The sequence below is a fragment of the Gossypium raimondii genome, chromosome 13 (assembly GCF_025698545.1).
Source record: "Gossypium raimondii isolate GPD5lz chromosome 13, ASM2569854v1, whole genome shotgun sequence".
In the NCBI taxonomy this organism is placed as follows: domain Eukaryota; kingdom Viridiplantae; phylum Streptophyta; class Magnoliopsida; order Malvales; family Malvaceae; genus Gossypium; species Gossypium raimondii.
The window spans coordinates 15,422,138-15,494,226 of record NC_068577.1 but is presented as its reverse complement, the minus strand read 5'-3'; the positions used below and the strand labels follow the sequence as shown (position 1 = coordinate 15,494,226).

Sequence of the window (72,089 nt, the reverse complement as noted above, 5' to 3'; positions counted from 1 at the left end):
ATAGTGGTTTTGGGACCACAAATCTGAATTAGAAAAATATTTTTATATATTTTTTCTGTGTTTATTATGTGTGAATTTACTAGTGTGAAAATTTCGTGCTTTAATTTCGTCGTTTGAGTGTCTGATTAAATAAAAGGATTAAATCGCGTAAAATAAAAATGTAGTGGTTAAATATGAAAGTGCCTAATTGTTGTTGTCTTTATAATTTAGAGGTTTTATTATGCAATTAGCCCACTATGTAAGTTAGTGGATGGCAAAGGACTAATGTAACCTTATTATATATGTTTTATATATATATATATATTAGTAAAGGTTAATATAGTAAATTAACAATAAGGTTAATATATGTATAATATAAAAAATTAAAATGCCATGTTCTTCATCTTTTGGCCGAATTGGAAAGAAAATAAAAGGGTTTAAAGCTTATTTCATTCGTCACTTTCAAGCTTTGATTAAGGTATGGATTTTGTTCGGTTTTTGATGATTTTTATGTTTTAGAGATCGTTGCTTTCTGTTCTTCAAAACCCATGTTTTAATTTTGTGAATTGTTGATGATTTTGAAATGTGCCATTGATGAATGCTTAGACTTTGTGATAGTTGATGATGAAAAATGAAAGATATGTGATAGATTAATATGTTTTGTATTGGAATTTTTAGTGAAATTGAGTAAATAGGGCTAAATTGTGAAATTAAATTTTTGGGGGACTAAAATGTGAAATAAATGCAATGTGTGGACTTGTATGAGAACCATGAATATTTGGCCCTTGTGTGGTATGGGCAAATTTTGTATAAATTGTGTTTTATGCAATAGGGAGTAAATTGTAAAAAGTGAAAATATTAGGGGCAAAATAGTAATTTGCCAAATTATGTGTTTTTGGATTAAATTGAATGTGTTAATAAATAAATTATCTTATTTTGAATATATTTAGATCGAGAACCAAAGAAATTGGAGCTAGATCGGGGAAAAGCCAAATTAGTCGAATAATCGTCCGACTTCGATTTTCCATCGTCCGAGGTAAGTCTATTAGCTATTTAATTTTTTATTAAATTAGTTTATATGTATGAATATCAAATGTATTTATGTTGAGTTAAAATTTAAAAGTATATAAATCGAATGGAAAGTATGAAAATTATGTATATATATATGTGTGTTAGGTTCGAATGAGTATGAATACACAAATATACATACATCAATGCCCTTGTAAATAATTTAGATATGGAACTATATATATAGGTATGTGATGTATTCAACATAGGTATGTATATATGTGAATAAAGTTTGAATTTAGTTAATGTTGTTTGTTATATATGTTTACATGATGTTGAATAGATATATAAAGATATATATATATGTATGTGTATCAAATATTGGTATAAGTTGGATTGAATAAGCATGTATATATATGAATAAATACTTATATATATTGAGTATAAGTAAGAAATTATATGTATATATATGTGTTAATTTTCTAATATGTATATGTATAAATAAGTATAATCTTTGAGTTTGATTAAGGGTATATATTGTATATACTTTAATAATTTTGAATGAATGTCACTGTGGAATTGAAGAATATACATGTATATTTTCGAATAAGTTCGAACATATTTCAAGGTTTAAATGTTAAGTATATTTATATATATGGAAATATCGAATAGGTAATAATATACATATATAGTTATAAGTGTAAGTATATGAGTTAAAATATAATGTATGAATTGTATATATATATGTATTAGTTAATGTATATTTGAGTTTTATAAGTTAAAATAAATTGCATAGATTCTATTTATATATATATATATATATTTAGCGAATATATATATATGCTGAATTTTATAAGTTGGATGAAATTTAATAGATTACATGTATGTTAGCGAATGTATGTATTGAACTCGATAAGTTGAAATTAATCACATGAATTATATGTATGTAGTTAATGTTTGCTTTGAGTTTTATAAGTTGAAGCTTATAATATAGAAGAAAATATGTATAATATTCGAATGCGGTATTGAGTTCTATGAACCGAATTTAATGATATGAACTATAGAGATGTTATTCAAATGTATGTTTGCTACGAAGATTGGAATAATAATTCGATTCTTGCTGAGATACAATTATTGAAAACATTTATATGAGATATAAAGAATATCTAGATTTTCTTATAAAGAATTTTGTGAAAGACCAATTTCATACCCGTGGTATTCAGGCTCGATGCTTAGCGAATGTAGTGCCAGTGAATTAATTCAGACTTTAAGTCTAGCAGGCTACGTACCGGTGATCTGAATCAGGTTATAAACCTAGCAGGCTACTTGCCGGTGATCTGAATCAGGTTATAAACCTAGCAGGCTACGTGTCGGTGATCTGAATCAGGTTATAAACCTAGCAGGCTACGTGCCGGTGATCTGAATCAGGCTATAAGCCTAGCAGGCTAAGTGCCGGTGAATATGTTAAATTAAGTGATTATATGCATGTGATATATATATATATATATATATATATATATGATTTTGGGTTATATATATAATGAATAAATATATGAATACTTATTTATATGTATTCGATGAGCTTATAAATGTTTGGATCTATGTGTTTAGTGAGTAAGTACATGTATTGGTTGCTATGAAATTGTTGAATATACATGTATGAAATAGGCACATGTGGATTAGAAGTATAAATGTGCATTTGATTCATGTAGTTGATAAGTAAAAATATAAGCTTTTGACATATGTATTTGGAAGATCATAGATATGTATTCATGAAATGAAAATGATAAGTATATTTGGAATTTGTATATGCAATTAATGATTGTGTACGTAACTTGATTATAAGCATATAATGATTTTTCATATGTTCGTTTATATGTATTTTAGATATGCTATAAACTTACTAAGCTATAAAAGCTTACTTTGATTGTTCTTGTTCATTTGTTTTATAGATTTTGGAGACGCGTTACGAGCTCAGGGATCATCAGCATAGTCTGTCACACTATCGACTTCTTTTGGTATTTTGTTAAAAATTTGAACTCGATCTTATGGCATGTATAGGTTTGAGTATATTTTGGTTAGATTTGGATTGTAAAACATATAAATAGTCATGCGAAAATGGTTTAATTTCTATGTTTGTGATCAGTTTGATTATAAAAATGGTTGTGTTTGTTAGGTAATGCTTCGTAACCCTAATTCGGCGACGAATACGGGTTAGGGTGTTACATGTAGAAACCCGTCTAAGGATCATAGTTAATCTTCGGCAGTGGTATAAGAGGGCTAAGTCACTGTTGTCGTTCGAGGTAAACATTTTGGGGTTAAGGATTTGAATAATAGAGATCAACCTTTTCGTTAGTGACTAATGAAAACTTGTATGAATGTTGAAACTGGGTGGACGTGGATCTTGGTGTGTTTTCACAAATAGGTGTGTAATCACACTCTCTCTACTACGAATCTAGAAAAGCCGAAAAGTTGAAAACACAGCAATCGAGGCCACATGAGCGTGCGATCGCTCGTGTAGGAAAATCGAGCCCACGAGACTGGGTGTTGGATTGTAGTGGCCCCCATGTGCGTTTCCATAGGCTTAGGCCGTAATGGGCCTAAAAATACCGAAATACCCTCGATGGGAAAAATTATAGAAATACCCTCAATGAGTAAAATTATTGAATACCCTCGAAGGGTAAATTTACCGAAATACCCTCGATAGGTAAAATTACCAAAATACCCCCGATGGGTAAAATTACCGTAATACCCCTGTTAGGGTAAAATGAATGCTAGGTTTTTATGATAAATATATATATGACTGTTACTGAGTAAGAAATTCTGCATACACGAATTATTTATGACATGACATACTGCATGGGGTTGGGATTTTGTTATAGAGGAAGTACTGTTTCTGGTGGCTCTGCCACAGTTACTGTTACTGGTGGCTTTACCATATATATTGTACTGGTAGCTCTACTGCGTTATTATTACTAGCAGCTATGCTGGAATATTGGTGTGTGGGCTGGGTGGGTCGACTTAGTCCCCACATGGTGTGTTGGGTTGGTACAGGTGGTGTGCTGGCTGGATTTGGGGTGGGTTTGCATACTTGCACCATACTGATACTGTATTGGGCTTAGGCCCACACTGTTTTTATATTGGGCTAAGGCCCACACTGTACTGATACTGAATAGGGTTTGGACCCAAACTGTTACTGCGTGTTAGGGGATTACACACTGAGTTCTCGTAACTCACCCATTTCTTTTGATTGTGTAGGTAATCCCCAAACTTAGATGATTTGAAGCTGCGTGGGACTCGGAGGTGGCGACATTTTCCAATATTTTATTCCGAACCAGTTACTTAAAATTTTACTTTGGGGTGATTTTTATGTAATAAAGCCTCTGGTATTTTAATTTTCTTTTAATTGGGTTATAATTTCTTATTTTGAACTGCTTAACGGATACAAATAAGTTTTCACTACAAAAACAGTTTTTCAAGGCAAACACGTATTTTTCAACCTCAAGATATTTGTATATGGAGTAGCTTTCGCGAATTTTAAACCTGCTATAACAAACCGTTTTACCGTGTGACATTTTTTTAAAACTTACCAAATGGTGCTAAGAATTAAGAAATAATTGGATTTTTGTTGAACAAATTTCCCATCAGACTTTGGTTTCGTAAAACACTTCTATGCGACATGTCAGATTCGACCGTAACGTCTAGGTTGGGTTTGGGGTGTTATAAAGTTCACAATCATATTCAATACCATAACAATATAGATATAAATCATTTCCAAATTGAATTGTTTGAGTCTTCAAATTCTGTTTTGGCCTTTCGGATCATATAGTAACAACCCAAAAGTCGCTACAATATGAAAGCAGTGAAAAATCGAGATTTTAAATAAAGAGAAAAAATGGAAATAAAAGTGATAAAAGGTGGAGAAGTTGTGTTATATCAATTAAAAAAATTCTTGATTAAGAAGTACATTATGATGTATTGATTCAAGTAAGGAATAATTCATAAATGTGAGAAAATTTGTGTGGCCCAAGAATAAATACTCAAAATTTGAAGGGTTAAAGTGAAAATATAAAAAAGTTGAAGGGCCAATAGTGTAAATATTTTAAGGGTGGAAGGATAAAGAAACTAAGGAAAATGGATGAATTAGGACCAAACTGAATAAGTGGAAAAAAGTATGAGGGGTCAAATCACAATTTTACTAAAATAAGTGATGATTCAATGGAGGAATTTTGAAGGATCATAAGGGGCAGAATGGTTATTAGCAAGAAAGATAATTTTGAAGAGTAATGATGATGTTGGTGATATTTTGGTGATGTTTTTAATTACTTAATTAGATAAATGTTATTTAATTAATATTTTAATTATATTTTTAGTGATATTTTATTATTAAATGATTAATATAAAAGGGAGGAAATCGTCCTCTTTCCATGCTTTCAACGTGAGTGGGAAAGGAAGAATAGAGAATTTTTCTTTCATTACAAATTGGTCCTTCCAACCAAAATCCATCAGTTTCACCTAGAAATCAAAATGATTTTCATAGCCACCAAGAGAGAAAAATGATAAAGAGAACATGAGGAGCTAGAAATATCAAGTTAGATTCAAGAAAATAGAAGTTGGAAGAGAGATAAAGTCATGTTAAAGTTTGGTTTCAAGAGAACAATTTATGGATGTTTATGTTGTTTTTAAGTTTAGTAGTAATAGAAAAATATAGAAATGACAGTAAATTCAAGATTTCTTAGGGAAAGTATTATGTTTTTGACATGTTGCTGAAGGAAGAAGTGAGAAAGTGAATTAAATGATAAAGAGAAGAGAATAGCAAGTGATTTTGGATAGAAAAGAAGTTAGTACCCATGGACTTTCTTGATATTTAAGGATTATAATGTGAACTTTGTGTGTTAAAGTTGTGTGACCCAAATCTTTGTTAAAGATAATATAGTGGTAAAGCTATGGATCTGTGTACGAACCATGCAACACAAGTAGAATCCATATAGAACTACACTTTTTCTAATTGACATTGATTAGAATAAGGGTTTTCAACCTTTAAATAAATGTTGTCGAAACTCCTCTTGTATCATTAAGTTTTTAACATTAGTGAATTTCTCCTCCTTTACCCGTGATTTTTTCCTGAAAGGGTTTCCATGTAAAATCTGTGTGGGTTTTTTTTTTCCTTTTTTTTTTGCTTTGCAATCATTCTATAATGTCATTATTGACGTTAGTTTTAACATAGTGAGATATTAGTAAGTTACTGGAACAAGATGTGAAATGATTTAACATAAGAAATAGGAAATTATAATAGAAATATATATAATAGTCATGCTATATAATAGTGAAAAATACACAAAGTATTGAATAAGTGAAACTATGGAAAATATGAGGAAACAAAATTAAATTAAAAGACATAAAAATTATATGTGGTGGAAATAATATAAGTGAAATACATATAAATTGGGTGTGTAAAATAAGATATGGGATTAATCATGTGAATTACATGAAACAAGAAAGAAAATTTATTTACTATGATTAAATAGTGAATAAAGGACTTTTATGTTAAAGGTGACTAAATTGAAAAGTTATAAAATTTACAAGAAAATATTGATAAATAAAGAATATGTTGAAAAATAAAAGGATATATGAATATTTTATTCCAAACTACAATTATTTTCTAAGTTGTGGAAATCGGGGCTATATCGTGAATTTGGGAAAATTTATGTTAGAAATAGTAAAAGTGAAGTGCATAACACTTAATTTGTGAAAATAGATATTGTAATGAATTATGGAAATATTAAATAGTATTGAGATATGCTATATGTGTTATTGAAAGGAAAGATATTGTTACATGAAATGTTGTAATGATGACTAAATTATAAAGTATGTAAAAGTGTTATGTGAAATGTATAATAATAATTATTAGTGAGTTATGAAAGATTATTAAATATGAAGACAAGTTACATGTGTTATTGAAAGTGGAAGACATAATTATACTAAATATTGTTACAATGATTAAATTGTGAAAGCATAAAAGTGATATGAGTGCATTATATAATTTTCCCAAGTAAAGGAGATAAAAACTATTGGGATATAGATGGCATGCCATTAAGGAAATTTCAGTGAGTTTATCGTCTTGCGCTTTAGCGTTTAGTATTTCACACTTCAATACTTATCATTTTGCACTTCAGTGGCTACAATTTTGCACTATGGTGCCTACTGTTCTATTAGTGCATTTTAGTGCACCTCATGTATTAGTTCCGTATATCCTAAGTATTCTATTTAGTCTACTGGGCCTCTGTTAAAAAAAGTAAATAATTTTAATTATAAGAAAAAGTATAATAACTGATTGATGATCAAAATATTGAATCTAAAAAGTGAAAATATAAGTAAATTGAAATGATTCGAGGAATATGAGGATGATAAGGAAGGAACATAAATGTGTAAAGGTATTTTGTAAAAGAAAAGATAAATTTTGTGATGAAATTATGGAAACTTATACCAAATGTTGAAATATGATGCGTGTATTAAAAGAGTAGGAAGTTCTTATGGGTTGAATTGAGGACTTAAGAACTAAATTGTGAAATAAGTAAAAGTGACAAATAAATATGATAATAAGAAATTGAGATGTAGGATATGTAAACAAAGAAATGAAATATTAAGAATTAATGAATTTTATAGATTTTGAATATCATGGGTACTTACTAAGTTTTCACAGACTTAATGCATTTATTTTTAACGCGTAGGTACAGTGGTTTTTGAAGAGTCGTAGTTGAGGTCGTGGACATCTATCTCATCACATCTCCAAGTGCCAAGATAGTATGGTTTATATTTTGGAATAGAATGATATGTACTTAGGAAAATCAAGTGTGTTCTAATAATAGGGGCTAAAATATAAGTTATGAAAACTTTACTTATTTTGCTGTCTAATGAGAAAATTTAGTGATATTTGAATTGAATTATTACAATCTAAATGCATGCATGCATCGATGGTTGAATATTTGTTAAATGAGGTTGATTTAGTACTGTTTTGAATTGGTTTTAAAATTTGAAATGGTTTGAAAATAGTGCAATGAGTTTTGAGCGAGTTTTTCAAGTGTTTTGTCCAAAAATTTACCCAAGGTATTGATACCTGGAGCTTGATTTTGAAAAATTCCAAAACAGAATGTATTTTTGGCATCGATTTTTATGTTGGTATCGATAATGAAGGAAAAGTAGCGATACTTAGACCAAAAGTATCGATACTTTTCCCCTGTTTTGTGCGAAAGTCATATTTTAAACATTTTTGAGCATAGTTGGTTAACTAATAATGTCCCTGAACATCGAGAATGATAACATTGAATTAACTTAATGAAAAGTTTATCATTTAATGTTTAAATTTATTAGTGGTTAGCCAAAATTGTTTTGTCACCAAATGTAATATTCTTATATCGGGTTCCTTGGGTTGAACATGTATAGAGGTGTTACATTTAGTGGTATCAAAGTCTTGGTTTTATGATAATTGGGTAGAGAAAAAGTCTAGAAGTACATGCCATATAGGATATACCGATGTGATGAGATGTGCTATCAATGTTAGAAGTATTGATATGTTTGGAAATCTGAATCATTACTGATAAGGAAATAATTTTGAATTAGTTAGTGATGACACAAGAGGAAAATAGATAAATACTGAAATTTAATAAAAAACTTATATTCTGTCATAGATATTGGAAGAAATGACAATGAATCTAATACCGTTTGATGAGAGAACGACTCCAACACAGAGGGAAAAAAAAGTTGATAGGATGATAAGAGAAGTGCAAGATTATAGAGTGAAACTAGAAGAAGACATCGTTCAACATCTTATTTCTGTAAATCGAAAGATGCGAGAACTGTTATGGAAGGGTCATGAATTGATTAGAAAGAATAATGTGTAATACTTGACCCTTAGAGGGAAATTAGTAGAATAGGAGCATCAAATGATTTTAGACCAACTTTGGAAGACATTGGTAATGCAAACTTATTGGAATATAGTTATAAGCTACGCAAAGTTTATAATCTTTTATGGAGCAAGGAAAATAGTAAGACAAAGTGTAGGTTTATGGAAATTGATTGAGAAGCAAATTGTCTTTGACATGCCATGGATAGATAAATTAGTTGTTAGGAAATTATCAAGAGAGTTTATAATTTCAATACCCGTTATAAAGATAGAAGAGGAAGAAGATCTTGAGGAATTTCTGAATTGGATTGTAGAAGATGAATTTGAAGAGAATTCAGAATTGAATATAGAGAATTTTTCGGAGGAAGATATAGAATCAGAGACAGAAGAAAACATAGAAATGAATTCAGGTGGTTAAAAGTAAAGAAAAAAATAAGTTAGAGACTAAAGAATGTGAAGGAAAATGAGTATATAGAGTTGTACATGTACAAAATGAGAACTTAGAAAGTTTGAGCTTATTAACGAAAAGTTTGGCATATTGTTATAAGGTTGGTCTTTTGGAAACAGAAGAGATGATAGAAATATAAGAATAGAATAGAATAGAATAGAATAGAATAGAATAGAATAGAATAGAATAGAATAATAATATTATTCAATTATGAAGATCGAGAAAATGATTGTTTGTAAAGAAAGAATAGAGAGAAATAAAGACCTTAATTAAGTAAATAATCAATATTAATAAGAGAATAAGAGGAAATAGATGGAAATAATAGAATAAGTCTAAGAGATTGATTATATTTAGTATTACAATTATACTAATGGTGATAAGTTATAGTTAAGAAGTGTAGTGTTTTTGTTAAAAAGAAAAAGAGAAGGTGAAACCTATCAATAGCATATTATTATTAAGGTATAAATCTTAGTGAGAAGATAAATTTGAGATTTTCTTGAAAGAGTTTAAGAATAAATTGTTGGTAAGATATATCTTGAAAAGAAGAAAAGAGAAAAGAATTTAGGTAAAAGAGTGGCAACAAGTCCAATTCTATTACGTTTAACTAAGAAAGGTAGAGAAGCTCAAGAATTTATACCCGTTTACGAACAAGAAGAGCAAGATAAATTAGGATCTCGGGTTATCTCCAATGCAAGTATTGAAGGTTTAAAGAAAATACCTATTCGACCTTATGGTAAATGCGAAAAGTCCCATTAAGGTGAATATTGGATATTTTCTAAAGATTCTTTAAGTATGGCTATAAGAGACATGAAATAAATGATAGTTCATAAATTGTTGAGAAAACCTAGGAATAGTTTGTAAAGAATATTAATAAGAGGATAAATTGATTTTTTTAAAGTAGAGAAGAAAATTTGTTGAACAATTATACTCGAAAAGATGAAGAATGGTGATTAAAAAAATTAGGAAAAGAAGTATAGGTGAATAGTCACAACAAAAAGGTACTATTAGGGAAATAAGAAGAGGAGAAGTGATGTTAATATTTGAGGATAGAAAAAGGTTTATAAAGAAAAGAAATTGTGAAGAGTTGGAAGATCCATGAAAGATATTAAGATCTAATGGTAAATGAGTATAAAGGAAAATAGGTTACAAAGTTGAGAATAGATCAGCATGTATTTGTAATAAAATAATCTAAAGTATAAACTAGGAGTGAAGGTAAATGTTATTTAGTAGTGTATAAAGATTTAATAGACGATTTGTAATCTTTATAGATAAGAATTAGAAGATACATTAAGAATACAATGAGTGTTTTTTAGGAATCTAAAATTATGGAATAATAATAAGATTTATGATACGACGTGAAGAAATTTGTGGGTTACTAACTAGTCTAGTATATAGACTTGAAAGATAATTGATAATCTCAGAATCATGAAAGAAATAAAAGAGGCAAACTTTGGTTGGGACAGTTACCTCGAGTAGATTGTTGGTAGCGGCCGGGCCAATAGATTTCTAAGAGGTTTGGATTTAGAGGATTAAATCTGATCCATAATTGGGATAATCATTGTTTGCCTTGAAAAGAGAAAGAAAAGAAATAAAGTGAAGGAATTTTATGAAAATGAAGATGAGAATTTAAAGCATAAGAAAGTAAAGTCTAAAAAAATGTTAAAATAACGGTGTTGTGATTTATATAAGATAGTTATGATAAGAATAAAAAGAAATGAAAGAATAGAGAATGAATATAAATGATAAGCTATGTGAATATGTGAGAAAGGAATTATAAAATCATAGAGATGATTTCAGAAAACGAAATTAAGAAAGAAGTTCTAGTTAAGTGGAAAGAAAAGAGATAGGAGACTAGTTGAGAAAAAGGAAATATAGGATTATAAGAATAATTTCAAAGATGATTAACTAAAGGTCTTGATTCTTATGGAAAGGAGAACAATTTAAAAGAAGAATATAATTGCACGAGAAGTGAAAAATGATAGGAGCACTAGATATGTTTGTCATTGGAATTAGATAAACTAGGATAAAAGTTAAGGAAAAACACAATAATGAAATATTAATATAAGAGAACGATAAGTGGGATCATGAAGGAAGTTGATTCAGAAGGAAAGTCGAAAATATATAGAAGTAATGAAGTACATGGTCAGAAGAATCAAGGAAATTTCGAGGACGAAACTTATTTTAAGGGGGGAAGAAATGCAACACCCCAAAAGTCGTTATAATATGAAAGCAGTGAAAAATCGAGATTTTGTCCTCGATAAAGTGAAGTAAAGAAAAAAATAAGGAAATAAAAGTGATAAAAGGGGGAGAAGTTTAGTTATATCAATTAATAAAAATTGATTAAGAAGTATATTATGATGTATTGATTCAAGTAAGGAATAAATCATAAATGTGAACAAAATTTTGTGGCCCAAGATTAAATACTCAAAATTTGAGGGGTTAAAGTGTAAATATGGAAAAGTTAAAGGGTCACTATTGTAAATATTTTGAGGGTGGAAGGATCTAGAAACTAAAAAAAAATGTATGAATTAGGACCAAATTGAATAAGTGGAAAAAGTAAGAGAGGCCAGATTATAATTTCACGAAAATAATTGATGATTCAATGGAAGAATTTTGAAAACTCATAAGGGGCAAAATGGTCATTAGAAGAATGATAATTTTGAAAAGTAATAATGATGTTGGTGATATTTTGGTGATATTTTTAATTACTTAATTATATAAATATTACTTATTTAATATTTTATTAAGATTTTAGTAATATTTTATTATTAAATGATTAATATAAAAAGAGAGAAAATCTTTATCTTTCCGTGCTTTCAAAGTGAGTGGGAAAGGAATAAGAGAGATGAAAAATGATAAAACTAACATATTTTAATCCCATTCTTAATGTGTTTTTGGATGATTATTTATGCAAATTGGTGAATTTGATGCTCTTAATCCTTTGAATTCATATTCTTATACTTGGTGAGCATTTGAGAGCAGAAAGAGCTAAAAGCGAGCGAAAATCGGAGGAAAAGAATAGATTTCAGGAGCCACCCCATGTCAATTTCGCACCTTGCTTTTCAAACACGCGGAAAAACACAATTTTAAGGCTTTTTGAGCATTCTAAAGTTTATAAATACCAAGTAGAAGAATAGATATGAAGGCCATAAGAGAAGATCGGAGAAGACACATTGAAAGCCCCGTCACCCTGTACAGCCCCTATGCTCTCCTATTCTCTTTTCCCTTTTCTTCCTTTTTTCCCCTTTCTCTTATCGACCCTCTCCTCCCCTTGTCGAACCGTCCCCTTTCCACCTATAATACCCCTAACCCGTATCTATCGTCGGAATAGGGTTACGAAGCCTTACTGGAGTTTAAGGATCAAATAGACAAAAATTTTAAACATTTCATAACATATTGATATTTATAATAAAACCAATAAAAATCATAAATACTATCCTTTATACGAGCCCTCAAGGCCCTAAATATGCATTAGAAACAAGTCGGGACTAAATTAGAAACTCAGAGAATATTTTGAAAAACATTGAAATTTTCAAAGCTGCAGGGGTCACACGACCAAGAGACACGCCCATGTCTTAGGTCGTCTAGGTATTCAAAATAGGGACACACGACCATGTCCCTGCTAGTGTCTGTGCCCGTGTAACTCACTAACTTGGGCCACACAGCCAAGCCACACGCTCGTGTGCTAGGCCGTGTAACAGCCTAACTTGCAACCCTTTTGAAAGCTACAAGGGGCACACGACCGTGTCACTTGGCCGTGTGTCTCACAGGCTGAGACACACACCTGTGTCTCTGCCTATATGGATGAAAGGAGGCCATTTTACAAGCCATATTTCTCACAAAATTTGACATGTACCTACACCAAAAATTGTGCATATAAGCCAACCATAATAAGTTACAAAAACCATGCATTTTCTAGCCTTATACAAATGGTATAATTACATACAATCAATATTCCCTTAGGCACCTCAAATGACAATTTATAAACATGTCAACCATGTATTCTATAACGCCCCAAAATCTCTTATATATTTTGTCGTATGTTTGTGACACAATTGTATGTCTGCTTCAGTGGTTAACTGTTCTGGGAAGTGTTTGAGAGTTCCTAAGTTCAAGCATTAGCTTGGGAAAATTTTTGTTTTTAAATGAAGAAACCCCAATCTCTAATCAGTAGGCTTATAAACATATGTTGGTAAAATATGTCAGAATGGGCCTGCTGGTCTGGTGGTTAAGTGGAGTGTCAGTGTGTTGGGGGTCTTGAGTTTGAATCCCTGTACGTGCAAGGCGGATGCTTTTTTGTTCTTGTCCCATGATGGAGTTTGAAATGTGGTAAAATACTCAGTGTTTGAGATGTGTTGGAGGTTCTGGACGGTTTGGGGTGTTTGGATTGAGTGGGGAGTCATGTGGAGTGATATTAGGAGTAAAAATAGGAGAAATTAAGGGATTATGATAGGATTAAATTCTTTTGTTTTCAAAATTCAGTTTTTCCTTCCCTAGTTTTACTGAAGCCGAATTTTTTTGTTCATTCTCTCCTGCCAAAAGTTTCATTTAGTTTTTCCCTTTCTATCTTTCTCTTTTATTTTATTATCTATGTTCTGTCGATTCCCTCTTTTCCTGTTTGCTACGGGTTTCTTTCGTTTCATAACCTTCTTCTTGTGGTCACGATTTGCTTCTTCAATATCTTTGAGCAGTGACGGTAAGTTTTGCTATTATAGCTTCTATCCTTTGTTGTTCTTTGTCTAATGGGAGTTCTAGTTTTGGTTAGGAGACCTTTATACGACTGTAGGAATTCTAGACGGTGCCGTTTAATTGCAAATCCACTGTGGTTCGTCGAAGGTAAGGTTATCTATAGTTTCTGGAAATTGTTTGTTTTTAATGCTTCGTTTAAAAGTGACCGATTGAAGGGTTACTTCTGTTTCCTGCTTGGTTGCAGCCGAATTATTGTTCCTTTGGCCTCTGTCTTGGCCTCTTTCAATAGTCGTTTACCTTTTCATGCATTCGGATTCAATCAAAGAGCAGTGAGCTGTTGATTGACCCTTTGGCAGTAGGGAATCACCATTCTGTTTTCGTCTGAGGTCTTGGAGTGCTAATGGTTGAGTTTGCAGCGGAAATAAACCAGGTGTGTAACCGAAACACTGGAGACTGAAATCAGTAAAAAGCCAAAAAATGAGACTGTCGACACCACACGGGCGTGTGGCTGTCCATGTGGTTGGCCGTGTGATCGAACATGGGTGTGTAATCGACGAGGCTGGTCGTGTGCGATACACAGGACAGACCGAATTGGACCGTATGGGCCCCCATTGGTGAACCACATGGATGTTTGAGATTATTGGGCCAAGCCGTGTGATCCACATGGCGAAGGTCATTTTCGGCTGTGTGGGCCACACGGGCGTGTGGGCCTACACAGGCCGACAATATAGGCATGCGGGCCTATTTTTCACTATTTTGATGTTAAGGTTACACGGGTGGCCCGAGACGATTGTGAACCTACTGTTGGGTCGGTAAGCTTACCTAGACCCCTAATTGACTAAATGACTGTTATATCCATGTACGATATATATATTTATGACTGTATATTGAGCATGCTGTGAAAACTGTACTGAATGCATGTATGATACCTTGATTTGACATGACATGATTGTATGATGCATTACATGGGGATGGGTTTATATTGATCGGAGGAAGTGTACTGACAGGCTTCGAGCCTATTGGCAGCTTAGCTGTATATTACTGTATAGTGCCACATTCGGTGCTACTTGAAGTGTAAGGATGGGTGGGTTGATTATATCCCCACATGAAGTGTAGGGTTGGATGAAGATGGAGTGTAGAGGCTGTCTGGGTAGGATTTTGTGATTGTATAACTGATACTGTACTGATTACTGATACTGTAATGGGCCAAGGCCTTAATGCATGACGGCACCTGTATTGAAAATGGCTAAGGCCCTAACTGAAATCGAATCTGATACTGAAAAAGGGCTTAGGCCCAGATTGTGATTGCTTTCTGTCTGCTTGTATATATGAGATTAGACACTGAGTTTTTGTAAACTCACCTTCTGATTTATCTGTACAGGTAATCCCCGGTCATAGGAGGATCGGTGCGGCGAAGGACTCAGCGGTGCCCACACGACCTACTTTATTCCATTTAAGTGCTTAATTATGATTTTGATTTTATGTTGGGGATTTTACTGTATCATGGCCTCTTTGGATTTATATTTTTAATTTGGGATTTTTATTGTTTTGATTTATAACTGCTAGTAGTAGGGATAATCGAGTTTTCAAAAAAAACTAAACGTTTTAACAAAATTCATTCAAATATGCAACTGTTTTAAAAAGCTTCTGCAATAAGTGACATTTTGAAAATTAATAACATTTTGAAAGAGAGAAACTTTATGAATAACGTTTTGAAAATGAACGACATGTCTTGGAATTAACATTAGATACTATCAAGAGGTTATATAGGTAAAAGGTTTTTGACGACAACTCACTTTTTCAAAAAACACTACTATGTGACATCGCCAGATTCAGGCATAACGTTTAGGCCGAGTTTGTAGTGTTACATTTAGTGGTATCAGAGCTAGGTTACAAAACTCAGCTGTGGGTGTAGGTTTTTAAGACGTGATTTCTGAGAACTGATTTCTAAATATTTTTCTTGAAAGTGTGGTACACCGAGTCTCCGGCGCCGATCCAGTAAGTTTTCTAAAACTAAGAATTTTCTAAACTAAAACTGAAACTATTTTTTATAGTGTATCATGAAACTGCTATAGTGAGACTACTATAAATAGACTGTATTGAAAAGCACTTAAAATAGTGTATACTGAGACTGTAGTAAAACTGATAGACATTGAGTGACACTGCGATGTACGAAACAAACATTACACTTCTGATACTGTTTTCATAAAATATTTGTTAATAAAGACTGGAGCTGTAAACTGATGCATAAAACTATTAATACAAAAAAAACGCAATTAGACAATGAGCACCAAAGGTACTCGCAGACGGAGTACAAGAGGCCGTGGTAGAGGTCGTATGGGTGCTCAAGCTGAGTCTTTGTCATCTGGAAATTTGCCTAATTTGGATACTAGTGAGACACTGACTTCACCTGTGGCTGAGGCTGGGTCTCATGATCGTGCAGCTGGGGACGACGCACTATCCCAATCCATGTTAAGGATTCTAGAGAGGGTCGCTGGACCCAATACTGGAGCTAGAGGTCGTAAGTCGGTTACGGAACAACTCCGGTCTAACGGAGTTAAGCTTTTCAGGGGTATTACTGGAGTTGCCCCTAATGTGGCAGAATACTGGATTGAGGCCACAGAGAGGATTATGGATGACCTGGACTGCACCCTTGAGCAGAAGTTGAAGGGTGTTGTATCGTTGCTGCGTGATGAGGCTTACTAGTTGTGGCTCACTGTTAAGGAGGGCACTCAACTCGATCGACTAACCTGGGAGTTCTTTAAGGCTGCTTTCCAAGGGAAGTATGTAGGGGCTAGTTATGTGGATACCTGTAGGAGGGAGTTCTTAAATTTGATTCAGGGAGATAGATCAGTGGCCGAGTATGAGGCTGATTTTTTATGACTGAGCCGCTATATGTGTGGTATGGTGGCGAACTTGTACGAGCGATGTGTTTGTCTTGAGGATAGCCTCAGGGATAATCTGAGGGTTCTGATAGCCCCACAGAGGGAGCGAGATTTTGCTGCACTGGTTGATAAGTCAAAGATCACCGAGAAAGTGAAGCGCACTGAGCGCCAGAACTATGACAGAGAGAGGTAGGAATAAGAGGGATTCGAAGCCCTTGAGTTCTCTTCAGAGGCCTAAAAAAAGGCCAGAGTTGATGGGCCGATCAGAGTTGAGGCTCCCATTGTTGCTACTGGACAGCCGCTGTATATTGACTTTGGTAGACGCCATCAGGATGAGTGTTGAAAAAGAACTAAGGCATATTTGAGGTGCGGTTCACTAGAGCACCGTATTAGAGAGTGTCCACAGAGGTCTGATCAAATGCAAGCTCCGGGCACTGGTATTGCACCACCACCGAGAGAAGTTCAGCAGCCACCGAGAGGCAATGGTCAAGCCAAATGTGGTAGTGGTTTGGGCCGTGTTTAGAGAACACCGGGCAGAGGTGCTGGTCGTACTGAAGCGAAACAGTTGGCTCTGGTTTATGCTGCACGTTGCCGAAAGGATGAAGATACTCCAGACGTTATCACGGGTACATTCTTTATTTATAATGTACCTTATACTGCACTGATAGATAGAGGATCCGCTCACTTTTATATAGCTTGTACCGTATCTAAAAACTTGGGTATACTGTTTGATAGCACTATGAGGGAGGTGACTGCATTGAGTCTGCTGGGACAATCAGTAAAGGTAAATAAGTTGTTTAGAGACATTCCTTTAGAGGTTCAAGGGGCTATTTTTCTAGCTGATCTGATGGAATTGCCTTTTGGAGAGTTTGATTTGATACTGGGGATGGATTGGTTGGTCAAACATCGAGTGAGTTTGGACTGTACCACAAAAGGGTTGTACTGAGAACTGAGGAGGATAGCGAGGTAGTCGTAATTGGGGAGCGTCGGAACTACTTATCGAATGTGATTTCTGCATTGAGGGCGGAAAAATTGGTTCGTAAGGGATGTGAGGCGTATTTGGCCTACATCAGTGTTTCAGATTCTGAGGGTTCTTCGGTTAAGTATATCGGGACGGTTAAGGACTTTCCAGACGTTTTTGCTAAAGAGCTACCTCGGTTACCTCTGAATTGTGAAGTAGAGTTCGGGATTGAGCTCCTTCCTGGTATAGCTCCGGTGTCCATCGCTCCTTATAGAATGGCACCGAAAGAGTTTTTGGAGCTTAAGGCTTAGATTCAAGAGTTATTGGATCGTGGGTTCATCCACCCTAGTATGTCTCCGTGGGGAGCACCAGTTCTGTTCGTGAAAAAGAAGGATGGATCCATGCGTATGTGTTTTGACTATTGACAATTAAACAAGTTGACAATCAAGAATAAGTATCCCTTATCTAGGATAGATGATCTGTTTGATCAGTTCCAAGAGGCTTTGATTTTCTCCACAATTGACCTCCGATCAGGATATCATCAGTTGAGGGTTAAGGAGATTGATTTATACAAGACAACATTTAGGACTCGATACGGAGATTACGAGTTCCTAGTGATGCCATTTAGATTGACGGATGCACCAGTAGTTTTCATGGATCTGATGAACCGAGTGTTCCAGCCCTATCTGGTTACATGAAGTAACGTTTCTGGGACATGTGGTTTCTACTGAGGGGATTAGAGTCGATCCTCGAAAGATTGAGGCTGTTTTAGATTGGAAGCAGCCTAAGACTGTATCTGAGATCTGTAGTTTTCTGTGACTGGCAGGGTATTATCAGCGATTTGTAGAGGGGTTTTCTCTAATTGCCGTACCGTTGACTAAGCTACTACGTAAGGGTGTGCCATTTAACTGGACTGATTCACAATAAGAGAGCTTTGAGAAGCTCAAGACTGTACTGACTGAGGCCCCTGTTCTAATACAACCAAAGTTTGGAAAGGAGTTTATTATTTACAGCGACGCATCACATATCGGTTTAGGATGTGTGTTGATGTAAGAGGGTAAGGTGGTAATGTATGCGTCTCGTCAGCTTAAGACCCATGAGGTGAATTATCCGACGTATGACTTGGAGTTCGCCGTAGTGGTATTCGCATTGAAAATTTGGAGGCATTATTTGTATGGTGAGAAGTGTATCATTTACACTGATCACAAGAGCCTCAAGTACCTCCTCACTTAGAAGGAGCTAAATCTTAGGCAACGTAGGTGGATTGAGCTGCTTAAGGACTTAGACTGTACTATTGAATACCACCCTGGTAAGGCTAATGTGGTGGCCGGCGCACTGAACCGTAGAGCTATGACTTACCTGAGGGCGATGTTTGCTCACCTCAATTTATTCGATGATGGTAGTTTGTTGGCCGAACTTCAAGTTAAATCGACGTGGATAGAGTAGATTAAAGGTAAGCAAATGGGGGATGATTCGTTGGGTCTTCATTTTCAACAGGTTGAGAGTAAGAATACTGAGGATTTTGGACTGAATAATGAAGGGGTGCTCTGTTTCCGTGGGAGAACCTGTGTACCGAAAGATTCTGAATTGAGGCAGTCTATTCTGAGAGTGACGTATAGTAGCCCTTATGCTATACATCCGGGTGGAAATAAGATGTACCATAACCTTTGTGAGTTATACTGGTGGCCAGGTTTTAAACGAGAGGTTACTGAATTCGTGGCTAAGTGTTTGACATGCCAACAAGTTAAGGCTGGACATCAGTTACCTTCAAGAAGTGGGATTATTTTCTAAACCGGAGCCTATTCCAACAGAAGGTGAAGATGCTGAAAGGAGTTCAGATGATGAAGAAAATCCACGTTTCAGAGCATACTCACCTCCAGCCCACATGCATAATGTCGATCTGTCAGCAGATGATGCGTTAGAGTTTCCAGATCTACCACACTGGTTGCGCGATCGTACAAGTTCGGGGGTAGATTACGATGAACTTGAAGTTGGTAATCAGTTTACCAACAAGGATAGTTTTATTGGTGCTTTGAAACAGCATAGCATCAAAAACGGCGTTAATTACCACGTCGTTAAATCAAAATCCGATAAGTTTGAGGAGAAGTGTGCGGTGTAAGACGGCACATGTTCATGGAAAATCGTCGCCTCGTTAAGGAAAAGGACGGGGTTGTGGGAGATAAAAAAGTACAAAGGTCCACATACATGTGCTGCAGGTACATGATTGAGTGTATCTGAATAATAATTTTATTTTGCAATGTTGCATTATCTAATGTACTCCCTCTGTAGGTGTTTCACAAGATCATCCCAAAATGGATTCAGCTATGTTAGCCAGTTTGATAATGCCCACGATAAAAGCAGATCCCAGGACTTCAGTGCCGGTGATAATTGCCAATATCCGTAGCCAAATGGGGTATACGCCCTCTTACCGCAAGGCTTGGATAGCTAAGCAAAAGGCGTTGGAGAAGATGCATAGTGGGTGGGATGCCTCATATAATGAAGTATGGCAGTGGTGTCAGGTGCTAGAGAGATACGTCCCAGGTGCCATCACAGACCTTGAAACGGAACATGCGTACTACAACGGCCGATTGCTATGTGGATGTCAAGTGTTCAAACGCCTATTTTGGACCCTTAAGCAATGCCGAGACGCATTTCCATACTGCAAGTCGTTGGTACAAATTGACGGTACCTTCATGTTCGGTAGGTATACTCATCGGCTATTGGTTACAGTGGCACAGGACGGCGCTGGGAGAATTCTTCCAATTGCATTTGCAATAACACCGAGGGAGTCATCTGATGACTGGGATTTCTTTCTCTCTAGATTAAGGAGGCAGGTCTGCCCCAACTTGATATCTGTGTTATTTCAGATCGGTACACCGGTATACTAGCTGTATTTGATCGAGAGGGAAGCTTGTGGTAGCGCACACACCATAAATATTGCCTAAGACACGTTGCTTCGAACTACTACAGGCAATATCGATCTAAGAGTGAACGGCGACAAGTGATCAACATGGGTATTTAGTTTATAACAGTATTATTTCGTTTGTCAATTTGAATTAGTTTTATTGCTAGAAGTGGTATAAAATATTCGCTATTATCTTCCAATTGGTAGGGTATGAAATAAATAAAGATCGTTTTCAGGAGATGTTGGCAATTTTACGATCCCAAAATGGAGAGGGGGCGGACTACCTTTGTAACATACGTTTCGAACAGTGGACACAAGCATACGATGAAGGCCTGCGATATGACCATATGACGTCGAACCTGGCTGAATGCATAAATTTTGTTCTTAAAGGAACGCGCCATCTACCGATAACATCGGTTGTGCGAGAGACATATTTCCGTTTGGCAGCGCTATTTCCAAAGCGAGCAGCAACTTATGCTGGCCAGATGCAGGGTGGCCATGTATGGTGTAGTTAGGTGGTTCAAGAAATTAACAAGGCGAAGGTGAGGGCAAACATCGTGCACACAGTGTGTCACGATCGAGACAATTTATGGTTTCGCATGATGGAGTTTGACAGACCGCACCAAGGTGTTGTTGGCGGGCGGTATCGTGTACACTTGCGAAACAGGACTTGTGACTGTTGGAAGTTTGATGCACTTCGTTATCCATGTGCTCATGTTATTGCAGCTTGCTAGAAACTTCGTCTGGATCCAATGAGCTATGTGGACGAAGTGTACAAACTAGAAAACATGTACAACATTTGGAGACATGTTTTCCCACCGGTCCCAGATGAACGTAAGTGGCCGCCCGTATCTCTTGCTCCTTTTAAGCTGTTACCGGATAGAGAATTGCGTCGCAAACCAAAGGGTCGACCTTGCTCCACTAGAATACGGAACAATATGGATATCCGAGAAACATCCAGTCAGCAGAAGTTGTGCGGATGGTGTAGGAACCCAGGCCATACAAGTCGATCATACCTTAATCGCAATAGCTGAATGTAATTTTAGAAAAAATATATTTTCTTCAATTATTAATTGATAATTGTATAAATTGTTAGTAAAATTATCAAATTAGTTTAATTTCTTAATTGTTAGTACCAACAAAACATTTTACCGGATCTAACATTATGTAAAATTATGTAAAATTATTAAGCCAAAATTTTTTCTTAATGGTTAGAAAAATTTATCAAATAATCTCAAATTATTAAGTCCAAAAATTGTGTTAATGGTTATTAAAGTGTTCAAAATATGTAAAATTATTAAGCCAAAAAATTTAGCTTAGTTTTGGGTTTTAATTAATTTAGGTTAGGTTTAGGGTTTTAATTTATTTAGGTTAGATTAGGGTTTTAAATTAATTTAGGTTAGATTAGGGTTTTTAATTAATTTAGGTTAGATTAGGGTTTTTAATTAATTTAGGTTAGGGTTAGGGTTTTAAATTAATTTAGGTTAGATTAGGGGTTTTAGTTAATTTAGGTTAGGGTTAGGTTAGGGTTTTTAAGGGGCAATTTACCAGAAAAAGCCCATTTTTTTTCAAAATTTACCGAAATGGGCCGATTTTTTTATTATTTACCGGAATGGTCCATTTTCCTAGAAATCGCCCCACGTCGGTAGCGATGTCGAGGTGCATGAAGGTCGCGTCCGCCACGACATCGCTACCGACGTGGCGCGATTTCTCGGAAAATGGACCATTTCAGTAAATAATAAAAAAATCAGCCCATTTCGATAAATTTTGAAAAAAAATGGCTTTTTCTAGTAAATTGCCCTAACAATAACCATTCATTTTCTATCATCAAACTTCAAAACTCAAGCATGCTCATCAACGGTAAAACCCTAACAGTTTAACAGTTTCAAAAATTAATCCTCGGGCTAGCTAGATTAAGCTACAATGATCCCAAAAACATAAAAATAATTAAAAATGGGACAAAAACACATACCTAATTGAGCTAGAGAAGCTTGGACGAATGAAGCTTCAACAATGGCTTCTTGTTCTTTAACATTCGGTTAAAAAAATGATAATGAAAGATGATGAAAATTTTGTTTTATTTAATTAACCTTTAATTTCTAATTTCTAAAATTAACCTTAATAATTCACCCAAATTTCAATATTGCCAAACCAATATCATCCACTAACATACAAATGGTTTAATTACAATATAAGGACCTCCACTTTAAAGTTCTATAGTTATTTAATACCTTTAGCTATTAGAACTCAACTTTTGTACTTTACGCGATTTAGTCCTTTTTATCCAATTAAACAAATGAACAGTAAAATTTCTTAATGAAATTTTTATACGGTAACACTTTCATGCTGTAGACCATAAAATAATAATAAAATAAATTTTTTGACTTTAGATTTGTGGTCCCAAAACCACTATTCCAATTTTACTGAAAATAAGTTGTCACACCACCGCACCCTCTCCCCGTTGACCCCTTCTTCTTCCCTCACCGATGAGCAAAACCCCCTCGCCCCAATTCCCCCCTTCTTCTTTCTTTTCGCCCTTTCCCTCTATCCCCGGTCAAACGCCCTTCCTTCCCCGCCATGTCTTTCCTGCCCGTAGACCGCTGCGCGAACCTCTAGCCACCGTCCCTCTGTCGGTCCTCTTGTTTACCCTTCCTCATTATTTTATTTTATTTTTATTTATTTATTTTTATTCTTATTTCTATGCTTATTTATTTTTATTGTATTTATCATGCTTTTTTTTTCTTATTATTCTTTCTATTTGTTTTTATTACTATGTTAATACTTTTATTCTTATTATTACTATGTTATTTAGCTATGTAGTTATGTTTTGGTGATTTAAATTAGTATGTTCCTATTAGTTTTGGTTGTTTTATTATTTTCATTTATTATTACTTAGTCTTGTTATTATTATGCATCATTTTGGTATTTACGTAGCTATGTTAGTAGTTGATGACTTATTGTTTTATTATGTGCGGGTTTTATTTTCTTTTATTATTATTATTATTTTATTATTCTTGTTGCTTAGTTATGTGTCGGTTGGATTCAAATAATTTTTTTAGCTGGGTGTCCGATCTTGTGACTATGGATTTTAACGCGATTCGAAGTTTGTTTTATTATTATTTGAACTGCTTCATTGTGTCGATTTGTGCTTTTACATTGAATATTGAAATTGTTTTTTTTTTGGTTATCTTGTCTTGAAGATTCATCATGAAGGACACTAGAGGCAAGTCTAAGGTCGACGTTCCCGCTTCGAAAAAGTGGATGACCCGGGCGCAACCTCTTTTCGGGTGCTTTCGCTGAGGCCTGACATCCATGCCTCTAGTTTTCATAGGGTCCTCAAGAGGGTCTATATCAACATCTTCGACAGAGGTCATTTAGATTAGGCCATTTCATTAATTGGACAGCTTTAGAGTAGGTCCAGCTAGCTGGTCAAGTCCGCGCACTGATTGCCATAGCTCCTTGGGATCGATTTTTCTCTATCGTCAAGTCCACCTACTTGGAGCTTACTTTCGAGTTCTGTTCACCATTCCTATTACAGTAAGTGATGTTGACACATGATGAGCCGAACACTTTTACTTTTAGACTTGGCAACACGATAAGTCATATGAGCGTCCTTAGGACTCTACACTGACAAGTTCATGAGTTCCGAGAGCTTTCTCACTTTATACCAGCACATCCACTACTTGCCTTCTTTATGCTAGGTAGACCCTACTACGAGTACGATGCCTTATGATGCAAGTTAGTCGAAGGTGACTTCCTTACCTCCGAATTTACGTTATATTCATGCCATCTTAGCTTACACTTTGACCGGTCAGAGGGAGAGCACCGGCGTCATTGGTACAACCGATGCTTATTTTTAATGGAGCATGGCTACGGGGAGCACCTTTAATATTTCTTATTTCATCACCCTAGCTGTCCACCATCAGACAAAGCGCCGTAGGAAGGGTCTTATCTATTTAGGCCCTTACGTGACTCACCTCGCACGGTACTTCGGCATCCTCCAATATGAGTCACATGAGGATGGTCAAGCGACTTCGTGGAGTGGATCCTTCTCAATACCAATTATCTCATTTTGACCCTTAGGATGAGCATGTGGACTTCACTAATGATGTCCCCTTCCACCACAAGAATCTACCTCATCCTCTATCTCAGAGTTACCATCCTCCTACTTCTGTTACCACCTTAGCGGACCTCTTCGAGCGGTTCACTCGTTTCGAGCGACAATATTTTGAGTGGTTCAATAGTATTGATGCGACATTGCAGTAGATTTGTCAGCATCCCCACATCTTCTCTTCAACGCTGGTGCCTCACGATCACGATGCCTCCGATGATAAAAACAACTGATTTTATTTTTATTTTTAGCTTTATTTTTTCTATTTTTGCTTATAGTTGTTTTATTTTTATTTTCTTAGACTTATTTCATTTCTTATCTTTTGAACTATATTTTTATTTTTATGGTTTTTTCTAATCGAGTTTTTAACCTCTTAATCTTCTTCATTATTTGTGTTTATTTTCTTATTATTTTGCTCGAAATCATGCATTACATTCAGAATAGCCTACAATTTTGGTTTTCACCATTCTGGTGATTTCATCCATAATTCAAGGCAGTTTCAAATTTCTCCCTCTCTTATGATATTTTGCTTATACGGTGCTTATATCTATTTGTACATTGAAGACAATGTACATATTAAGTGTGGTGAGATTATTCAAATAATTATTAGAAAATCCTAAATTATTTCTTGTGTTTAAGTGAATTTCTCATACTTCCATTAGTATGAAGTTTTGTCGATTTGAGATTTTTGTTGATTTGTTTTGGATTAATTTATAGATATTTGTGTGTTAGTTGATTTAAACTTTAAAACGTGAGAGAATCAAGTATGATAAGTTATTTTCAAAATTAAAATTTTTTGTTTGTTTCCACGAAATGATGTATTATCTTGAAGTTTTAAATTTGCAAGTTTAACATCAAAACCATGATTTTTTTTTGAGATTTTGAGCCTATAGAGAATATATTTTTCATGCTCATCCTATTATTGGTTATGAGTGTGTCAACTTGATTTGTTATTCTAGAACTTGCTTCGATTATTGGAACAATGAAAATGTTCAAGTGTACACAATCACAACAAGTAATAAAGTGACAAGTGAATGTCGAATTATCGTACCCATAGAGACTGTGTAAGACAATTATCTTTGAAATGAAATTCAAACACTTTGGTGATTAAAAATATTTTGATTTTGAGGAAGTGATTAAAAACTGAAATTTAACTAAGTGAAATAAAAAAATAAAAAAAAGTTCCAATGCACGATTTCAAAAGATAATTTTAATCAAGATGACATAATTGTGTTAGATTATTACTAAAAAAATGTTCATGTTGTTACGAATAAATTCACGACAACTTGGTAAGTTGTTAACTATAGCACATACAAACTTAGTAAATTAACTAATCTCTTGAACATATCACTATGCCAATTCAAACAATTAATCAATTTAAATAAGCAAGTAAAAGATTAAGTGAGGTAACAATATATTCCTACATTGAAACAGTTTAATCACAATAATCTTGCAAGTTATGCAAGGCTAATGTACCGTTTAATACCGTCGCTAATTTAACCCTCAGCTGCCTTAGAAGATTAAACATGCACTGATTAAGTATTGTGTCAATTAATTACAATATCAACACGATTAATAAATAATTAATTAGTTACCTTACAATTGTAATGCAAGAATAACTTAATCATGGTTTTACTTAATCAAACAATTTACCAAGACCTATAACAACACAAACATAATTTTAATAACTTAAGTAGATGAAATACAATCAACCTAACACGAATTAAATTTAAGCCATGTTAATTAAATTTATAATAACAACAACAAAAATATTCATAGACATGTTCATAACAAAAACAATAAAATTAAAGGATAGGGAACTAGAATCAAATCTGGTGTTTCTCCGAAGCTTGACTAGTTTGCTCCGCTCCTCCTTCTTTGCTTGTTCTTATTGAACTGAGGCTTCTACAAGAACTTGAATGCTGCTACCCAAGGTGGTTGAAGGCCTATTTTCCAAGAGGGGAAATTGGCAAGGGAAGGGAAGGGAAAAATGGAGAACAAATGAATGTTTTTGAAGAGAGAAAGTGAGAGAGAAGTGTGAAGAATGAAGGTGTAAAAGGTGTGCTTGAAATGAGTAGCCAAGGAGGGTATATATAGGTTGGATAGGCTACAAAAAATAGAAAAAATCTGCAGCCATTAACTCCCCCCATGGCCAGGCACACATGTGGCAAGGTTTAAGCTTTCAAACTTGCTAAATTTAACTAAGGGGAAATCTACAAAAGCTTGAAAAGCGGAGGGGTTTGAATGCAATTTCAAGGAAACTTCAAGGGATATTTTGCAAGCCAAATAATAAGCTAAATAATCTGATTGGGTCAACATTTGGGATGGTTTTGGGCAGCCCATTTGCTCGGTTGGATCAGTCTCTCGATTTAGTACAATTGAGTCTCATTTCATAATTTAATTAATAATTAATATTTAACCAAAAATAAATTGGATTAAAATTAAAATTAATTATTTTATGAATTAATATGCATAATTTGGACCATCTTAGGCTGAAAAATTAATTCGCCTCAATGCTTCAAAAATCGCTTCTCGATTTTGCGCTTCTAGTAGTGTCTGTCGAGCCAATTTTCACCATTTGTTTGAATCTATCGAAAATAAATCAAAATTAATAAAAATTTATTATAAAATTTGTTAAAATTAAATATTTTAATAATTTAAGTACAATTTAATTATTTTATAATTATATTATATTTTTCGACAAGAATTACACCGAAACTGCATGAATTTTGGTTAAAAAGGGCATGAAAAAGTATATATATATTTTTGTGTTTCCACACCCCAAACTTAATTCATTTCTCTTTCCGACCAATGTACAAATTGAAAATAATTTCTTGGAAACACCTTTGAAAAATTCCTTCGGAAAACATTCTTCCAAAAATTACGAATTTTGTATATTTATGCTCAAGAATAAAAATTTTGAGATTTATGCTACTTAAGTATGCATATCGTTCAAATTAATCTCAATTATCATTATGATAGTAAAAGTAAACTAAATGCTTTCTCACTAAAAAACATGTTAAATCCCTACCAATTTGATATTATTCCCTTATTTAAGATGAAGCTGCAATCATTTAGTTTAATTTATGCCTTCATATGTTGAACATAGCAATTTCTCTCCACTAATGTAGGTAGCATAGAAACTTGAATCAATAGTTCTTTTAAATAGGTTGTAACGTGGCTAGGCTAGGGGTAGGTAAAAGATAGATAAATTTAGGCTAAAAACCCTAGAATCAGCTTGAATCAGACCTTCGAAATAATTACCTTCAATACACCAACTCATTTTGCTTTCACATGCTCTTTTTTACATCTATTTCTTTTGAGTACATATTCTCTCTTTTTCTTTTCTTTCTTTCTCTTTTTTTCTCATGAGCATTTTGTTGTATGTACTACAATTTTTTTGAGCATTTGATACTTCTTTTCAACCACTCCAAACTTATTTTCAAAGAATATTCTAAATAGTACTGAGTCTAGTGTTTCAGACAATTTAAAGATAATTAAGAGAAAATTGATAGCTAAATTTTGTAGAGGTTCAAATAAAATTAGGCCATATAGTCTCAAAGTTGGGTTTCAAAAGATAAAAAATTATTAAGGTTGGCTTGAAAGACTCAAATGGTCCAAACAAAGGTTTGCCTAAATCATTTTCAACATTCCATGCTTTCTAGGATTTCGCCTCAAGAAATTACTAAGTCAATTCTAGGGACTTAAACTTTCATGCATGCCTAGTTTTCCTAAGGAACTAAAAGTTTTATGGTATGATTTACGCACTTTATTAAGAGTACATTTGTGTCATAATTTAGCTAACATAACAATTATTGAAATAATAGAACTTTATTCAAACTAAATTTTAGCATATTTAACAAAATTTCAAAGTTTTGAACAAAATATAACCTAACCATAATTAAAAGAAAATTTTATTCTGAAAGGAAATAATTTTAATTTTTCGGTCCCCCTACTTAAGATGAACAATGTCCTCATTGTTATGAGTGAATAGGTACTATACACTAGGTAGGATTCTAGAAAAGAGGAGGTGAGTCAATTTAACTGCTTAAGTACCAAGCTCTTTCAAGATCCAATCCTAGACATGTATATATCTATTGTGACACTTTGTACTTTGTAACTTGTTAATTTTTATTTATGATTTCCATCTCTTGTTTTATTAAGTAAGAAATAAAAATCCTAATAGAACCTAATCCTAAAATAACCTTGGAAAGAAAACAATATAAGGTAAAGATCCCCCTTTTTATTTATTTGCAGATCCCTCAAAATCTGACTCATTTTTTGCTCCATCATCTTTGTTTTTGCATGAATCACTTTATTCCCTCTTCAATAGTGGACTCCATGGTTCAAATATAAAATTTGGAAAACTCAGGCACAAAAATAAACGGGTCATTAAATATTTTCGTAAGAGCGCTTCTCATTGAGTCATCCCGTATTTTTGAATATCTCCAGTAAGCTTATTGTTGCCACTGCATATGTTGCATTATGTCCATCAATTTTGATAGCTCATCTCGAAGATCTGGGCTGGGCGATTGAGTTCTAAACATTGACGTTGCCATGTTAGGTTCGGTTACTAGTTCCATTAGTTCTGCCTAATCAGGTATTTCAGCTGACTGCATTGGTTCGATCTTTGTAGGATCTTCTTATTCTTCTTTGGGATCCTCGCTCTCTTCAACTCGTTGCTGCAAAACAGAATCTCTAGCTATTCGGTAGATGTCCCAATCTGTGATTGTGCCCTACTATAACCTGTCTTTTTTACGTTTGCAAGAATTTTAGCTTTCAAGCACAAAATTGTAATCGTAAAGGGAAAGTAAACTGGGCCAGAACGTCTAGCGGCACAATTTCTCATTTCTCTTAGAATGATTTTTCCCACATTAATGGTCTTTGCAGTTAAAGTCAAGTATAATAAGACCATTTGCTTTAATGAAATTGTAGTCCCATGTGAAATAGGCCTAAGGCTGAATCGAATGAAATAAAACCATACCTTCGCTATTGGTGTCAAATATTCTCTACGGCAAGTATGAGTTCCATTCTTTGACATAGTCCACTTAGAACCCGGAACTGTAAGCTCCTTGAGAATTTCTTGCAGATTTTCAGCCTCAATATTTCTTATTAAGGAAGAATATTCGTTGTCTTCAAAATCAAGTAATTCAAAGAATTCATTAATAGCTTTTGAGCTTATTTGTACCTTGATGCCTTGGACAAAAATTTCTGTTAATTCGTTTGAGGTCAAATTTGCATAAAATTCACGAACTAATTCCTTATCTGCACTAGGTATTTTCTCACAAAACAACTCCCAATTGAGAGCTTCAGCATTTTTTCGAATGCGTGCCATGAAATTGATATAGTTGCTTTCTTTCAGTGTAAAGCCTTTTTCTGTGATTCGTCAATTTGGGTAGAGGCACGAGTTCTATTGCGAGCCATGATTAACCTGAACATAAGATGGAAATAAATATTTTCTCAAAAATTTAATTAGTACAAAGTATTAATAAATCAATAAATTGAAAAATTAAATAATTAAATAAAATTGAGATTTAGAAGAAAAAATTATCTTACCACCTTTGTATCAAAATTAAGAACTCAATAAATAAAATTAGAAGCAAAAGATTTTAATTGAGAGTTGGTTGGAAGGGTGATCGGTTGGTGATGAAATAAGATGGAATTATGGTGCACAAGTGACAGGGGTGTGCGGCTAGCAAAGGTGTGCACGGGCTAGGAGCAAAGAACTGCAGTAGTAGGTTGATGCTTGAGAGCGAAAAAGCAAAAGCAGAGCAACAGTTTGGTCGCGACAACTTTGAAGCTGGACGTACGAGCAGGTCCGGCGATAGGGAGCAACTATTGGACTGTTGGGGCATACGAGCTAGAGCTGGTAGCAATAATTGGTGCGAGTTGGGGCTGCTGGTGTACCGATGGTGGGTTTTGGTGTGGTTTGGTTAAGGTGATGTGAAAAAGTGGAGAAGGTGGGTGGAATTTATAGTGAAGAGGGTAGAAGTTCAATTAGAATTCTCAGAACAAATTAATAATTAAAATATTTTAAATCCTAATTCCACACAAAGTTAATAACAATTAATAATTAATATGATGCATATTAAAATATTATTTGCTATTAATTTATTGAAATAAAACTATTAATTAAAAGATGATCAAAATTAAACTAATCCTAATTCTATATAAAGTTGATAACAATTAATATATATTATAATAAATATAATTATATACTAGTTATTATCATCTTAAAAATTAAATTAAAACAATTATTCTAGTTGTATTTAAAATATTTACAAAAGAGACAACTAATTTTAATATTTACAAAAGAACAACAAAATTTTACAAATAATTCAATTAAGTACCTAAACTTAAGAAAATTTGAAAATTAAGCTGCAATTAAAACTTGGATAAAAATTGACCCTTTTATTTGAAAAACTAAAAATTTATTTTGCCATTTAGGGGATAATTTCTTGAAAGATTACATTAAAATTAATTCTCCGGAAAGATTGGAAGGGTCACAAGCGGTCCCACTTAAGTTCCAATATCCTAGACAGAATTTAGTTAAACATACTAATCCTGGAAATAAACCCTAAATCATTTATTTAATAAGAAAGTGAGAAAAATTAAATGTCTGATAAAATGAACGAGATTTTATCCCGCTCAATTTTATCCCCCAGTAAATTTTTAAGTGCTGAGCATTGACTTGAAAATTACCTCCCTTACCTTGAAGTTCGACAACTCCATATGGAAAAACTTGGTGAATCGTAAATGGATCGGACCAACGTGATTTTAACTTACATGGAAAGAACCTTAATTTGGAATTGAATAACACGACTTGCTGACTTGCTTCAAATTCTCGAACTCGTATGTGCTTGTCATGCCATCTTTTAAGTCTTTCCTTGAATAGTTTAGCATTCTCGTATGAGAACATTCAGAACTCTTCTAACTCGCTGAGTTGAAGCATCCGTTTCTCTTTAGCAAGCTTAAGATCCAAGTTGAGTTGTTGGAGAGCACAGTAAGCTTTGTGTTCTAACTCCAAAGGCAGATGATAGGTTTTCCCAAAAACCAACCTATAGGGTGACATCCCTAAAGGTTTCTTGTATACTGTTCTGTAGGCCCAAAAAGCATCGTCCAGTCTTTTAGACCTCGTCAATTTGGACAAACGACCTTTTTGAGTATGCATTTTATCTCTTTGTTCTCTAGTTCACGTTGCCCATTAATCTGCAGATGGTAACTTTGGCAACCTTGTGCTTCACTCCATGTTTGTCGAGTAACCATTTCAACCATTTGTTCACAAAATGGGACCCTTCACCACTGATGATAGCTCTCGGGGTTCCAAACCTTGTGAACACATGCTTCTGCAAAAACTTCATCACAACCTTAGCATCGTTTGTTGGATATGCCTCGGCCTCAACCCATTTAGATATGTAGTCTACTGCTACCAATATGTATTTGTGACCAAAAGACGGAGGGAAAGAACCAAAGAAGTCAATACCCTAAACATCGAATAATTCTACCTCAATGATGTTTGTTCGGGGCATCTCGTTTCTGTTGGTGATGTTTCCAACCCTTTGACATTAATCACAACTCTTTACATTAGCATACGTGTCTTTGAATAGTGTTGGCCAAAAGAATCCAACTTGTAATACTTTGGTTGCAGTACGTGTACCTCCGAAGTATCCCCCACCGGGAGCTGTGTGACAATTATATAAATCTCATGTACTTCATCTCCTGTCATGCATCTCCTGATCATTTGATCTGTACACTTCTTGAACAAGTATGGTTTTTCCCAGAAATAGTACTTCACATCATGAAGAAACTTTTTCTTTTGTTGATATGACTTATCAAGAGGCATCAAACCATAAGCTAGATAGTTAGCAAAATAAGCAAACCAAGGGATATTATGGGCATGATTTACCTTCAGTATGTGTTCATTTGGGAATGTCTCCTGAATGGGTATAATTTGAGAAGTCCCTTCTTGAGGCTTCAATCTGGACAAGTGGTCTGCTACTTGGTTTTCTACTCCCTTTCGATCTTGAATTTCTAGATTGAACTCTTGGAGTAGAAGTACCGATCGGATCAATCTCAGCTTAGCGTCTTTCTTGGCAAGTAAATACTTAATTTTTGAATGATCCGTATAGATCGTCACCTTGATACCTATAAGATAAGATCAAAAGTTGTCAAAAGCAAACACAATAGCAAGTAACTCTTTCTTTGTTACTGTATAATTCAATTGAGCTCCCGTTAGAGTCTGACTTGCATAGTAGATGGGATGAAAAAATTTGTTCCTTCATTGGCCTATCACAGCTTCTATCGTGAAGTCACTTATGTCACACATCAGTTCAAATGGAAAATCCCAGTCCGGTGTGACAATGATTGGTGTCGAAACTAACAGACTCTTCAAATAATTGAAAGCTCTTAAGCACTCTTCATCAAATTTGAACATCGTGCCCTTCACCAATAATTTGTATAAGGGTTTAGCAATTTTGGAGAAGTCCTTGATAAATCTCTAATAGAAACCGACATGTCCTAAAAAGCTCCTAACAACCTTTACAGATGTTGGAGGTGGAAGTTTCTCAATAACATCTACCTTTTCTTTATCTACCTCGATCCCATGTCTCGTTATCCGATACCCTAAAACAATACCTTCTCGTACCATAAAATGGTACTTTTCGTAGTTAAGTACGAGGTTTGTTTCTTCACATCGCCTCAGTACCTTGGCTAAATTGGCTAGGTAATCATCATATGTATCTTCGAATACTGAAAAATCATCCATAAAAACTTCCAAATATAATCATGTTAGTAAAAATAGGCATCATACATATTTCAAATGTATCAGGTGCATTACCTAAACCAAATGGCATGCGTTTAAATGCAAATGTACCGTACGGGCATGCGAATGTTGTCTTGTATTAATCTTCTGGCGTTACTGTAATCTGATTATACCCCGAGTATCCATCGAGAAAATAGTAATAGTCTCACCCCGTGAGTCTATCCAGCATTTAGTCCAAGAACGGCAAAGGAAAATGATATTTCCTTGTCGCCTTATTCAACTTTCGGTAATCTATGCAAATTCTCCATCTTGTAACTGTTCTAGTCGGTATTAATTTTTTATTCCCATTCTTAACGACCGTAATACCTCCTTTCTTTGGAACACACTAGATTAAACTTACCCACAAACTGTCTTAGATGGGGTAAATTATACCCGCATCTACCCAGGAAAAATAAATTTATCTACACGTACTAATACATCCTCGATTTTTCCTTCTGGATGTGCTAAAGATCGAACTGCTAATTGAAGTGTACCCGTAGTAGGTCTAACTTCACTTATCCCTAACTTTTTGAATATGGACATGGGCATTAAGTTAATGCTTGCACCCAAATCACATAGTGCTTTACCATAATACGTTGCTCTAATGTTGCAAGGTATGGTAAAACATCCAAGGTCTTTTAACTTTGGGGGTAGTTTGTCTTGAAGATATGCACTGCATTCCTTCGGTAAGGCTACTGTATCAAATTCTCCAAGTCTCCATTTTTTGGACAGGATATCTTTCATGAATTTGACGTAATTCGACATTTGTTCAAGTGCTTCTACCAACGGAATGTTGATATGAAATTGCTTGAGTACCTATAGGAATTTATTAAACTGGACTTCCTACTTTTGAAGTCTTTGAGGGTAGGGTGGTGGAGGATTCTTTACTAGAACTGGTTGATTTGTCTTCTGTGGCAATTTTGCATCTAACAAAGTTGTTAGTTTATTAGAATTGACTAGTTCAGAAGTTAACTTATCAAATTTTGCATATTCAGGTTTTGGTGAAACTGGAATTTCAACACTCGGTTGAACTTCCACTAAGTCTTAAGCATCAGCTAGCTCCTCTTCAACTTTGACAGTGTTGGGCTCTAATGTCTTTCCACTCCTACGTGTCAATGCTTTACAATGCTCTTTCCCTAGATTTCTTGGATTTCTCATATCACTAAGCAGAGCACCTTGTGGTCGGTTCCTAAGTTCAATAGCAAGTTAACCCACTTGATTCTCTAAATTTCATAAAGTGGCATCATTTTTTTGCCATATATGCCTTCAATAGGTTCTCTAAGCTATTGGAGGGTTTAGCTTGAGTTGGTTTCTAAACTTGTTGGGTGAAAACATATGGCTGGGTCAGTTTAGGTTAGGTGTAAGTGTTACTGGTTCCAGCCCCTTGGTTACTCCAGGAAAGGTTAGGGTGGTTTCGCCAAGATGGGTTATAAAAATTGGATTGTAATCCTTGCCTTCCTTGGTTCTGGTTCTGATTACCCATGTAATACATGAATTCTGGGTTTGATGAAAATTCTTTGAACAAATGTCCTTCCCCACAATAGACACAGGCTATATTTTCAAATTGATTGGGTGGCTGAGCTGCAAAATTATTAAACACATTAGTTGTAAAATTTTTAAGCATTGAGGAAATTGAGGATACTTGAGATGCAAGTGAAGTGAGAGCATCCACTTCATGTACTCCAGCGACTCGTCTTTTTGATGCTGTTCGATTAGTTGACCATCAATAGTTGTTGTTGGCAATCCTCTCGATGATTTCATAAGCCTCGTTATAAGACTTAGAAAGGAGAACACCATTAGTAGAAGCGCCTACTACCATTTTCGTGTGAGCATTGAAACCGTTATAAAATGTCTCAAGTTGGATGCAATACGGGATTCCATCATAAGCGCACTTTCGTAATAATTATTTGTATCTTTCCCATGCCTCATACAAGGACTCGTCATCCATTTGTTGGAAAGTAGTGATCTCGTTCTTCAACTTAAGATTCTTGCTAGGCGGGAAATACTTCATGAGGAATCTTTTTGCTAACTCTTGCCATGTGGAAATGGAATTTTGTGGAAATTAGTTCAACTAGGCTCAAGCTCAGTCCCTTAGCGAATATGGGAACAAATTTAATCGTAGTGCATCTTCGGGTACTCCGACTAACTTGAAAGAATCGTTCACCTCCATAAACAGTCTTAAGTGAAGGGGAAGAGCTTCGGTAGACATTCTACTGAATTGGCCCACTATCTGAAGCATCTGGAACATAAACGACTTCAACTCAAATTATTGTGCCTCGATTTTGGGTCTCCTAATAATTGGATTAAGATCATGAAACACTGGCACGTCATACTATCTTAGAGCTCTATCCCTATAATCAGCAATAAGGATAGGATTTTGAGTAGGGTTTGCTTAATTTCCTTGATTCAGATTTTCATAGTTCATCTCTTCGGTCCTTCTCTGAACTACTTGTCTTATTCGTTGTCAAAAAGTTCTTTCAAGTTCAAGATCTATGAGAGGTAAATTGATAATTCGATCAATACTCATAAACACTTGAAACAACACAGAAAAAATTAACTAAGTTAATTTGAATAGAAAAATAAACCAAAATACAAAATTAACAAATTAAAAAATAATGACTTTTAAAACAGTCCTCGGCAACGGCACCAAAAACTTGGAATGATGGAAATGTGCAAGTGTACACAATCGCAACAAGTAATAAAGTGACAAGTAAATGTCGAGTTATCATACCCACAGGGACTGTGTAAGACAATTATCTTTGAAATGAAATTCAAACACTTTGGTGATTAAAAATATTTTAATTTTGACGAAGTGATTAACAACTGAAATTTAACTAAGTGAAATAAAAAATTAAAAATAAAAGTTCCAATGCATGATTTCAAAAGATGATTTTAATCAAGATGACATAATTGTGTTAGATTAATTACATTTCTTAACTTAATATTACTAAAACAATGTTCATGTTGTTACGGATAAATTCACGACAACTTGGTAAGTTGTTAACTATAGCACATACAGACTTACTAAATTAACAAATCTCTTGAACATATCATTATGCCAATTCAAACAATTAACCAATTTAAATAATCAAGTTAAATATTAAGTGATGTAACAATATATTCCTACATTGAAACAGTTTAATTACAATAATCTTACAAGTTATGCAAGGCTAATGTACCGCTTAATATTGTCGCCAATTTAACCCTCACTACCTTAGAAGATTAAACATGCATCGATTAAGTATTGTGTCAATTAATTACAATTTCAACACGATTAATAAATAATTCATTAGTTACCTTACAATTGTAATGCAAGAATAACTTAATCATGGTTTTACTTAATCAAACAATTTACCAAAACCTATAACAACACAAACATGATTTTAATAACTTAAGTAGACGAAATGCAATCAACCTAACACGAATTAAATTTAAGTAATGTTAGTTAAATTAATAATAACAAAAAAACAAATATTCATAGACATGTTCATAACAAAAACAATAAAAATTAAAGGATAAGGAACTAGAATCAAATCCGATGTTTCTCCGAAGCTTGACTAGTTTGCTCCGCTCTTCTTTCTCTGCTTGTTCTTGTTGAACCGAGGGTTCTACAAGCACTTGAATGCTGCTACCCAAGATGGTTGAAGGGCTCTTTTCCAAGAGGGGAAATTGGCAAGGGAATGGAAGGGAAAAATGGAGAACAAAGGAAGGGTTTTGAAAAGAGAAAGTGAGAGAAAAGTGTGAAGAATGAATGTGTGAAAGGTGTGTTTCAAATGAGCAGCCAAGGAGGGTATTTATAGGTTGGATAGGCTGCTAAAAATAGAAAAAAATCAGTAGCCATTAAATCCCCCCATGGCCGGGTACACAAGTGGCAAGTTTGAAGCTTTCAAACTTGATTTATTTAGCTAGGGGCAAATCTACAAAAGCATGATAAGTGGAGGGGTTTGAATGCAATTTCAAGGAAACTTTAAGGGCTTTTTTGAAAGACGAATAATCAGCTAAATAAGCTGATTGGATCAGCATGTGGGACATTTTGGATAGCCCATTTGCTCGGTTGGATTAGTCTCTCGGTTTAGCATAATTGAGCCTCATTTCATATTTTAATTAATAATAATTATTTAACCAAAAATAAATTGGATTAAAATTAAAATTAATTACATTATGAATTAATATTCATAATTTGGACCGTCTTAGGCTAAAAAATTAATTCGCCTCGATGCTTCAAAAATTGCTTCTCGATTTTGCTCTTTTAGTAGTGTCTGCCGAGCCAATTTTCGGCCTTTGTGCGAATCTATTGAAAATAAATCAAAATGAATCAAAATTCATTATTCTAATAATTTTAGTACAATTTAATTATTTTATAATTATATTATATTTTTCGACAATAATTACATCGAAATTGCATGAACTTAGGTTAAAAAGGGCATGAAAAATATATATGTTTTTGTGTTTCTAATTATGCATGTCGAGACCACACCTTTTATTTGATATACTGAGATGATAAAGGCACATAAGTTTTAACCCACTTATCTCATAAAATCCTACCTTTTTAATTAACCCTTAGTTAACCTTGTTGAGCCTAACACATCGTTTCTTAATTAACCAATTAATGTTGACCCATAACCTATTTTTTCATTGTGAATCTTTCCTGTTTTATTGACTCCCCTTTTGTCGAGATTTGATTCGGTTAGTTGCCTAGCTATGCTCTTCTATTTGATTTGCTGAATTATTTCCTATTGTTCTTGATAAAAAAAAGAAAAAAATTGAAAAAAAATGATTATTAATTAGTTATTTGTTGATTGAGCTTGAACAGTTAAATTCATATTTTGAGAAGAAGCTAGTTTTTGCTCTTGAAAACTCTTGACTGATGCACTTGTTTTTAATTCAACATTTGTTTATTTTTTCTAGTTTGGTAATTTATGAATTCGATCTCGATTATGACCAACTTTTCTTGCCTTTCTCTACACCCTTAACCTAATCCCCATTACAACCTCTTAAAGACCTTTTAACTAGTGTGTCATATCATTTTATACTGGTGGAGATTTGATTTTCAAACAAGCTTATGGTAATGACATTTCTTGTTCGACTGTTGAGTGCTTATTCTTGAACCTTTAACACTTTGAGTGATTTGAGTGAATTTTTAGTGAGGATGTCAATTCTTTTCGATTTTGAATTAAAGGTAATTACTTAGATAAGGGGAGATACCCATGTTTTCGTGCTTTCAAAATTTTCGAATTGGATTGTTTGAATCTTTAATGCTCTTTTAGTTGAATAGGCAATGCATGGTTATTTGTGAATTATTTCGAAACATTATTGATGAGAATTACAAGTTGAGAAAGATTAATTATAATTTGAGTTGAGGATTTTGCTTGAGGACAAGTAAACGCTTAAGTGTGGGGATATTTGATAAATGATTTAATCTCATTCTTAATGCATTTTTGGATGATTATTTATGCAAATAGGTGAATTTGATGCTCCTAATCCTTTGAATTCATGTTCTTATACTTAGGTAAGCATTTGGGAGTAGAAGGAGCAAAAAATGAGTGAAAATGGGAGAAAAAGAGCAGATTTCAAGAGCCATACGGGTTAGGCACATGTCCATGTGAGCCATATTGTCTAGACACATGCCTATGTGCCAGCCTGTATCGATTTTGCACCTTTCTTCCCAAACACGCAAAAAAACACAATTTTTAGGCTTTCTGGGCATTCTAAAGTCTATAAATACCAAATAGAAGAAGAGATATGAGGGGGGCCATCAAACAAAATCGAAGAAAACACTTAAGGAAAACCATTGGAGCCACTTCTGAAGCAAAATTCCATCAAGATCGAAGACCTCCTTTTAATTTCTTTTGAAGTTTTTATGAGTTTCTTTGTTTCTTGTGGTTTTTTTTTTTACTTTAAGATGTTTTTATTCAAAATTATGAACTAATTCCCCGGATACCTAGGGAGGATGAAACCTATGACGAATTCTATTATTTAATTTTTATTTTTATATGATAAATACTTGATTCTTGTTCTCAATTATGTGTGCTTATTTCTTGTTTTAATATTTCTGGGATATTAATTAATGTTTAATGTGCTTAATTCAGTGGAGCAAAAGTCATTTTTTAAGAGTAGATCCAGCACAATTGAGTGGAGTTTCATGCAATCCTAGAAATAGGACAACATAAATCTACCGGATTAGAGTCAAATCTAATAGGGGAATCCATAAATCGAGTTAATGCGACAATAGGGGTTTTAATTAGAAAGAGATTTCAATTAATCAACTTAGAGTTAGTTGCTTCTACTCTAGTTGTAATGGCCTAAATTCAAGGTTATCGGAACAGTGGTTTTGGGACCACAAATCTAATGAGGAGAAATTTATTTTTCTTATATTTTTATGGTCTACGATTTCACAAAATGATTTCGTGAAAATTTCGTTTGAAAATTTTGACGTTTGGGCACTCAATTTAGTCAAAAGGACTAAATTGTAAAAAGTGCAAAAGTTGAGTTCTACATGTTAGAGGTGTCCAATTGTTATGAAACTTTAAATTAGAGGTCCTTATATGGTAATTAGACCATTGGTTAAGTTGGTAGACAAAAAGTGAACATGAGATAAGTGAAATAGGAAATTTTTAAATTAGGGGCAATTTGGTAATCTAGTAATAAAAAGAATTAAAAAGGGAAAAAGATGGCCAAAAATATCATCTTCTTCATAGTGAACGAAATCAGCAAAGGGGAAGCCATATTTAGGGTTTTTCAAGGTTCAAATCTTCATAGTAAGTGATTCTAAGTCCCATTTTTAATGTTCATTACGTTTTTGAGATCCCGGTAGCTTAATTTAGCTTATTCTAGCAATAATTTAACCTAGGGTTTATATTTGGAAAAATACCCATAGGTGAAAAGTGTTTATTTTGATGTTTTATGATAGAATATGAAGCTATAAATTATGTTAAACAACTTTTGCTAGTCGATTTTAAGCGAAAACGAGTAAAACCCCATAATCGGTAAAATACCTAATGTTCATAAATACATGTTAGAGTGGGAATTTGATGTTGTCATAGAACAGAAAAATGTTCAGAATGTTATAAAACATAAGAATAAGATATGAAATTTAATTTCCGAGCCTTGGGGCAAAAATGTAATTATGTAAAAGTTTAGGGGCAAAATCATAATTTTGAAAAAGTTAGAGTCGAGGGATTTTTTGATGAATGTGAGTATTAAATAAATTAAATTTGCTATTTTAGATCAAGAAGAATGAAACTCGAGGTTAGACAAAGGGAAGAATAAAGTTGAAGACTAAGTTGGTGAATTGGGCTATATTTGGTACCGAGGTAAGTTTACGGTAAATAAATGCAATACTTGAATAATTATTCTTAATGCTGTTAATTTCCAACAATTATATATTTATTTTATGAAATTATTTAATGCTAACTCAAGTATGAGATGATAGAGAATCAGTGTTAAAAGGCCCCATTGAAACATGAAGAATGTATTGGATACAAATGTCATGACATTTGGGTAAAGAGATCCCATGTAAGACCATATCTGGGACATGGCATTGGCATCCTTGAGATCATGAGAGGTCACATGTAAGACCATGTCTGGGACATGGCGTTGGCATCGAGATGAGAGGTCCCCCGTAAGACCATGTCTGGGACATGGCATGGGCACCGATATGAGAACATCCCATGTAAGACCATGTCTGGGACATGGCTTTGGCATGTTATGATTAGAAGAGACCCAAGTATCCTTATTATTCCAATGTGGCTCAACGGGCTAGTAAACGAATCATATACATGAAAGTTCAGTTAAAAGAAAAAATGACAAGCTTAGATGAGTTATAAGAGTTAAGAAATTATTAAATTAACAATTTATATTCAACGATGCAACAAGAGAAGAGTAAGTTATGCACACAAGTATACTAAGTAAACAAGAAAGAAAACAAGAATGAGATTAACTAAAGAGTAAACTAGAGATATAGACACTTGAATTTAATTATTTGTGTTTAATGTTGTTATTTATTTGCTAGTAAACTTACTAAGCTTTATGCTTACTTCTTTTATTTCTCTTTCTCTTATAGTATTGCAAAGCTACTTCAAGGATCCTAAAGAAGTCAGAGATTGTCCACACTATCAACCACAACTGCTCGGTATTTTATGATGAAACACGTTTGAGTTATGGCATGTATAGGGATTTAGTTATTTTGCATGTTTGTAATTATGATTTTGCTAAAGAATGGTGTGTAAGTATTTGATGATGAATGGTTATTAAAATGGTTAAGTATGAAGGTGTTTGTTGTTATAAGATTCTAGGTGATAAATTATGCATGGAAATCATGAAAGGGGTAAAATTTTGCAAAGAAACAGAATTCAGGCAGCACAGTGACGTGACTTTGAAAAATAACCTAGGATAGTATATAATGAGTTAGAAGATTAATGATATATATATTGAAAGCTTATTGAGTATATTTTCATGGAAAATTAACGGTTTAACAAAAGGAATTTTATATTTTGAGATATGTGAATTTTAGTGAGACAGGGTCAGATCTGTTTTTGGAGTCCCCTGTTCTGAGTTTAGAAAATCATTAAAAATTGTACAAAAATGGTTATGAGTTATAGTTTATATGTATAGATTTACAAAAATTGTAAAAAAAAAGTTAGAACTTCATATAAAAATCCTACAGTGAGAAAACTTATTTTTAGTGGCAAGAGGTCAGGACAGTAAAGTGGTGAAACAGGGGAGAATTTAACTAATAAACTGTACTAATTGGCCAAACCAAAAATTCTAAAAATTTTATGGTAGGGATATATTTGAGTCTAGTTTCAGGGAAAATTTACGGAATTAAATTTTGAGTCCCGTAGCTCGAGTTATAATCAATTTAGTAACTGCTGCGTGATTGGACAGATTTGCTGTAAATAGTGAAATTAATTTTCAAAACAAGTTTTTATGCTCCGAATTAGTAAGATAAGCTAAGTAATGCCTCGTGCTCGACTCCGGAAACGGTCTCGGATAAGGGGTGTTATACTAGAAAGAGATATTAGCATAATTTAGGGATTTCTACGGATCAAGACACCAAGTGAATAAATCGTTTAAATCAAATTAATAATAATAGAATGAGCCTAGGTGGATTCTTTCCTGGGTATTGTCTCTCTCATTGGTTATCTTTCAATTATGTTCTTGATTCGTTCTCTGTTGCGTTCTTAGTTAAATTAGTTTAGTGATTTTAGATTAAAACTCATTACTCCAAATTGTCGCCTAAATAATAAGAAAACTATAATTATTAATAATGTTAGTCCTCGTGGATACGATATCTCTACTCACTGTAGCTATAATATTGTTCGATAGGTGCGCTTGCCTTAGTCATATTTTAAGTTAGTACGGAAAACACACATCAAGAGAATTTTGCTTTCATTACAAATTGACCCTCTCAACAAAAATTCATCATTTTCACCTAGAAATCAAAAGAATTTTCACAGCCACCAAGAGAGAAAAATGATAAAGGAGAATATGGAGACCTAGAAATATCAAGTTAGATTCAAGAAACTAGAAGTTGGAGAAGAGAGAAAGTCATGTTAAAGTTTGGTTTCAAGAGAACAAGGTATGGATGTTAAGCTTTTATGTTGTTTTCAAGTTAGTAGTAATAGAAAAATATGGAAATGATATTAAAGTCAAGATTTCTTATGAAAAGCATTATGTTTTTGACATGTTGATGAAGGAAGAATTGAGAAAGTGGATTAAATGATAAAGAGAATAGAATAACAAGTGATTTTGGATAGAAAAGAGGTAAGTACCCATGGACTTTCTTGATATTTAAGGATTATAATGTGAACTTAGTGAAATATTTAGTAAGTTAGTGAAAAAGATATGAAATGATTTAACATAAGAAAGAGGAAATTATAATAGAAATATATATAATAGATGTGCTATGTAATAGTGAAAAATACACAAAGTATTGAATAAGTGAAACTATGGAAAAATATGAAATTTCATGGAAACAAGGATTAAATTGAAAGACTTAAAATTATAAGTGGTTATAAGTGAAATACATATAAATTGGGTGTGTAAAATAAGATATTGGGATTAACCATGTGAATTAAATGAAATAAGAAAGAAAATTTATTTACTATGATTAAATAGTGAATAGGGACTTTTATGTCAAAAGGCTGCTAAATTGAAAAGTTCTAAAGTTTACAAGAAAATATTGATAAATAAAGGATATGTTGAAAATAAAAGAATATATGAATATTGTATCTCAAACTACAATTATTTCTAAGTTGTGGAAATTAGGGGCAATATCGTGAATTTGAGAAAATTTATGTTAGAAATAGTAAAAGTGAAGTGCATAACACTTAATATATGAAAATAGATATTGTGGTGAATTATGGAAATAATAAATAGTATTGAGATATGCTATATATGTTATTGAAAGAGAAAGATATTGTTACATGAAATGTTGTAATAAGGACTAAATTATAAAGTATGTAAAAGTGTTATGAGAGATGTATAATAAGAATTATTAGTGAGTTATGAAAGATTATTAAATATGAAGACAAATTACATGTGTTATTGAAATTGGAAGGCATAATTATACTAAATATTGTTACAATGATTAAATTGTGAAAAGTGTAAAAGTGATATGAGTGCATTATATGATTTGCCCAAGTAGACGAGATAAAAACTATTGGGATATAGATGGCATGCCATTAAGGAAATTTTAGCTTGCTTATCGTCTTGCGCTTTAGCACTTACTGTTTTGCACTTTGGTGCCTACTGTTTTGCACTTCGATGCTTAGTGATTTGGACTTTGGTGCCTAATATTCTATTAGTGCATTTTAGTGCACCTCTGTATTAGTTCCGTATATCCAAAGTGTTCTGTTTAGTCTACTAGACCTCTGTTAAAAAAGCAAATAGTTTTCATTATAAGCAAAAGTATAATAACTTATTGATGATTGAAATATTGAATCTAAAAAGTGAAAATATAAGTAAATTGAATATGTCCAAGGGAATATGAGGACGATAAGGAAGGGAAGATAAATGTGTAAAAGTATTTTGTAAAAGAAAAGATAAATTTTGTGATAAAATTATTTAAATTTATACCAAATGTTGAAATATGATTTGTGTAGTAAAAAGTAGTAAATTCTTATGGGTTGAATTCAGGACTTAAGAACTAAATTGTGAAATAAGTAAAAAGTGACAAATAAATATGATAATAAGAAATTGAGATGTAATAGGAAGGTAAACAAATAAATGAAATATTAAGAATTAATGAATTTAATAGATTTTGAATATCATGGGTACTTACTAAGTCTTCACAAACTTAACGCATTTACTTTCAATGCATAGGTACAGTGGTGTGTGAAGAGTCGTATTTGAGATCGTGGACATCCATCTCATCATATCTCCAAGTTCCAAGATAGTATGGTTTATATTTTGGAATAGAATGACATGTACTTAGGAAAATCTAGTGTGTTCCAAGTAATAGGGACTAAAATATAAGTTATGAAAACTTTACTTATTTTGATGTCTAATAAGCAACTTGAGTGATATTTGAATTGAATTATTAAAATCTAAATGCATACATGCATCGATAATATTTGTTAAATGAGGTTGATTTAGGACTGTTTTGAATTGGTTTTAAACTTTGAAATGGTTTAAAAATAGTGCAGGGAGTTTTTAGCAAGTTTTCCAAGTGTTTTGTCCAAAAATTTACCCAAGGTATCAATACCTGGAGCTTGAAATTGAAAAATTCTAAAACAGAATGCCTTTTTGGCATCGATTTTTATGTTGGTATCGATAATGAAAGAAAAGTAGCGATACTCAAGCCAAAAGTCATCATTATCTACAACTTTCATCTCCTCATATTTGTAGGGATTTGAAGAAACTGGAAATTTGTAGAATAGCCTGGACATCATCCTCCCACAACGGAGAGCTATTTTGACACTTTTTTTTTTCATTTTTTTGACCTTTACTTTCTTATTAAATATCATCCCAACTTTTTGATGAGCTTTAAATATAACATCAACTGCTGTTTGTAAAATTACTCCCTTGAATTTAACGTATACTAAAAATTGGTTATTCATCTTTGATACAATCTTTCTTCTTCTACTAAACACAAATCTTTCTTTCTTTCTTTTTCTCTATTTAACAGATTAAGAAAATTTCAACATTAAACAAAACTGATTCAAATTTGGTCGAATTGCTGGGGGCAAGTATATTGTGTTTGGAATTGGTGTCGGGTGACAGCTTGGCAGCGCCCAAAACATTTCAGTTTTCTCTAACATCGGTGCTGCTAGACAATTGGACGACACCAAAAAAAATAATTTTTTAACCATTCGACACCGGTCTGGCGGCACCAAAAAATTCCTACCAAATTTCTTTTTTTTTTCAATCTAACAAAATATTTTTTTAAAAATTTCTCCAGTGCCGCTTGAGAGATTAATGGCACCTATTAAATTTTTTTTCTTTTTCCCCCTCCCTGAATATCCGTATTTTTATGGGTATTTTGAAATATACATACTAGTGCCGCTTGTCCAGTGGCAACACCCAAAAAAATTATTTCTTTTATTTTAAAATGCAATTATTAGGTCATCATTGGGGGGAGGTGTGGCCAGTGGGTCTGGCAACACTGGCGAACACTATAGACTTCAGGTCATTCTCGTACATGATTTTTCATTTAAGTCATTTTTGTAAATAATTATTTCTTTTGAGTATTTCTTCAAAAAAAAAAAAGCACTTATTTGCAATGTAGTAAAATAATAAAAAATATTTTGTTTTAGAAATAAGGAAATGCATCATCTACCTCTTTAAGTTGTAGTAAAATAATGAAAATTATTTATTAAAAAATAATATGTAACATTTACTATTTAAGACTTGACACTTTTAAATAAAACGTATAGTTGGAAGGATTCAGTTTAGCTCAATCACTCACTTGTAGCAATAATTAGGAATTAGGTTTGAAGGTGCTTAAATATATATAATTATTTTTATTTAAAGATTTGGAGTATGGGTAGTAATAAGAATTGTATCAAATGTATATAATTGGGTTAATACTGTTAGATGTGCCCGAACTATGGCTCATATTCTAGTTAGTTGCCAAACTTTATCATTCCAAGTAATTAAAATATTAGTATTGTATGAATCAAGTGTCCATCAATTTAGTCATTAAATTTTAACTTAGATATGCTTTGAGCATATTTAAAATATATGAATAAAATTTTAAATTTGTTAAGTAGCTTAGATCTTCATTAATAATGATTGTTTTGTTTAACACTAAGATTCGAACGGTTATTTAACTATGAAAATTTTAAATTTGTTAAGTAGCTTAGATCTTCATTAATAATGATTGTTTTGTTTAACACTAAGATTCGAATGGTTATTTAACTATGAAATTAAACTAAGTTAATAACCATATTTGATTGATTCAATATTAATAACTTAAAGATTGAATTATAATATCATGAAATTTAGTAATCAATGTCTACTATAATTAACTCTATATAATTTTTAAAAAATTATATGGTGCATAAACCCTTTTAGAATCAAAATATACAGGTAATAATTTAGGAGCTTAAACTATTAAACCAGAAATGCAAAAGTTTAGTGTGGAAAATAGTTTTATTAATATCAAGGAAAGGAAAATCTGTGTTTTAATTTAGATTATGAGGCAAGGGTTGTACTTGGGCAGCTATCAACAGTGCAAGCCAAGATGTCCCTATAGTTCCGGGATATTGTGAAAGAATCATACACTTTTCCATCACTGCTCTTCTTGTATTCGAATAAGAGGCTCGAATGGTCAAACACCGTGAGTTTTACGAATCCATAATCGTAGTCTTTGAAGAAACTCCATTTGGTGTTTAGGGTTGTAAATTCTGCGAGGCCTGCTCCTCCGCCACCGGCAACCACATGTATCGTCCCGTTCATGGCGCCTTTGTAATGTTGTTTCTCCTTGTTGGTGCATATATTCTGCAGCAGCAATGATCAATCCAATGGTGAGCAATCGAAGAGTTGAAGTTCATATTAGATCACTACTTTAAAGATACTACTTCAGAACGCTCAAGAAGAACATAACGAAGATAACCGCATTCGATGCAGTAAATTAGTGCATGCTTAACAGTTTCATCACCATGTGAAGAACTTGACGTACCTGGTAAATCGGACATGTACGTTCATAGTGGTGTGCATGGCCATAGATGGCAATGTCAACTTTGTACTTCTGCCAAAGTTTTTGGAGGCTCTCCCTTCCCATTGGTTCCCCAAAAGATCCCGTATCAGCGTAAAAGGTTGCAGAAGAATAACCCAACACTCTATGTGCAAGGAAAATCAGCCACGGTTGCTTTTGTCTATCAACAGATGCAAGGCAGTGCTCGATGAATTGATATTGCTCTGTCCCTTCCCTCCAATCATGTTCCGTGTCAGCTACACAGAACCGGAACATGCCGTAGTCCGTGGAGTACCTGTTAGAATTACCAACTTTTAGATCAATTCCCATGCATATCTTCGAACATAATACACAAACAAGTCACAGTAGCTTAGAAAGAGGAAAACTGAACATATATGATATTGTAAAAAAAATTCCTATACCAGAACTTTGCTCTGTTTTCAGTAGGGACATAAAACATAGTCTCCGCCAACACGCCACATTCTCCCCCGGAATCCTTGTTCCCGTAGAAGGATCCACTTCCCGGCCAGTCACGCTCATGGTTACCACTGAAAGTAAAAACCACCAATTTCCATTTAAGACGAAGCCGACAATATACCGATATATAAATATATACATATGATCAAACAAGTACACCAGGTATGTTATGGCAGACCTTGCAATCATGAAAGGAACGGTTGAAGCAATCGGCTCAACTTGTGCAGTAAATTGGTCCCATTGTGAAAGGTACCCATTCGCATAACATATGTCTCCAATTAGGAAGGCTATATCGATGTTATTCAAGTCTCTAATAAGCTGCTTTGTAGTGTTTAGAGAGCCATGCTGGAAATCATTGTACTCATTGGAACCATCAGCTTCAGCCTGCAGTGTATCATGGAAATTGTTTATTGGTGGAAAACTTAGGGCTGAAGATACAAATGACCTTTTCTTCTTTTCATTTCTTCGATTAAAATGTTGCAACGTTATGCCATTTCTGAGCATGCAGTGTAAAAAGTTCAAACCTTTCCCATGTCTCCAAAAATGACGACCCGTTGTAAAGAATTTTGACCAGGATAAGGAGATGCTCTAAACTTGTATTCTTGACTCCAAACATATGTTCCATTGGACAAAATATGTCCAAGCTTATAGGTGTACCTGTAAGTTCAATTAGTAAAGTTCAGCAGCACGTATAACACGAGTTGATCATTGGTTTACTCTAGAAATAGTTCATGGAATATAACTAAAGTATTGATTCATGGTAATTGAATTTCCAATACCCATGTGTCATTTATAGCCAGAATCTAGTACATGAAGCTATAAGGAAATGTAACATACAATGTGTTGGGCCACAACTCCTTCAGAAAACTGGTGTGTATAAATCCGGGATCTCGCCATCCCACTGTTCTTGCAGGTTCACCTGAGCACATTAACATGATAACACAAATCAAATGCCTTTGTAACTTCAGAAACAACTCAGGCAAAGCATTTCTGGTTTTCAGCAAATAATCTTAGCTTATTGTGCAAGAACTTCATGAAGAAGTCTTATCGACTAAAAGGATACACAGAAGAAATAGATATCAAATCATTTGTGACATAGCTAAATTCTAGATTATAAGAACGGTCAACTCACTAGCTCTACTTGATAGAACTGGGAAAACATTTAATGCTAACATAAAAATGAACCCAAGCTCTTGAAATCATCCTTTCTCCTCTTCTTAATGTTGGAAATGTTTTATAGGTTCTCTTTTACATCATGGTTCTTTTAACCGACTTATGTCTAATTCTCAATGCTCCATGGGAATCACATTCATTTTAAGATCACATGCATCGCAAAGCAAAATGTGGGTTAATGGGTTACACACCACACATGCTGTTCCTATCAAAAGTAAGCGTTCCAGCTGGTGAACGAATTGGCTGTCCTCCTTTTGGACCCCATTCAACAAAAGGTACAGCTTCACCAATCCCATATCCACTGGTCCATGTAACAGTCATCTAGGAATCAGATTTCAGTTGTATTATCTCCAAAGCAAAATAGTAATATGCAGGATATGTAAAAAATTGCTCACAATACTATAGCTTGTCTATAGAAAGGGTGCAATGCAATACAATAATAAGTTTTATGTTGGAATCCGATACAACATACAAGCAGCATAAGAACCTTTATGTCCTTCTATGTTTCACATACAAATTGGCCGGAAAGTAGAGAGAAATTAGACTTACTTCATTCCATACTTTTCCTTGAGCTAATCGTGGGTAAACTGGTGCTTTTGGATTTGAGAATGCAACTTTATTCGACACCGCTACAGCCTTTGGCTATAATATAATCAACAAAAAAGGGAACGTATAAATGAACAGTGGATAGGATGATCAAGTTTGAATCCATTAAGTAGCCCTAGTACTCATACAGGCTTCTTGAGAAAATTCATGAAAATGAGCACTAGCAGCCAACACAGTACAATCGTTGGATCCCCCACTATTTGGTTGGTGTTATAATGAGACAAATTGATCTTCAAATGAATATGCATACTATAGAGAAAAGATGATTATAAGCATACATTTGACAAACCGCCGGAAAATAGCGCGAAAGAGAAATCAGATCTCTGGTTAATCAACTGAAGCTTCAACGAGCCTTTTCCAGTTTCTTTGTACTTTGGAGTACTGTAGTTTGCATACTGATACTGCAAGAGGAGGTGAGAAAGTTAAACTTCACATCATTTACATCTTGCCCCACTTAAAGCAAAGAGCAACTATTTTTCATCAAAGTAGAAGACAAAGCAAGCAGTGGATGAACCTTAATAGGAGCTGAACACAACAATGGAGGCTCTACCCATGGATTATCAGCTGGAGCAGGACAGGAAGAAGCGCTGCAAATTTAGAAACAGGTCAATTTCGAGATTGAACTTCGCATATAGTCACACGAAAACATGGTTGGAAACATATGCTGGAGAGAACTAGGCAAGTTATACCTGAAATTGGAAGGAGAAAACACTCCAATCCAATCCTCAACTGATGGATTTGGAGAACTGAACTCCACTGTCACCCAATCTGTATTTTGACCCTGCAATACTCACGAATGTTTTATAAACAGTTTTGCAGTATCTATTTGGTTTTTGTTCGTTTTTTACTTGATGGGTGAAATGTTGACATTAAATCAACTACCATCAAGAATAAACTGAAGTAATCATTTTTCCCCCAAAAGGAAATGGTGATAACTTGGCAACTACAAAAGCTTTACCTTCAACCCAAGAAGGGTAGGTGAGACTTTTATGTAAGCTTGATAATGGAGAGCAAAAGTTGCCCTTTGAACGGTAATAGTTGAAAGAGGCTGATCTCCATGTGAAGCAACCACTTCAAGTGTTGCAAAAATTAATAGAACAGACAATAAAATCAATCCCAATTCTCTCATCCTACCAAATATCTGAAACCAATCACCAAAAGAAAAATAAACCACACTACCATTAATTGAAAACTAACTTAGGAGCAAAGATAACATCAAAAGAAGCAGCAGGACATTGGGATTTTGAAAAGAAACTATCTGCTGTAATGAACCAGATCCCTTAAAAGGCATGCATAAAAACAGATCCAGAAAACCAATAAAATAACAAGTAATGGCCTACTTGCATTATTCTATTGAGTTTTACTAAAACAAGATGAAGTATATCCACTCGTATAAAAGTTTCAATGGGGTTACCTTAAGAGGCACGACAGAGAAGAAAAGAAGCAAAGATTCGGCTCAAAAGAATGGGACCTTTTAAGGGAGCTTGATGTTTATCAACAATCAAAAAGAGGAAGCAAGTGGAAGAGTAAAAGATATGGAGAAGAGCACACAGGTTGGCGAAACAGGTAAACTAAAAGGAAAGAAGAAACATCGGATCTGTCATGGGAAGATTCAAATGTTAATGATTGAAGGCGTCTCCATGCTCAGAAGTCAGCAAGGGCGTAAATGAAATTAATCTCAATAATTATAATTTTTTATTAATATATTTATATAATAAATTAAATTAAATTATTTTTAAAAAAAATCAAAAATCGATGAAATTAAAATTTATTAGTTTTTTTTTAAAAAAAAAACAAGGTTAAATTGAAAATTAGATTTATTTTAATATTTTTTATTTACTTTACCACTTGAACTTAACAATTAGATCTATTTTTATCATTGAATTAGAAAAACATAAAAGTTTGATAATGTGAGAGATTGTGCTACATTATCACTTGAAAATTTTAAAAAATTATATAAATTTTCAAGTGATGATATGATACAATCTCAAAATATCACCCCAATATTTTAATAACCAGATTGGTGGTTCAATCGGTTAGGCTACTAGTTCTTGCTTCAATGTGTTTGATCGGTTCAATTGCTAGACCAAATAATAGTTTATTCATTAAAAATTAATAAAAATATAAAAAAGTTTATTAAACCGATTCAACTTGTTCAGCTAATTGTTTTTGTTTCAATTTTTGATATTTTTATCAATTTCAAGCAATTTTCTATTCAACCGGTTCGACCTCTTTATTCGGACCGTTATACTGATCGATTCTCAATTCAATTGGTCCAATCAACTGATTCAATCATATTCTTATAACACTGGTTACATTATCAAATTTTGACGGATTCTGAATTTAAAGATCAAATGAATTTAATTACCAAATTTAATACGAAAGTGGGGTAAAAAATACATGAACCAAATTCAACTCAAATGCTAAGCTAAAATATTTGTTTTGTCTACGAGTTAGAACCGTAATTTTTCTTTGATTAAACCCATGATTTTCAAGACTAAAACGAACTAATTGATTAAATTTAGAATCGGTGATCCAACTAATTCAACCAATTTTATAAAACTAGAGGAGTAAATCAGTACAAAAGTGATTGAATCAGATAAAAGAACCAATTAAAAATTGTTTGAAGCTGATTTAAACTAGTTTAAATATTTAATTTTATTATTAATAATTATAAAATGATTGTTTATGTTTATGTTTATATTATTATTTATTTATGTTTATTTCTTATTCTTATTTCTTTCTCATGGTTGTCAAAATCGGATTGAGTTGGCCAATTGAATTGATTGAGCTGAGAATTATCGGTCCAATTAGTTCAATTGGTACTATAAATGTCACATCCCAAAAATTGGGTCAGTAAATCGAGAGTTAGAGAGTCGAAAATTGAAATTAGGTTAAATTGTTAAAATAAATAGGAACAAATAAAATATTAAAATAATTAGAATTAAAAATTTAGGTTAAGAGATAAAATATAGGTTTTCGAGAATTTATTTGCTTAAAACGGATTTTTAAAAATAAGATTGGATTTGAAAATAATTTAGAAAATGAGTTTTAACTGAAAAGAAAAATTGATTTGAAAAATAAAAGAAATTGGATGTGGTTAAAAGGGAAATTGCCCAACTTTTAAAAATTAATTGCCTATTTAACAACCCTCATCGTCCGTTCCCTCTCATTTTTCACCCCATTCAAAAATTTCTCAAACACCAAATTAAAGCTTTTCTCTCAAAATTGATTCACCCTTTTAGAATTTCTAGCATTCCAAACACGAATTTCTCCTTCAATTTAAAGAAAATTCATCTTTTCTCTTGCAATCTCACCATTGTTCTTCAACATGTTTTTGGTCGAATTTGATCCCAAACTCGTCGATTACTTCAAATTGAGGTAACATTATGACTTTTTATGCTTAAACTAAGTATGTTGTTAATTCAATTTGAGTTTTAATTTATTTAATCAAGATTTCAACAGATCTAATGATTTTAAACCAATTTTGACTTGAAAATGGTAGATCTCGTAATACTAAGCTAAGTTATTATTTTAAAGTGATTTTCAACTCATTTTGATTTAATTAAAATGTTTTTAAACTTAATTTAAAAATCCTCAAAGAATTTTAATGAATTGGATGTTTTCCCTTTTATGTGTTCTTATAAGCTTATTTTTTAGAAAAGTTAGATCCATATAATTAGATGAAACTAGTGATTTAGATATGTAATTAAATGGTATTTAGGATTTTTAGAAACTTATTTAAGGTTTAGAAACGAAAATCAAGTAATGAAACCTCTTATTTTGATAAATCTAATTAATTTTTGATATTATGAATGAGAAGCTTGGATTTGTGATTTTACTTCTATTTGAATGAATTTGTGGTTGTTCATGATATGTCAAAGTGTCAAATCAATCGGGAGCCTCTACAAGAAAGGATAAGGGCAAGCACAAGCTTATTTGAGTTTTGGGTTTGAAGCAAAGCTTGATTAAGGTGAGTGATCTGGTGTGTTATAATTAATGCACAAATCAATATGTTAAAAGGGACCTTAGGTAGCCTAAACACCTATTCTAAGTTCCAAGAGTAAGTGTCTCTTCCTTGAGTTATAATATTTTGCAAATGATGATGAATTTTGATAAGATGTGTATGTGATATGTTAAAGAAATGGATGTGAATTTGTCAGAATATGCCTATTGATTAGTTGGTTTAATGCACACATCTTATATGAAAGTGTATGTGGCACAATGAGCAAAGTGATTGCACTTGAAAGTGCATTACTTGAGCATGTGATAAGTGTTTTTATCATGATAAACATGATAAATGTAAGTGTGCATAAATCATAAGATGAATGTGTAATATGGATATATTGGCCTTGCGATCTCTTGAAATCATTGGATATAGTTGACATGCCATAGGATTTGAGTACTCATGTATGTTTTGATATTGGGACATGTTGGAGGGATAAGGGAATGTATAGCTAAGCTCCATTCATTGGGACATGTTTGGTTTGTTGGAGAGTGTTAGCTTAATGCTACGCTTACTTGGGACATGTTAGACTTTATGAGTCATTGGAGTGATAGAGATCCGAGTATTCGATGTGTTGTATTTTAATACATATTTCATAATCACAAGATGCCAATGTATCAACATAATTAAATGATTAATGGTGATAAGTGTTATGTGCTTTCTAGTTTTCTTTTTAAACCTTGATATTCTAGTTTATTGTAATGTCTTGAGCACTCACTGAGCTTGCTTAAGCTCACACTCTCTTGTGTTTATTTTTGCAGAGAAATAGATTAAGTGAAGTAGTGAAGTGAGCAAGCTTGTGATTCCAAGGCAAAGCTACTTGATTGTGTATCTGAGATGGCTTTCTTGGAAAATAAAGGATGACAATGTGGGATAATTTTGAGGGATTAGACTTTAGTTTTGTTTGGTTTGTAAATGGAAATTCCATGGGCTATTTAAGGACTTTTATAATTGGTGTTTGGATTCTTTTATTAGTTGGAGTGTTGCATGAATGATGCTAGATGAGTGGTTAGGTTATATGTTGATTAGCATGCATGTGCCTTAGTGAATTGTGGTTATAGATGCTTAAATGACTGGATTGTAACATCACAAAAATCGGGTTAGAATAAATTGAGTTTTAAAACCAAGTATGGTCATCCTTCGATTTTGAGTTTAGATTTTGGAAATTTTTGACAAGGAAATTGATCTGGTTCAATGGTTAGGTGTTTTGGTCATGTGTGAGAGGTTTTGGGTTCGAACCTTGTTCCTTGAAATTTTGTTATATTTATCAAACCCTTATTCTTGATCGTCTAGGATAAGTTCTAATTCCGATAAACTAATGACAAGAATGAGCCTATTGGTTCAATGGTTAAGCGTTTGTATATCCTCTAGTCTTGTGTTTGAGTCTCTGTGCACGCAATGGGGAAATATTTTCCACCATTTCATAATTTAGTTGTTTTTTTGGATTTTTAAAGAAAACAAGTTAATTAACTTCTAAAGGGGATATTTAGAAGGTTCTCTTCTCCTTCTATTTTTGTTTCTTTGTTTTTGCTACTCTCCGTTCAATATTATTTTCCTTCTTTCTTCTGCTCTGTTATTTTGTCATTGAATCCTTCTATAATTGTTACGTCAAGTAATATTTGATCAAAATATAAGTGCCCTTTGTCAAGTTTATTTGTTTGAGTTTGATGATGGTTGAAGTTATGTTTAGTTCTTTTCGTTGGAACGGATTCTGATTTTTGTAAGTCTTTGTTAGATGAATTTCTCAAGAGTAACGTTCTTTCAACATTCTAAGTTTGTACTATTGACTTCGTGTGAGGGTAAGCGTTAGTTTTCATTTTGAGATTTCGAATCAAAGTTCTTCGACATAACTACAATTTTGGAATGTTAGTTTTTAGCAATTTAACTACGAATTAATCATTTTGTTGGGCAATTATTTGTCATTTAGGGACGAGATTCATCATTGTTACTCCTGCATCGAGTTTGTATCAGGTGGGTGTCGAAACCTCTTTTTTTAACATTTTCTGTCGTCGAAAAATGAGACCGTGTGAGCCATACGGCCAGGGACATGGGCGTGTACTCAGGCTATGTGAGCCACATGGGTAGGGACATCGGCATGTATCCAGGCCGTGTAACTCGCTATTTACGATTTAGAACCACACGGCCAGGGACATAGGCGTATGCCCAGGCCGTGTGAGCCATACGGGCAATGATATAGGCATGTGCCTAGGCCATGTGAACCACATGGGCAACGACATAGGCGTGTGCCCAGGTCATGTGAGGCACACGGGCAAGGACATGGGCGTGTTTCCAGGCAGTGTAACTCACTGTTTATGATTTAGAACCACACGGGTAGACGACATGAGCGTGTGCCCAGGCCATGTGTCTAGGTTGTGTGGCATATGAATAGGATCTGAATATTATTTTTGAGGCCGTGAGTGTTGCTCAACATGAGCACTAACCTCCACAATGTATTTATGATCTGATTTTGATCATAAGAGGACTATTTGATGCTCTAAGACTGATATTTGGATGATATATGCGATATCTGAACATGTTAGACTGATGATGAATAACTTGTGATCTGTATGTATATCTGTTATGTTTGAACCTAAGTGAGTAGGATCTATTAGAACATAATGTGCTATTGTCTATGTGTATGAATTATTAGGTATGATTTGTATTTTGTTAAGTTGTTGGTACACCTTTGCACTACTCTGTTGATGAGGAATATACGATATCTGAACATGTTAGACTGATTGTTACTGATTCTGATTTATAACCGTACATGTGACTTCATGGAAAATCTGATATGGTATGTTAAGGTTTGATAAGTCTTTTTTACAAAACATGGACTCCCATATTTACTAATTCTGTTATTGAGAGGTAGCATGACTTACATGCTCAGTACTCTGATTCTACATATGCATGCCATGACACATTGCATGGGACTTGGGTTGATGTAAAAGGAGGAAGTTTCTGGTAGTTTAATGATCTGCGTTATCTGGTGTTTTATCCACACTTCTATTCTGGTAGTTCGACTGTACTATAGTGGCTTGACCACATATATCTGATTGGCAGTTTAACTGCATATTGATAACCTATCATTGCTGGGCAACTTGGGGTGGCGAGTCATCATTGCCAGGCAACTTAGGATGAATTTATTGGTGTGTTTTGGATGGATGAGTTTGGGGGAGAACTCTATTTTGGTGTGTTACAGAGTTTGGGAAGATTGTTTCTGATAAATATGCATTCTGACGTATTTGAAAAATATTTCATTTGCATCAACATTTATGCTATGTTTTGCTCTACTCCGTTCTGTTCTGTTCTGTTCAATATTGCTCTGCTCTGTTCCATTTTGTTCTGTTCTGCTCTATTCGATTCTATTCTGATTGAATTACGTTGTTCTACTCTATTTTGTTTTGCTTTGTTCTGCTGTATTGGCTCTATTGAAATCCCTATGATACTCTAGATTTGTTCCATACTGGTTATACAACTGTTATCAAATGCTTGCGTTACTACAATTTATATATTATGTTCTATTTATTTGTATTTGAGTTTGGTTATACGCGGTACTTGGTGACTCATCCTTTGTCTTACTTTTATCTGTCAAGAAGACATCTGATTTAGGATCAGACGGCGTGCAGGAGCTCAAATTTTTTTGCACTAAGATAACTACAATTTAATCCTTTGGATTTGTAATATGTTTTGGACTTATCTTATTTTTATTTTTATAACCTCGTCAGTATCTGCCAAGTATAAAAAAAATACAAAATCATCTAAATTGACTAAAATGAATTTCTGGTTTTCAAAGTTAAAACTCTGGTAAGAAGTGTGTTTTTACTATGTTGGTGTAACTCGTCTAGATTCAGCTTAGACTTCTAGGCCGGGTTTGGGGTGTTACATAGATGAATGTTTGGACAAATGAAAAATGACCTGATGGTAAGGTATGGACCTATAATGCACTTGAAAATTCTTTATATGCAAATTTGGTATGTTGAGTAGATTGAATTGGGACTTTAGCAATGCATGCTAGCATAGATAATAGGATTGAATGTCAAAGTATGTTAATGTATTATCTTGTGTATTTGACCATGATTTATGTGATCTATTTATGTTATATGATATGTTAGAATAGGGAAATTGGCATGAAAATGCGAAATGGTTTGTCTAGTTTGGTGTCAAAGTGTCATATGGAAGTTGCTGCAATTTTTCTACAAATGTTGCAATCGACGTCGTGACAAACCATAAAAGACGTTGTGATGAGGGATCGTCGTCGAGACACCATTTATCGCATCGTTGGGATGAAATTCCCCTTCCGGGTGATGTTGTGACATGAGTAATCGCGTCGTCACGACTTGGTAAGCTTTGTGTTTAGGCATGTTTTGTTATCCTTGCAATTTAGTCCTAAGTTTTACAAAATCAAATTGGAGTTCTTAAATGCTATAAAATTACTTGAAAATTTGCATGATTAAGTGTTATGTGGTAAATTTCATATATTTACTCTTAATTTTTAAAATGATTTTCTGAATATTTTCTAAATCTTACGATTTAGTCATTTAAACTTTGTTTAAAAATTAAACGAGTTTTACTTATCATTTTGAACTAAAATTTTCAAACATAGTATTAAATAAGGTGTCTTGACTATAGGTAGGTTTAATTGGATGATTTATGATATTTTTTTGCACGATAATTGTAAAATGACACTTTTACCCCTGTTGTTATTTTATTGTATTGTGATAGACGAAGATGTTTTAGGATTTTGTGTGTTATATTTCTAGATGAATTGAATATTATGCATGTATTACGTGGTGCGTTTTGGTGGTCAATAAGGAAAGTCATGTAAGTGGCTAATTTGATGTTTCGGATTTGGGTCGAACCCTCTTGGCTGGGTTTGGGGCACCACAATAAAGTTGGAGGGGGAGTGAACCAATGCAAAACCGATTGAATTGTGTAAAGGACTAGTTTAAAAACTATTTGATCGAGATTTAAGTTAGTTTAAATATTTGATTTTGTTGTTATAATTTATAAATGAATGTTTTTGTTTATATAATTATTTATTTATGTTTCTTACATTTTGAGTTTTTATGAATTTTTGAAAATTTAATTTTATAACTATTAAACCGAGAATAAATTGTTTGACTTGTTTGATGACCAATTTGGTTCTTACAACATTGAATTTTTCTATTTTTATTTTTTGAATTTATTATTTTATAACGGTCGAACTAGAAGTTCAATTGTTTGAATAGGACTCAATGATTTGGCCAATTCAATTATTAGTTTGGTTCTTACAACATTGAAAAATCACATTCAAAATGCATTTGAATAAATAGGTGTCCAAATTCAACAAGACTTAGATATTCATTGTTTAGATTCATTGTAGATGTGCATTTTAGTAATTAACACATAAAAATTATAAAAAAATACATGAAATTTTAAACAAAAGAAAAAAACAAGAATTTTATTGTTGAAATTAAAAAATTAAAATTAAAATGCTTGTTTAGAATGAACATATTAGGTTGGTTCTATTAAAATTCAAACAAAAATCTTATTTTTAAATTATTTTAACAAATTATTTTTGATTGTTCTAGATAAATAAAAGAGAAAGAAAAATATTGATTATTATTTAGTTTTATGTTGAATAAGCTTGAACAATTAAATTCATATTTTGAGAAGAAGCTCATTTTTATTCTTGAATAGTTCTTGATTTATGCACTTATTTTTAATTCAGCATTTGTTTATTTTTTTTTCTAGTTTGGTAATTTATCAATTCGATCTCGATTATAACCAACTTTTCTAGTCTTTCTCCATACCTTTAACTTAAGCCTTGTTACAACCTCTTAAAGACTTTTTGATTTGTATATCATCTCATTTTATAGTGGTGGAGATTTGAAATTCATGCAAGCCTATGGTAATGACATTTCTTATTCGATTATTGAGTGCATATTATTGAGCCTTAAACACTTTGAGTAATTTGAGTGAATCTTTAGTGAGGATGTCGATTCTTGTCGATTTTGAATTAAAGGTAATTACTTAGATAAGGGGAGACACCTATGTTTTCGTGTTTGAAAATGTTAGCTTGGATTGTTTGAGACTTTAGTGCTCTTTTAGTTGAATTGCCAATGCAAGATTATTTTTGAATTATTTTGAGACATTATTTATGGGAATTACAAGTTGAGAAAGATTAATTTTAATTTGAGTTGAAGATTTTTCTTAAGGACAAGCAAATGCTTAAGTGTGGGGATATTTGATACGCTATAAAAGTAACATATTTTAATCTCAATCTTGATGCGTTTTTGGATGATTAATTATGAAAATTAGTGAATTTGATGCTCCTAATCCTTTAAATTCATGTTTCTATACTTAAAGAATAATTGGGAGTGAAAGGAACGAAAAACGAGAGCTGTTTTCAAGAGCCACACGGTTTGGGCATTTCCACACGAGCTGGACACATGCCTGTGTGAGCCACATGGGCTAAACACATGCCTATGTACTAGCCCGTGCCGATTTCAGACCTTGCTTCCCGAACACGTGGAAAAACTTAATTTTTAGGCTTTCTGAGCATTCTAAAGTCTATAAATACCCATTAGAAGAAGACATAAGGGGCCAATTAGAGAATATCGAAGAAAACACTCGAAGAACACCATCAAAATCAACTCGGAAGTGGATCTTCATTAAGATCGAATATCTCATTTTAATTTCTTTCAAAGTTTTATTGAGTTTCTTTATGTCTTGTGGTTATTATGGCTTTGAAATGTTTTCATTCAATTAAGCAAAAAGGACTAAATCGCGTAACTTGCATAAGTTGTGTTCTATAAGCTAAAGGTATTAAATAGCTATAGAACTTTAAAGTGGAAGTCTTTATATGGTAAATGGGCCATTAAAGGTGATAGTGGATGTGCATGACTTGGCACTAGTAAGAGCCATGGAAGCTTGAAAATATCAGCAAAATAAATCCTTAGCCTGTAAGCCCCTAAACTATCTGTGTCTTGTAATTTTTATATTTTTGAGATCGTTGCAACTAGGTCCAGCTAGCCCGTACCTTCGATTTTGAAACTGTTAAAGATTTTGAATGTTGCCATTGATGAATCTTGTGTTTTTTTTATGTTAGATGATGAATTTGGAATGTTGGTTTACATTTAAAAGTATTTTGTTAAGTGATTTTAATGAATAATTTTAATTAGGGACAAATTTGTTAAATTAATAAAAGTACAAAGATTTAATGTGAAATTATTGCATAAATGGGATATTTTGGATAACATTAACATTTGGCTAAGCTCAATTCTGGGTAAAAATGGTTAATTTGCATGTTTTGGGCTCAGGGACTAAATTGAATAAAAGTAAAAATTTTAGGGGCAATTTTGTAAAAATGTCAAAAATGACCAAATTGTGTGAAATGAATTGTTTTATTGTCTAAATTAATATATTGAATGAAATCATTAATTTAGATCAAGATCGGGTAGAAAATTGAGGAAAATGGAAAATTACCAAAATGTCCCTGAACTTTGGTATTGCTGCAATTTAGCCAGGTAAGTTCATATGAACTATTCTATGTATATTGTTGATTAAATTGAATGTATTATATGAATTTTATTGAAAATTTATCGATATATATGTGTTATTATACAATTTAGCTTATAATGAAACGAGGAAAATTCAACAACGTACAATGACTATCGAGACCAATTTGAACCTTAGGAATATTTAGGATACAAATGAAATGTCATTAGGGGTTACCATGTTTAGGGTGCTAGTCTTGTACGTCCTACCAATGGCTGAGTTTTCAACATTTGTTTCAGTTACTTGACAGCTTGTGTGAGCAAACCCATTTATGGCTTGAAAGAGAGCACTGATATGAGATATGAGAGAGTAGTGGTTTTGACCATATGTTGGCACATAGTATGTGAAATTCTCGCATATCCGATATTATTCTAGTGGTTCAACGGGAAATGTTCTGTTACGAGACGATATGAGTTCAATACGAACTAATACAGGTATATAAATATGAAATAAATGGAAAGGATGGTACATGATATATTGATATATTGAAATGGATGATCTATATATAAAGAAACGGTAAGAGAATGATATGTATCATGACATGTACATATATGAATATCTTTGATATGTTGATACATGGAAATTATGCAAGTGGAGACGAGTAATAAACTCAGGTGTGACATGTTGAGAAAATAAGATTATCAAATGTTGAATTTATATGAAATATGTTCAAGTAAGCTAACATATATTGTTGTTTGATGCTTAGGCAAGTGCCAAGCTATTGGTTGAATGTTATTAGAGATTTATTACACTATCCAGCAATTATATCGGTAGATGTTGATGTCTTGGTTAAGGTTATAATGGCATGTATAGGTATTTTGGCTAATGTTAGCCCATGTGTTTTGATTGTGAAAATGATCATTTGGTTAGTTTGCCTTTTGGCCTTGTGTTGGTAAAATGAGATATATATTATAAGGTGTATATAAGTAGTCTTGTAATGTTTGATATATGGATTGTTATGGTTAAATGATGGTAGATAGAAAAGTAGATGAATGTGCACATTAGATATGACATATAACTTGTTGTGAATTGGTGTTTTGCCATAATAAGCATATATGTATTTTGATACTAATAATTATGTGGTACAGTTGGTACCAAATGGTATGTTTTGGTAAGTGATTTACATGTTGTGTAATTATGCAAACTTAGTTAGAAGTTAATAAATTATTTTGGCCAAATTGAATACATGGTTATACATGTTTTAATTTTGTCATTTAAGGTACCTTTGGGCATATTGGTTGAATGTTATTGTACCATATGTGTTTGGCTTGATTATGCATGGTTTTGGTGCTTTTTGAGGGCTTACGTATATGTACAAAAGGGATTATAGGTACATGTTGAAAAAAGTGAGAAAATGGCTTGTAAAATAGCCTATTTTCGTCCACACGAGCAGAGACACAGACGTGTGTCTCAGCCGTGTGTGGCACATGGCCAGGTAACACGGCCGTGTGTCCCCTGTAGTTTTCAAAGGGTTGTAAGTCAGTTTTACACAGCCTAGCACACGGTCTGGCACACCGGCATGTGAGGTTATTTTGAAGGGTACACGGCTTGGCACGCAGTCGTGTGGTTTAGCCGTGTGACCCAAGTCAGTGAGTTAGACGGGCATGGACACGGGCTGGGACACGACCGAATGTCCCTATCTCAAATGCCTACACGGCCTAAGATACGGGCGTGTCTCTTGGCGGTGTGACCCCTGCGTTTGTAAATTTTCATCTTTTCCCTGAAATTTCTAAATGTTTCTGATTTAATCCCGATTTATTTCTAATATGTTTTTAGGGAATTGAAGGCTCATATAAGGGACAATATGTATGTTATTGATTGGTTTTTTTGTGATTGATGATATGAATTAAATGTTTTAAAATTTTTGATAGTTCTGAAATGCAACCTCTGATAATGCTTTGCAACCCTATTCCGACGACGTATACAGGTTAGGGGTGTTACATTTATTGGTATCAGAGCTACAACTTAGTTTCTTTTTGGACTAAACGTAGTATGTCTGAAGTCTAGAAATACATGCCATTATATAACCTGTGATAGTCTGATATCTCCCGACGCTAATGTGATTTGTTTCATTTTAGACAGAGATGCTTTCCAATCGAGCTAATTCTGATAATGCTGAAAGCGATACTTGAGTATCTTAGTAAAAATTATTGCTTATGATGAGTCAAAACTCATAAAGATATGAATAAAAGTTCATAATATTACGTTGATGATAAATGCTATGTTATATGTGTGTATATATAGGAGTCAAATTTTGAGGCTTTACGACCTTCACCCCCTCACCTGTACGTCTTATATAATGAAATTCATAAGATTTATATTGATTAAGTTCACAAGTATGAAACTGAAGAGTTCAATGGCTGAATGATTAGTAATGCGGTCAGAGTTGAGAATGGGTTAGCAAGTAAAGATGGTTTTAGAAAAGATATCAGATTTTTTTGAAGATCATTCAGATTACGCAATGTCACATTTAAAGAAGAAGTTATCTTGACAAATCGATTTATTTAGGTATGGTATCTAAAGAACAAGTGAACTGGAATTTATTTTGAATTGATTTCTTTAGTGAATGAGAAAATGTGGGATTATTAATGACTATAGTAGGCAGTGGAATATTATTTGAATTGCAAAGATATTTTAATGCAGCTATTATAGTTGAGTATTTTACAGCGATCTCCTATGAGTATTCTATATGTTCTTTTATTCTCAGAGATATATGTAACTGTTCATTTTCAAATGTGAATCTTATCATATAGAAAGACTGGCTAATCATAATATTAGGCGAAATTATTGTTAGTCTGGTTGATTCATGATCGACATCATTCTATCTTTCTTTGGTTTTCTAATCCATTATGTTCGATAGAAGACTTGATGATAAGACTCATATAATGTTATTTTCTACTTCTACTGGTTGATGCTCTGAATTACATTTATGCAATTTACATTGTCTCTATCACAACTGTTTCCAGTGCATATGGGCGATATTCTTCTTTTGGATTTTCTCTAGGATATCATCGACCTTTTTATCATTCAATACAGGTTGTATTCTAGGAAATTCAGTATAGCTTCACATCTTGGATTTCATTATCTATCAAACATGGTTCATTTGTAAAGGATATTCATTGGTCGGAAGTAATTACATCTCTTATGGTTATGATTCCTAGTTCGATCATAGAAGTACATTTATACAGATTTTAGGTTTTTAGAGGTTGTGTTCCTATACTGGTTGTTACTAGAACTACATTCGATTTTCCTCTTCTATTTAGGAGTGCACTATTGATGTGGAGGTATTGTTCTATCTATATGGTTGAAACGTCAGTCTTATTATAACATTATGGTTTTACTTTATCTGATGGTTGTGGTTTCAGTATAGTTCAAAGATTTGATGTTAATAATTGAAATAGCTTTATTATACATAATTCCTTTCTAGTTTTCGTGAAAGGGTTGACATCAGCAAAAGTGAAGACGATGGAAGATTAAGCTCAAATTTGTATATTGGTTATCATTCCTCAGGTAATCTTGATTAATGTCAACGAGTTAAAATGGGATGTTATGTTTCGTTTGAGTTAATGCAGTTTTTAAAGATCTTTGATTAGTATTCTGAAGGAATTGTGATAGATTGTATGTCTGGGTTGTCGTGAAAATAAAAAGAAGGGATTACTTTGAAATGTTACTGTTTGATAGTTAAGATTAACTTAGTTGTTTTAAATCAGAGCGGGTTATTCAGTTGAAAAGTAATTTGAGTTATATGCATTTAGGTTTATCCTCAGGTTCGGAAATAAATTTTGTGCATTCACGGGTAAATAGACGGACAGTCAGACTGAGAAATTCAGATTCTTGAAGACATGGTACAAAAATATATCTATCAAATCAATTCTAATCGAGAAATTTTGTTATGGGTTAAAGTCTTCCCGATTGTTGAAGTTATCGCACTTGTATAAAATAATATTGTTGGACGCTTTCCTGGAAAAGGGGAACAAATATCCGTTGAAAGTGACAGATGCAACCACATCAGAAGCATCAATCAAAGTTTGATAATCTAAGTTTCTCAATTATGTTTCGGTAGAAGATTACTGAGACTTTCTCGATAGTTATACTACTAATGATAAACTGAAAATAGGAGAACAACAAAGCTACTTAGTTACGTTCGAGTATAGTTTCAAGTTCTAAAATGAGTTTTGATATGAGTTCGGAATCGACATGAGTTATGATTGATTTTTGTGGACTTCGATTGAAAAGGTGGAAGAAATACTAGACTTAATAGCTTGTATCAGGTGAGAAATTTCAAGGACGAAATTTTCGTAAGGGGGGAAGAGTTGTAACAGTCTAGTTTTTTAGTGTTGTCAAAAACAGTGGTTTCGGGGCCACCAGATTCGATGAGTAAGTTTGTAAGTTTGTAATTTTGATCCTAGGACTCACTTCTTTTTCTTAGGACCCTACCTGGTGCACGATTCATATGCACTTCTTCGGTTTTTCCCTTAAAAGGAAACCTATGGAGAATCAAAATTTTTTATTTTTATGATTGATTGATTCTTGCGAATAAATGTGAATGTTATAAAATTGTCATATCATGCCATGCATATGTTGGAAGCATGCCATTTAGATTAGGTAAGAATGCCATTAGAACTATAATGACCATTCTTGAAATTTGGAATTAAGAACCTTGCATGTTTTTAAAATATTGAGTGAGAAAAGGTCCTTGAACAAGATCTACAGCCTCCATTGATGGTTCTTAAGTGATAGCATGATAAAGTTTTGAGCTAGTTCCTACACTGGCCATACCCCAAGGTAAACTTTGTCATGTGGGTTTACTAGATGAGATTTCCTTTTAAGGACAACTAGTCATGCATGACTTTCAGAGAGATTGTCCCAAGATGACTCATAAATGAAAGCATGCTCATGAACGGTGTTGAGTTAATGGTTACACACTTAAGATCATCTCTTATTAAATAGTTTCCTAAGAAACTATATTTAAGCTAGAGATGATGGCCAAACGTCAAACGGTCGTTAGTTCGTGTGGAGTCTTAAGAATTAAGATTCACGAATTGATTAGATGTAATCTATGTTCTTGCTAGTTAATCATGGGACCTCAAGAAGACATGGTTGATGGGTGTGAGAATGATCGTAGCAACGAAAATTTTTATTTTCAAGGTTTTAATACAAGACGCATGCATCATACTGCATTCTCGATATATTGCTGAAATGAAAAATAATTGTTTAATACAAAAATATTAATTAGTGAATTCTTTATTTTTTTCAATTCAAATATGTCTCATACTCCTCTTATTAACATTTTTACTGAGAATAAATTAAACGGGGATAACTTTTGAGTATGGAAATGAAACTTGTTGATAATCTCAACTATGAGAAACACAAATTCATTCTTAACGAAATGTGCACTCATGAAGCTCAGCCCAAAGCGAGAAATCGCTAGAGTCATTCTGACTCGATTGCTCGATATTATATGTTAGCGAGCATGAGTAGTGTGTTGCAAAAGTAGCACGATAATTTCCATACTGCCAAAGAAATCATGACAACTTTAGAGGATTTTCTGAGAGGTCAAGTCACATTGGCACTACAATTTGCTATTACAAATTTGATGAATTCTCAACAGAAAATCGGTACTTTTGTCAAAGAACATACACTTCATCTTATTGGATACTTAGCAGAAGCAGAGAACAATGGGGCTGAACAAGACGTGAACACTTAAATTGAAATAGTGTTCAAATCCTTAACTAAGGAGTTTGTTGGTTTTAGGACCGCTTACAACTTGAAGAACAAGGTGCTTAGCTCATGAAGGAATTACAATCCTATAAGTTGATGTTGAATGGTGGTAAGCCGGTTCAGGAGAAACCTGAGGCAAAGTGAGCCCTTCGTCCTCTAAAGGGAAACAGTAAGTTAAGAGAAAGAAGAAGCTGACTAAGTCTCTGGTTCCACCTCGTGTGGATAGGAAGAAGGCTAAAAAGTCAAAAGTACTTAAAAAGATCAAATGTTTCTTCTACAATAGAAAAGAACATTTCAAATAAAACTACAAGGAGTATTTGGATTACCTAGCCAAAAAGGGCAAATGTACAGAACTCTTTGTGGTTGAAGCTTGCTTAGTGGAAGAATCAATTGACAACTGGGTTATTGATTTTGGAGCCACTAACCATGTGTGTGTTTCTTTACAGGGGTTCAGCAAAACAAGAAGTCTGTGTGATAGGAGCCTCTCATTGCGGACCGGAGATGGGAGCTTTGTTTCAGCCAAAGTAGTGGGAGAAGTTATTTTACACTTTGATAATTTTAGGAAGATTGTTTTAAAGAACGTGTTCAATGTACCTCATTTTAAGAGAAATTTAATTTCCATAACATGTTTATTTTATGAAAATTATACTGTGACATTCAATAAAGGGATTTCTATTCTCAGAAATCATTCTTTAATCTGCAATGGATGGATGTAAAACAATCTCTACTTTATCAAACCAAATAACTACTTGATTCTTCAAACTGAAATAGTGAATACAAAAAATCACTAGACTCGTAAAAGATGGTCCTTTAAGTATACTTAAGAAAGTTAGTCTTCCACAATGTGAATCTCGCTTGGAAGGTAAATGACTAAGAGGTCTTTTAATGTGAAAGGAACAAGGGCCAACCAACCTTTAGAACTTGTACTCATTAATGTATGTGGTCCCATGAGCATCAGTGCCCGAGGAAGTTACGATTATTATGTGACTTTTATCAATGAATATTCTCGATATGGATATGTATTTAATGTACAAAAAAAGTGAAACCTTTGATAAATTTCGAGAGTTCCGTATGTAACTGGAAAAGCAATTAGATTTATTCATAAAGAATCTTTGGTCTAACCGAGGTGGGGAATATTTGTCCGATGAGTTCTTATGATACCTTATAAAGAATGGGATTTTATCTCAATTGACTGTGCCGGACACTCCACAGCAGAATGGCGTAGCTAAGAGAAGGAATAAAACCTTGCTTGACATGGTTCGCTCAGTGTTAAACTATTCATAACTTCCTACTTCCTTCTAGGGATATGCGATACAAACGGCTTCCTATATTTTGAATGATGTGCCAACCAAGTCTTCTTGTAAGACACCTTATGAACTATGGCATGGAAAGAAACTCGCTCTAAATTACTTTAGAATATGGGGTTGTCCAGTACACATTCTGAATAAGGATGCAAAGAAGTTGGGTGCACAGACAGAATTGTACATGTTTGTAGGATGTGCAAAAGGAACGAAGGCAGGATTATTCTACAATCTGAAAGATAATATGATTAAAGTTTCTACTCATGCTACTTTCCTCAAGGAAAAGTACATGGATAACTGTAAGCCTCGAAGTAAAGTAGTACTTGAAGAACTTTCAGGAGTGGTAGAACAATCACCAAGTTCAATTCTCGAGAAAGTTGTAGAAAAACCTACAAACGATCAACAACATAGGGGAGTCCATTGTAGTGGGAGAGTTTCTAAGAAACCAGACTTCTTCATCTATGATGGTAGTATTTATAATATGAAAGCCAACCATGAGGATGATGATCCACTCACTTATGAGGAGGTTATGCAGGACGTTGATTCCAAGCTTTGAAAATAGGCCATGGATGTCGAGATAGATTCAATGAAATCCAATATGGTGTGGGAACTTGTAGACTTACCAATTGGGATTAAACCCATAGGGTGTAAGTGGATCTACAAGAAGAAGAGAAATACGAAAGGGAAAGTAGAAACACACAAATCTAGACTTGTAAGGAAATGCTATACAGAGAAAGAAGACATTGATTATGATGAGACCTTTTCTCTGGTAGTCATGCTCAAGTCTATCCGCATACGCTTATCCATTGTCGCTGCTCTCAATTATGAGATCTAGCGAATGGATGCCAAGACAGTATTCTTGAATAATGATGTTGATGAGACCATTTACGTGGCTCAACCCACTGACTATGTTGTCAAAGGAAAGGAGCAAAGAGTTTGCAAACTGCTAAGATCCATTTATGGACTTAAGCAGACATCCTGTTCATGGAATAAAAGATCTGATCAAACGATTAAGACTTCTGGATTTGATCAAAACATTGATGAACCTTGTGTTTATAAGTGTATAAAGGACAAAAAGATGTTATTCCTCAATTTATATGTCGATAATATTCTACTTATCGGAAACAATGTAGGAGAATTGTCATCAGTTAAACTGTGGCTAGCTCAATAGTTTAGCATGAAGGACTTGGGTAAAGCTAGTTATATTCTTGGAATTCGAATCCTTATGGATCGAAAGAATAAAATGATAACTCTATCTCAAGCTTCATACATCGATAAGGTACTGGAATTTTTTTCAATGACTGATGCAAAGCTAGACGTTCAGATGACTACATTAGGTTTTCATCTTTCTTTATATGACTATCTTAAGACAGCAGAAGAAAAAGAGTATATGAGTAAGGTTCCATATGCTTCGACAATTGAAAGCCTTATGTATGTGATGCTTTGCACACGTCTAGATATCTGTTTTGCAGTAGGAATGGTTAGTCGATATCAGACGAATCCAGGTCTCAGGCATTGGCAAGTTGTAAAGCATATATTTAGGTATATTAAAAGAACCAAGGATTATATGCTTGTGTATTCTAGGGAGGACCTTACTGCTGTTGGATACATAGACTCAGACTTCCAAACCTATAAAGATTCGAGGAAATCGATGTCGAGAAATGTTTTCGTTCTAGGCCGTATAACCATAGTATGGAGAAATGTAAAACAAACTTTCACTGTTGAATCTAATATGGATGTTGAGTATATGGCTGCTTCTGAGGAAATGGAAGAAGCAATATAGGTACAAAAGTTGTAACACCTCAAACCCAAACTAGACGTTATGGGCGAATCTGGTGTGCCACATCAAAGTGTCTTTCGAAAATAGGACCTGTTAGTAAAAATTTGCTTCTAGGTTTAAAAACCCCTTTATTATTATTTAACAAATCATCTAGTCAAAAAGTTTACCTTGTTATGTACTATTGTTATAAAAGGTTGATCTAAAATCGTGAAAGTTTTTGAAAACTCTAATGCTTAAATTTTGTGTTTTTGAAAATAGTAATTATTTTGAGAATTCATCTTCTCCTAAACTGGCAGTTTAAAATAAGTAAGCAAAAGCCCAGTTAAAAATTAAAACAAACATAAATGGCCTTATTACATAAACAAAACCCAATAACAACTTTAAACTTAAAATAAAAACAAGTGTAAAATAGCTGCAGTTGAGTGGCAATCTCCGAGTCCCTTGCAGCACCAAATCGCCTATGGCTGAGGATTACCGGTATAGTTAAACAGAGGGGTAAGTTTACAAAAACTCAGTGTGTAATCCCCTAACAAGCAAACAGTTAATTAAACAGTAGATAAATGCAGTTTGGGCCTAAGCCCGTTACAATAACAATACTATGTGGGCCTTAGCCCAATGCACTAACAATGTGGGCCTTAGCCCACTATAGTAACAATGTGGGCCTTAGCCCAATACAGTAACAATGTGGGCCTTAGCCCAATACAGTTTCGGTACAGTGCAATAATGCAACCTATCCCAATCCAGCCAACACACCACTCCGTACCACCAACACACCATGTGGGGATAAAATCGACCCACCCAGCCAACACACCAATATCGCAACAAAGCTGCCAGTAAAATAAATGGCATATAGCCATTAGTGTGTACACAGTCGTCTTGGGTGACCCGTGCAACCTTATCAGTATGGTACACTTCTCCAAATAAAATAACCCATCCCCATGTAATATGTCGTGACATAATATAGTACGTGTATGCAAAATGTCAAGCTCAATCACAGTTATACATATCATAGAGCAAATCAGTCATAACATAAGGCCATAACAGTCATTTCATCTTCTAGGGGTATAACAGTCATTTTACCCAATAGGGGTATTTCGGTCATTTTACCTATTTTGGGGTCTCGATGTGGATATTGACCTATCCAAAGGTCTGTAGTCTCCTTGAGCGACTCAGGTAACCTAAAAGGTCATAACAGTGAAAATGGACCCAAGGCCAATTACTCGGCCCAAGTGGGCCTACAAGCTCGTGCGGCCCATTCAGCCTAGATTTTGGCACGTCTATGAGATCTACATATCCTAGTCCATTATTTGCCACAAATCATGGATTTCAACCGTGTGGGGCCCACAAGCCCATTGAGCCCACAATGCGCATTTTGGCCCAACGTGTCCCATTACTGCCTAAGCCCATGGAAATGCTTATAAAGACCTCTACAGTTTATTGCCAATGATTCGCAGGTTTGGTTTTCCGCACGAGACATCGTACACTCGTGTGGTTTCAACGCCGTATTTCTGTTTTTCAGCTTTTGTCGTTCTACAGTTACAGTGGGTGGTTACACACCTGTTGCGATTTACAGATTTCTTTTGTTCTGAACACTCTTATTTCGAAAATTAATGATCATCACACCCTTGGTTCCCATGCAATGTGTCAATCAACCTCG

At 33.7% G+C, this 72,089-nt stretch overlaps 2 protein-coding genes across 3 annotated transcripts; one reads left to right on the top strand and one right to left on the bottom strand.

The window, feature by feature from the left end:
- Positions 1 to 47,266: 47,266 nt before the first annotated feature.
- Positions 47,267 to 51,744, bottom strand: LOC105783710 (probable inactive purple acid phosphatase 1). 2 transcript variants are annotated; one of them, XM_012609305.2, is made up of 13 exons: positions 51,500 to 51,744; positions 51,044 to 51,226; positions 50,775 to 50,866; positions 50,600 to 50,672; positions 50,364 to 50,486; positions 50,029 to 50,121; positions 49,671 to 49,800; positions 49,144 to 49,225; positions 48,831 to 48,963; positions 48,485 to 48,690; positions 48,252 to 48,377; positions 47,815 to 48,124; positions 47,267 to 47,633 (listed from the first exon to the last, which is right to left on the bottom strand). In XM_012609305.2, the coding sequence occupies exons 2-13, from the start codon at positions 51,212 to 51,214 to the stop codon at positions 47,328 to 47,330; spliced, it is 1,845 nt and encodes a 614-aa protein (XP_012464759.1). In that variant the 5' UTR covers positions 51,215 to 51,226; positions 51,500 to 51,744; the 3' UTR covers positions 47,267 to 47,327. The 2 variants fall into 2 exon arrangements, with proteins under 2 accessions (XP_012464759.1, XP_052482843.1); XM_052626883.1 differs by lacking the exon at positions 51,500 to 51,744 and having other exon boundaries at positions 51,044 to 51,464.
- Positions 51,745 to 69,949: 18,205 nt separating this feature from the next.
- Positions 69,950 to 70,435, top strand: LOC128036139 (secreted RxLR effector protein 161-like). Its single transcript, XM_052627020.1, has one exon. The coding sequence runs from the start codon at positions 69,950 to 69,952 to the stop codon at positions 70,433 to 70,435; it is 486 nt and encodes a 161-aa protein (XP_052482980.1).
- The last annotated feature ends 1,654 nt before the right edge of the window (positions 70,436 to 72,089 follow it).

Bases quoted from the DNA above. Each gene is read 5' to 3' on its own strand.
- LOC105783710 (XM_012609305.2), bottom strand. From the start codon at position 51,214: ATGAGAGAATTGGGATTGATTTTATTGTCTGTTCTATTAATTTTTGCA. The intron at 50,487-50,599 runs GTTCATCCACTG...CTCCTCTTGCAG, and splicing joins TGTGTTCAGCTCCTATTAAG to TATCAGTATGCAAACTACAG. The intron at 49,226-49,670 runs GTGTGTAACCCA...TAATGTGCTCAG, and splicing joins TGATAGGAACAGCATGTGTG to GTGAACCTGCAAGAACAGTG.
- LOC128036139 (XM_052627020.1), top strand. From the start codon at position 69,950: ATGACTGATGCAAAGCTAGACGTTCAGATGACTACATTAGGTTTTCAT.